This window comes from Lagenorhynchus albirostris, chromosome 2 (assembly GCF_949774975.1).
Source record: "Lagenorhynchus albirostris chromosome 2, mLagAlb1.1, whole genome shotgun sequence".
NCBI lineage: Eukaryota > Metazoa > Chordata > Mammalia > Artiodactyla > Delphinidae > Lagenorhynchus > Lagenorhynchus albirostris.
In genome coordinates this window covers 146689728-146761816 of record NC_083096.1, presented here as the reverse complement: position 1 = coordinate 146761816, position 72089 = coordinate 146689728, and the positions used below count along the sequence as shown (strand labels likewise).

The following is a 72089-nucleotide window of genomic DNA, read 5'->3' as shown; positions in this document are numbered from 1 at the left end:
GATATCTCATTGGAGTCTTGATTTACATTTCTCTAATGATTAATGATGCTGAGCATTCTTTCATGTGTTTGTTGGCAATCTGTATATCTTCTTTGAAGAAATGTCTATTTAGGTCTTCCGCCCATTTTTGGATTGGGTTGATTGTTTTTTTGATATTGAACTGCATGAGCTGCTTGTAAATTTTGGAGATTAATCCTTTCTCAGTTGCTTCATTTGCAAATATTTTCTCCCATTCTGTGGATTATCTTTTCATCTTGTTTATGGTTTCCTGTGCTGTGCAAAAGCTTTTCAGTTTAATTATGTCCCATTTGTTTATTTTTGTTTTTATTTCCATTTCTCTAGGAGGTGGGTCAAAAAGGATCTTGCTGTGATTTATGTCAAAAAGTGTTCTTCCTATGTTTTCCTCTAAGAGGTTTATAGTGTCCGGTTGTACATTTGGGTCTCTAATCCATTTTGAGTTTATTTTTGTGTATGGTGTTAGGGAGTGTTCTAATTTCATTCTTTTACATGTGGCTGTCCAGTTTTTCCAGCACCACTTATTGAAGAGACTGTCTTTTCTCCATTGTATAGCCTTGCCTCCTTTGTCATAGATTAGTTGACCATAGGTGCGTGGGTTTATCTCTGGGCTTTCTATCCTGTTCCATTGAGCTATATTTCGGTTTTTGTGCCAGTACCATACTGTCTTGATTACTGTAGCTTTGTAGTATAGTCTGAAGTCAGGGAGCCTGATTCCTCCAGCTCTGTTTCTCGTTCTCAAGGTTGCTTTGGCTATTCAGGGTCTTTTGTGCTTCCATACAAATTGTGAAATTTTTTGTTCTAGTTCTGTGAAAAATGCCAGTGGTAGTTTGATAGGGATTGCATTGAATCTGTAGATTGCTTTGGGTAGTGGAGTCATTTTACCAATGTTGATTCTTCCAATCCAAGAACATGGTATATCTCTCCATCTATTTGTATCATCTTTAATTTCTTTCATCAGTGTCTTATAATTTTCTGCATACAGGTCTTTTGTCTCCTTAGGTAAGTTTATTCCTAGGTATTATATTCTTTCTGTTGCAATGGTAAATGAGACAGTTTTCTAAATTTCATTTTCAGATTTTTCATCATTAGTGTATAGGAATGCCAGAGATTTCTGTGCATTAATTTTGTATCCTGCTACTTTACCAAATTCATTGATTAGCTCTAGTATATTTCTGGTAGCATCTTTAGGATTCTCTATGTATAGTATCATGTCATCTGCACACAGTGACAGCTTCACTTCTTCTTTTCCGATTTGGATTCCTTTAATTTCTTTTTGTTCTGTGATTGCTGTGTCTAAAACTTCCAAAACTATGTTGAATAATAGTGGTGAGCGTGGGCAACCTTGTCTTCTTCCTGATCTTAGTGGAAATGGTTTCAGTTTTTCACTGTTGAGGATGATGTGGGCTGTGGGTTTGTCATATATGACCTTTATTATGTTCAGGTAAGTTCCCTCTACGCCTACTTTCTGGAGGGATTTTATGGTAAATGGTGTTGAATTTTGTCGAAAACTTTCTCTGCATCTATTGAGATGATCATATGGTTTTTCTCCTTCATTTTGTTAATATGGTGTATTACATTATTTGATTTGCGTATATTGAGGATCCTGCATTCCTAGTATAAACCCCACTTGATCATGGTGTATGATCCTTTTAATGTGCTGTTGGATTCTGTTTGCTAGTATTTTGTTGAGGATTTTTACATCTATGTTCATCAGTGATATTGGCCTGTAGTTTTCTTTCTTTGTGACAGCTTTTTCTGGTTTTGGTATCAGGGTGATGGTGGCCTTGTAGAAAGAGTTTGGGAGCATTCCTCCCTCTGCTATATTTTGGAAGAGTTTGAGAAGGATAGGTGTTAGCTCTTCTCTAAATCTTTGGTAGAATTCACCTATGGAGCCATCTGGTCCTGGGCTTTTGTTTGTTGGAAGATTTTTAATCACAGTTTCAATTTCAGTGCTTGTGATTGGTCTATTTATATTTTCTATTTCTTCCTGGTTCAGTCTCGGAAGGCTTGCATTTCTAAGAATTGGTCCATTTCTTCCAGTTTGTCCATTTTATTGGCATATAGTTGCTTATAGTAATCTCTCATGATCCTTTGTATTTCTGCAGTGTCAGTTGTTACTTCTCCTTTTTCATTTCTAATTCTATTGATTTAAGTCTTCTCCCTTTTTTTCCTTGATGAGTCTGGCTAATGGTTTATCAATTTTGTTTATCTTCTCAAAGAACCAGCTTTTAGTTTTATTGATCTTTGCTATCGTTTCCTTCATTTATTCCTGAACTGATCTTTATGATTTCTTTCCTTCTGCAAACTTTGGGTTTTTTTTTTCTTCTTTCTCTAATTGCTTTAGGAGTAAGGTTAGATTGTTTATTTGAGATGTTTCTTGTTTCTTGAGGTAGGATTGTATTGCTATAAACTTCCCTCTTAGAACTGCTGTTGCTGCATCCCATAGGTTTTGGGTTGTCGTGTTTCATTGTCATTTGTTTCTAGGTATTTTTTGATTTCCCCTTTGATTTCTTCTGTGATCTCTTGGTTAGTAAGTAGTGTATTGTTTAGCCTTCATGTGTTTGTATTTTTTACTGATTTTTTCCTGTATTTGGTATCTAGTCTCATAACGTTGTGGTCAGAAAAGATAGTTGATATGATTTCAATTTCCTTAAATTTACCTATGCTTGATTTGTGACCCAAGATATGATCTATCCTGGAGAATGTTCCATGAGCACTTGAGAAGAAAGTGTATTCTGTTGATTTTGGATGGAATGTCCTATAAATATCAATTAAGTCCATCTTGTTTAATGTATCATTTAAAGCTTCTGTTTCCTTCTTCATTTTGATTTGGGATGATCTGTCAATTGGTGAAAGTGGGGTGTTAAACTCCCCTACTATGATTGTGTTACTGTCGATTTCCCCTGTTATAGCTGTTATGTATTGAGGTGCTTATGTATTTGCCTTATGTATTGAAGTGCTCCTATGTTGGGTGCATAAATATTTACAATTGTTACATGTTCTTCTTGGATTGATCCCTTGATCATCATGTAGTGTCCTTCTTTGTCTTTTGTAATAGTCTTTGTTTTAATGTCTATTTTGCCTGTATGACAATTGCTATTCCAGCTTTCTTTTGATTTCCCTTTGCATGGAGTATCTTTTTCCATTCCCTCACTTTCAACCTGTATGTGTCTCTAGGTCTGAAGTGGGTTTCTTGTAGACAGCATATATAGGTCTTGTTTTTGTATCCATTCAGCCAGTCTATATCTTTTGGTTGGAGCATTTAATCCATTTATATCTACGTAATTATCGATATGTATGTTCCTATTACCATTTTCTTAATTGTTTTGGGTTTGTTAATGTGGGTCTTTTTCTTCTCTTGTGTTTCCTGCCTAGAGAAGTTCCTTTAGCATTTGTTGTAAAGCTGGTTTGGTGGTGCTGAATTCTCTTAGCTTTTGCTTGTCTGTAAAGGTTTTAATTTCTCCATCAAATCTGAATGAGATCCTTGCTGGGTAGAGTAATCTTGGTTGTAGGTTTTCCCTTTCATAACTTTAAAGGTGTCCTGCCACTCCCTTCTGGCTTGCAGAGTTTCTGCTGAAAGATCAGCTGTTAACCTTATGGCGATTCCCTTGTATGCTATTTGCTGTATTTCCTTTGCTTCTTTTAATATTTTTTCTTTGTATTTAATTTTTGATAGTTTGATTAATATGTGTCTTGGCATGTGTCTCCTTCTATTTATCCTGTATGAGACTCTCTGTCCTTCCTGGACTTGATTAACTATTTCCTTTCCCATGTTAGGGAAGTTTTCAACTATAATCTCTTCAAATATTTTCTCAGTCCCTTTCTCTTTCTCTTTTTCTTCTGGGACCCCTATAATTCGAACGTTGGTGCGTTTAATGTTGTCCCAGAGGTCTCTGAGACTGTCCTCATTTCTTTTCATTCTTTTTTCTTTATTCTGGTCAGCAGTAGTTATTTCCACTATTTTATCTTCCAGGTCACTTTTCCGTTCTTCTGTCTCAGTTATTTTGCTATTGATCCCTTCTAGGGAAATTTAAATTTCATTTATTGTGTTTTTCATCATTGTTTGTTTACTCTTTAGTTCTTCTAGGTCCTTGTTAAACGTTTCTTGTATTTTCTCCATTCTATTTCCAAGAATTTGGATTCTCTTTACTATCATTATTCTGAATTCTTTTTCAGGTAGACTGCCTAATTCCTCTTCATTTGTTAGGTCTGGTGAGTTTTTACCTTGTTCCTTCATCTGTTGTGTGTTTCTCTGTCTTCTCGTTTTGCTTAACTTACTGTGTTTGGGGTCTCCTTTTCGCAGGCTGCAGTTTCATAGTTCCCATTGTTTTTGGTGTCAGCTCCCAGTGGCTAAGGTTGGTTCTGTGGGTCATGTAGGCTTACTTTTGGAGGGGACTAGTGCCTGTATTCTGGTGGATGAGGCTGGATGTTGTCTTTCTGGTGAGCAGGTCCATGTCTGATGGTGTGTTTTGGGGTGTCTGTGACCGTATTATGGTTTTAGGCAGCCTCTCTGCTAATGGGTGGGGTTGTGTTCCTGTCTTGCTAGTTGTTTGGCTTAGGGTGTCCAGCACTGTAGTTGCTGGTCGTTGAGTGGAGCTGGGTCTTGGCATTGAGATGAAGAACTCTTGGAGTTTTTTGCCATTTGATATTACGTGGAGCTGCGAGGTCTCTGGTGGACCAATGTCCTGAACTTGGCTCTCCCACCTCAGAGGCACAGCGCTGACACCTGGCTGGAGCACCAAGAGCCTGTCATCCACACTGCTCAGAATAAAAGGGAGAAAGAAAGAAAGAAAGAAAGAAAGAAAGAAAGAAAGAAAGAAAGAAAGAAAGAAAGAAAGAAAGAAAGAAAGAAAGAAAGAAAGAAAGAAAGAAAGAAAGAAAGAGAAAGGAAGGAAGGAAGGAAGGAAGGGAGGGAGGGAGGAAGGAAGGAAGAAAATAAGATAAAATAAAATGAAATAAAATAAAGTTATTAAAATAAAAAATAATTATTAAAAAATATTTTTAAATAAAAAAAAGAAAGAAGAGAGAAGCCATACCAAAAAACAAATCCACCAATGATAACAAATGCTAACAACGATACTAAAAAAAAAAAAAAAAAACTGACAGAAACTTAGGACAAATGGTAAAAGCAAAACTATACAGACAAAATGACACACAGAAGCATACACATACACACTCACAAAAGGAGAAAAAGGGAAAAAAATATATATAGCTTTGTTCCCAATGTCCACCTCCTCAATTTTGGATTATTCATTGTCTATTCAGGTATTGCACAGATGCAGGGTACATTAAGTTCATTGTGGAGATTTAATCCGCTGCTCCTGAGGCTGCTGGGAGAAATTTCCCTTTCTCTTCTTTGTTCACACAGCTCCTGGGGTTCAGCTTTGGATTTGGCCCCGCCTCTGCGTGTAGGTCGCCAGAGGGCGTCTGTTCTTCGCTCAGACAGGACGGGGTTAAAGGAACAGCTGATTCGGGGGCTCTGGCTCACTCAGGGCGGGGGGAGGGAGGGGCACGATGCGGGGCGAGCCTGTGGCGGCAGAGGCCGTCGTGACATTGCAACAGCCTGAGGTGCGCCATGTGTTCTTCCAGGGAAGTTGTCCCTGGATCACGGGACCCTGGCAGTGGTGGGCTGCACAGGATCCCGGGAGGGGAGGTGTGGAGAGTGACCTGTGCTCGCACACAGGCTTCTTGGTGGCGGCAGCAGCAGCCTTAGCGTCTCATGCCCATCTCTGGGGTCCGCGCTGCTAGCTGCAGCTCGCTCCAGTCTCTGGAGCTCCTTTAAGCAGTGCTCTTAATCCCCTCTCCCCGCGCACCAGGAAACAAAGAGAGAAGAAAAAGTCTCTTGCCTCTTTGGCAGCTCCAGACTTTATCCTGGACTCCCTCCCGGCTAGCTGTGGCGCACTAGCCCCTTCAGGCTGTGTTCATGCAGCCAACCCCAGTCTTCTCCCTGGGATCCGACCAAAGCCCGAGCCTCTGCTCCCAGCACCTGCTCGTCCCGACGGGTGAGCAGACAAGCCTCTCGGGCTGGTGAGTGCCGGTTGGCCCTGATCCTTTGTGTGGGAATCTGTCCGCTTTGCCCTCCGCACCCCTGTGGCTGCACTCTCCTACGCGGCTATGAAGATTCCCCCCTCCGCCACCTGCCATCTCCACCTGCGAAGGGGCTTCCTATTGTGTGGAAACCTTTCCTCCTTCACAGCTCCCTCCCACTGGTGCAGGTCCCATCCCTTTTCTTTTGTCTCTGATTTTTCTTTTGCCCTACCCAAGTACGTGGGGAGTTTCTTGCCTTTTGGGAGGTCTGATGTCTTCTGCCAGCGTTCAGTAGGTGTTCTGTAGGAGTAGTTCCACGTGTAGATGTATTTCTGATGTATTTGTGGGGAGGAGGGTGATCTCCACGTCTTACTCTTCAGCCATCTTGATGTCTGCCCCAGTATATATTTTTGTATTTCACTAATTAGTCAATGGCATTTTAAGAAAGAAAATTAAGAGAGAAGAAAATGTCTTTAAATTTATCCACATATTTACTATTTCTAGAACTTTTCTCCTCTGGTAGTTTGGATTTTACATCTGGTATAATATTCCTTCATCCTGAAAACTTCATGTTACATTTATGGTAGTGCAGAAATGCAGGCAAAAAGTTCTCTCTGCTTTTATTTTTCTGAATATTTTTGACTTACATTTTAATTTGATACAGAATTTAAGGCTGACTTTTTTTCTCTTGAAGCCTGTTTCTCATTCCATATTGTTGGACCTTATTTTACTTCTACTGAGAAGTCAGTAGTGATTCTTATCTTTTGTCTCCTGTATCTAACATGTCTCATTTCTCTGGCTACATTTAGTTTTAAAAAATTTAATCATGAATGCCTTGGAGTGTTTTCCTTCATATCAATATTTCTCCTGCTTCCAGAGATGTCAAATACCTTATTTTTTCATTGTTGAAATGATTCTTACCTAGACTGCTCCCAGCCTTCTTCTTACAAATGAACTGTCAGAAACATTCTCTTTCATGTCTCCATGGGCACTTGCAAAAGAGTTTCTTTGAGGTATATAGCCAAATATGTCCTTAGTATGTCATAAATACGTAAATCCTTAATTTAATGCCAAATTAAGAGATCCCAGAAAAGATGGGTTATTTTCACTCCCACACGCCATGGATGTTAGCTCCCACTGCCCCAATCCTCATCAGTACACAGTATTAGCCATCTTCTTAATTTTGCTCATCTGATCGGTAAGAAGTTTTATCTCTCTTTTCTTATATTTGTATTGATCTGATTACTAGCAAGATTATGAATTTCTTCATACAGGTTTAGATTTTAGGATCTACCCTTTGTAGATTCCTTACTTACACAATTTAACAAATTATTTATCACATTTTCTGTCTTTTTCTTCTGTGATTTACAGGTATCCCTGTGTAGGTATTAATCCCTTGATATCATTAGGCTTTGAAAATATCTTCCCATCATGTCAGACATCTGCTGTCTTTGTCTATAGTGCCCTTAATTTAGCATAGATACTTAAGGTTGTCAAATTAATTTTCCCCATAGAGTTTATACTTTGGGGTCTTATTAAGAAATCCTTTGCACTTCAATGTCACAAAGACATTATCCTGAGTTTTTATTTGTATGTTTTTACCCATAGAGTGAGCCAGTTTTCCTCAAGAAACCCTCCTTTTCAACTAATATGTGATTCCACCCGTTTTTAGTCAGGACTTTGGCAAGGAACACAAGGCAGATTCAGATGACATTCTGAAGAAAATCAAATGAAGAAAATGTTTATTTAAGAATGATTGGTGGCTGCAGGAGAATGCGCTCCCAAGTATGGCTGCCCTGGGGCCCGGCAGCTGCCCCTCTGATTCTCCGGGAGACTATCCAACACCAGCAGGTATCCCCAGTATACCTAGAAGAATGCTCAATAAACACCTGATGATTGAGTAAATGAGCACAGACCGCCAGTTTATAAAGAAGTGAATACTTTGCATACTAAAGTGATTGGAGGAGGGAGAGGGGGAAGATGATGGAAGAGTAAGACACGGAGATCACCTTCCTCCCCACAGATACATCAGAAATACATCTACATGTGGAACAACTCCTACAGAACACCCACTGAATGCTGGCAGAAGACATCAGACCTCCCCAAAGGCAAGAAACTCCCCATGTACCTGGGTAGGGCAAAAGAAAAAAGAAGAAACAGACACAAAAGAATACGGATGAGACCTGCACCAGTGGGACGGAGCTGTGAAGGAGAAAAGTTTCCACACACTAGGAAGCACCTTCCCGGGTGGAGATTGTGGGTGGTGGAGGGGGGAAGCTTTGGAGCCGCGGAAGACAGCACAGCCACAGGGGTGCGGAGGGCAAAGCAGAGAGATTCCCGCACAGAGGACTGGTGCCGACCAGCACTCACAAACCCGAGAGGCTTGTCTGCTCACCTGCCAGGGCGGGCGGGGCTGGGAGCTGAGGCTCGGGCTTCACTCGGAGTGCAGGGAGAGGACTGGGGTTGGCGGCGTGAACACATCCTGAAGGGGCTAGTGCACCATGGCTAGCCGGGATGGAGTCCAGGGAAAACTCTGGACTTGCCGAAGAGGCAAGAGACATTTTCTTCCCTCTTTGTTTCCTGGTGTGTGAGGAGAGGAGATTGAGAGCGCTGCTTAAAGGCGCGGCTAACAGCACGGACCACAGAGATGGGCATGAGATGCTAAGGCTGCTGCTGCCGCCACCAAGAAGCCTGTGTGTGAGCACAGGTCACTCTCCACAGTTCCCTTCCGAGGAGCCTGTGTAGCCTGCCACTGCCAGGGTCCTGGGATCCAGGGACAACTTACCCGGGAGAATGCACAGCGCGCCTCAGGCTGGTGCAACGTCCCGCTGGCCTCTGCCGCTGCAGGCTCGCCCCGCATCCGCATCCCTCCCTCCCCCCACCCTGAGTGAGCCAGAGTCCCTGAAGCAGCTGCTCCTTTAACCCCGTCCTGTCTGAGTGAAGAACAGATGCCCTCAGGGAACCTACACGCAGAGGCGGGGCCAAATCCAAAGCTGAACCCTGGGAGCTCTGCAAACAAAGAAGAGAAAGGGAAATTTCTCCCAGCAGCCTCAGGAGCAGCGGATTAAATCTCCACAATGAACTTAATGTACCCTGCATCTGTGGAATACCTGAATAGACAACGAATCATCCCAAATTGAGGAGGTGGACTTTGAGAGCAAGATTTATTATATTTTCCCTTTTCCTCTTTTTGTGAGTATGTGTATGCTTCTGTATGAGATTTTGTCTGTATACCTTTGCTTTCACCATTTGTCCTAGGGTTCTGTCCATCCATCTTTTTTAACTTAAAAAAATTTTTTTTCTTAATAATTATTTTTTATTTTAATAACTTTATTTTATTTTATCTTACTTTATATTATTTTATTCTATCCTCTTTCTTTCATTCTTGCTACTTTTTTTCCCTCTTATTCTAAGCCATGTGGATGAAAGGCTGTTGGTGCTACAGCCAGGAGTCAGTGCTGTGCCTCTGAGGTGGGAGAGCCAACTTCAGGACACTGGTCCACAAGAGACGTCCCATCTCCATGTAATATCAAATGGCGAAAATTCCCCAGAGATCTCCATCTCAACACCAACACACAGCTTCATTCAACAAACAGCAAGCTACAGTGCTGGACACCCTACGCCAAACAACTAGCAAGACAGGAATACAACCCCACCCATTAGAAGATAGGCTGCCTAAAATCATAATAAGGCCATAGACACCCTAAAACACACCACCAGATGTGGACCTGCCCACAAGAAAGACAAGATCCAGCCTCATCCACAAGAACACAGGCACTAGTCCTCTCCACCAGGAAACCTACACAACCCACTGAACCAAATTTAGCCACTGGGGACAGACACCAAAAACAAGTGGAAATACGAACCTGCAGCCTGCAAAAAGGAGACCCCAAACACAGTCAGATAAGCAAAATGAGAAGACAGAAAAACACACAGCAGATGAAGGAGCAAGATAAAAACCCACCAGACCTACCAAATGAAGAGGAAATAGGCAGTCTACATGAAAAAGAATTCAGAATAATTATAGTAAAGAGAATCCAAAATCTTGGAAATAGAATAGAGAAAATGCAAGAAACACTTAACAAAGACCTGGAAGAACTAAAGATGAAACAAGCAATGATGAACAACACAATAAATGAAATTAAAAATACTCTAGAAGGTATCAATAGCAGAATAACTGAGAGAGAAGAACGGAAAAGTGACGTGGAAGATAAAATAGTAGAAATAACGACTGCAGAGCAGAATAAAGAAAAAAGAATGAAAAGAACTGAGGACAGTCTCAGAGACCTCTGGGACAACATTAAACACACCAACATTCAAATTATAGGGGTCCCAGAAGGAGAAGAGAAAAAGAAAGGGACTGAGAAAATATTTGAAGAGATTATAGTTGAAAACTTCCCTAATATGGGAAAGGAAATAGTTAATCAATTCCAGGAAGCACAGAGAGTCCCATACAGGATAATTCCAAGGAGAAACATGCCAAGACACATATTAATCAAACTATCAAAAATTAAATACAAAGGAAACATATTAAAACCAGCAAGGGAAAAACAACAAATAACACACAAGGGAATCCCCATAAGGTTAACAGCTGATCTCTCAACAGAAACTCTGCAAGCCAGAAGGGATTGGCAAGACATATTTGAAGTGATGAAGGAGAAAAACCTATGACCAATGTTACTCTACCCAGCAAGGATCTCATTCAGATTGATGGAGAAATTAAAACCTTTACAGACAAGCAAAAGTTGAGAGAGTTCAGCAGCACCAAACCAGCTTTACAACAAATGCTAAAGGAACTTCTCTAGGCAGGAAACACAAGAGAAGGAAAAGACCCACATTAACAAACCCAAAACAATTAAGATAATGGGAATAGGAACATACATATCGATAATTACCTTAAATGTAAATGGATCAAATGCTCCCACCAAAAGACACAGACTGGCTGAATGGATACAAAAACAAGACCCATATATATGCATCTACAAGAGACCCACTTCAGACCTAGGGACACATGAAGACTGAAAGTGAGGGGATGGAAAAAGATATTCCATGCAAATGGAAATCAGAAGAAAGCTGGAGTAGCAATTCTCATTTCAGACAAAATAGACTTTGAAATAAAGCCTATTACAGGAGACAAAGAGAACACTACATAATGATCAAGGGATCGATCAAAGAAGAAGATATAACAATTGTGAATATTTATAAACCCAACATAGTAGCACCTCAATACATAAGGCAAATACTAACAGCCATAAAAGGGGAAATTGACAGTAACACATTCATAGTAGGGGACTTAACACCCCACTTTCACCAATGGACAGGTCATCAAAAATGAAAATAAATAAGGAAACACAAGCTTTAAATGATACATTAAACAAGATGGACTTAATTGATATTTATAGGACATTCCATCCAAAAACAACAGAATACACATTTTTCTCAAGTCCTCATGGAACATTCTCCAGGATAGATCATATCTTGGGACACAAATCAAGCCTTGGTAAATTTAAGAAAATTGAAATTGTATCAACTATCTTTTCTGACCACAACACTATGAGACTAGATATCAATTACAGGAGAAGATCTGTAAAAAAATACAAAGACATGGACGCTAAACAATACACTACTTAATAATGAAGTGATCACTGAAGAAATCAAAGAGGAAATCAAAAAATACCTAGAAACAAATGACAATGGGGACACGATGACCCAAAACCTATGAGATGCAGCAAAAGCAGTTCTAAAAGGGAAGTTTATAGCAATACAATCCTACCTTAAGAAACAGGAAACATCTCGTATAAACAACCTAACCTTGCACCTCAAGCAATTAGAGAAAGAAGAACAAAATAAACCCAAAGTTAGCAGAAGGAAAGAAATCATAAAAATCAGATCAGAAATAAATGAAAAAGAAATGAAGGAAACGATAGCAAAGATCAATAAAACTAAAAGCTGGTTCTTTGAGAAGATAAACAAAATTGATAAACCATTAGCCAGACTCATCAAGAAAAAAAGGAGAAGACTCAAATCAATATAATTAGAAATGAAAAAGGAGAAGTAACAACTGACACTGCAGAAATACAAAAATCATGAGACATTACTACAAGAAACTCTATGCAATAAAATGGACAACCTGGAAGAAATGTACAAATTCTTAGAAATGCACAACCTGCCAAGACTGAATCAGGAAGAAAAAGAAATATGAACAGACCAATCACAAGCACTGAAATTGAAACTGTGATTGAAAATCTTCCAACAAACAAAAGCTCAGGACCAGTTTCCTTCACAGGCGAATTCTATCAAACATTTAGAGAAGAGCTAACACCTATCCTTCTCAAACTTTTGCAATATAGCAGAGGGAGGAACACTCCCAAATTCATTCTACGAGGCCACCATCACCCTGATACCAAAACCAGACAAGGATGTCACACAGAAAGAAAACTACAGACCAATATCACTGATGAACATAGATGCAAAAATCCTCAACAAAATACTAGCAAACAGAATCCAACAGCACATTAAAAGGATCATACACCATGATCAAATGGGTTTTATTCCAGGAATGCAAGGATTCTTCAATATACGCAAGTCAATCAATGTGATAAGCCATATTAACAAATTGAAGGAGAAAAAACCTATGATCATCTCAATAGGTGCAGAGAAAGCTTTTGACAAAATTCAACACCCATTTATGATAAAAATCCTGCAGAAAGTAGGCATAGATGGAACTTTCCTCAACATAATAAAGGCCATATATGAGAAACCCACAGCCAACATCATCCACAATGGTGAAAAACTGAAACCATTTCCACTAAGATCAGGAACAAGACAAGGTTGCCCACTCTCACCACTCTTATTCAACATAGTTTTGGAAGTGTTAGCTATAGCAATCAGAGAAGAAAAGGAAATAAAAGGAATCCACGTCAGAAAAGAAGAAGTAAAGCTGTCACTGTTTGCAGATGACATGATACTATACATAGAGAATCCTAAAGATGCTACCAGAAATATACTAGAGCTAATCAATGAATTTGGTAAAGTAGCAGGATACAAAATTAATGCACAGAAATCTCTGGCATTCCTATACACTAATGATGAAAAAATTTGAAAGTGAATTTAAGAAAACACTCCCATTTACCACTGCAACAAAAAGAATAAAATATCTAGGAATAAACCTACCTAAGGAGACAAAAGACCTGTATGCAGAAAATTATAAGACACTGATGAAAGAAATTAAAGATGATACAAATAGATGGAGAGATATACCATGTTCTTGGATTGGAAGAATCAACATTGTGAAAATGACTCTACTACCCAAAGCAATCTATAGATTCAATGCAATCCCTATCAAACTACCACTGGCATTTTTCACAGAACTAGAACAAAAAATTTCACAATTTGTATGGAAGCACAAAAGACCCTGAATAGCCAAAGCAACCTTGAGAATGAAAAACGGAGCTGGAGGAATCAGGCTCCCTGACTTCAGACTATACTACAAACCTACAGTAATCAAGACAGTATGGTACTGGCACAAAAACAGAAAGATAGATCAATGGAACGGGATAGAAAGCCCAGAGATAAACCCACGCACATATGGTCACCTTATCTTTGATAAAGGAGGCAGGAATGTAGTGGAGAAGGGACAGCCTCTTCAATAAGTGGTGCTGGGAAAACTGGACAGGTACATGTAAAAGTATGAGATTGGATCACTCCCTAACACCATACACAAAAATAAGCTCAAAATGGATTAAAGACCTAAATGTAAGGCCAGAAACTATCAAACTCTTAGAGGAAAACATAGGCAGAACACTCTATGACATAAATCACAGCAAGATCCTTTTTGACCCACCTCCTAGAGAAATGGAAACAAAAACAAAAATAAACAAATGGGACCTAATGAAACTTAAAAGCTTTTGCACAGCAAAGGAAACCATAAACAAGACAAAAAGACAACCCTCAGCATGGGAGAAAATATTTGCCAATGAAGCAACTGACAAAGGATTAATCTCCAAAATTTACAAGCAGCTCATGCAGCTCAATATCAAAAAAACAAACAACCAAATCCAAAATGGGCAGAAGACCTAAATAGACATTTTTCCAAAGAAGATATACAGTTTGCCAACATACACATGAAAGAATGCTCAACATCATTAATCATTAGAGAAATGCAAATCAAAACTACAATGAGATATCATCTCACACCGGTCAGAATGGCCATCTTCAAAAAATCTAGAAACAATAAATGCTGGAGAGGGTGTGGAGAAAATGGAACGCTCTTGTACTGCTGGTGGGAATGTGAATTGGTACAGCCACTATGGAGAACAGTATGGAGGTTCCTTAAAAAACTAAAAATAGAACTACCATATGACCCAGCAATCCCACTACTGGGCATATACCCTGAGAAAAACCATAATTCAAAAAGAGTCATGTACCAAAATGTTCATTGCAACTCTATTTACAGTGGCCCGGATATGGAAACAACCTAAGTGTCCATCATCAGATGAATGATTAAAGAAGATGTGGCACGTATATACAATGGAATGTTACTCAGCCATAAAAAGAAATGAAATTGAGGTATTTGTAGCGAGGTGGATGGACCTAGAGTCTGTCATGCAGAGTGAAGTGAGTCGGAAGGAGAAGGACAGGTGCCATATGCTAACACATATATACGGAATTTAAGAAAAAAAAATGTCATGGGGAGCCTGGGGTAAGACAGGAATGAAGACACAGACCTACTAGAGAATGGACTTGAGGATATGGGGAGGGGGAAGTGTAAGCTGTGACAAAGCGGGAGAGAGGCACGGACATATACACACTACCAAATGTGAGGTAGATAGCTAGTGGGAAGCAGCTGCATAGCACAGGGAGATTAGCTCAGTGCTTTGTGACCGCCTGGAGGGGTGGGATAGGGAGGGTGCGAGGGAGTGAGACACAAGAGGGAAGAGATATGGGAACATATGTATATGTATAACCAATTCACTTTGTTATAAAGCAGAAGCTAACACACCATTGTCAAGCAATTATACTCCAATAAAGATGTAAAAAACAAACAAACAAAAAATAAACAAGTTGGACCTAATGAAACTTCAAAGCTTTTGCACAGCAAAGGAAACCATAAACAAGACTGAAAGACAACCCTCAGAATGGGAGAAAATATTTGCAAATGCAGCAACTGAGAAAGGATTAATCTCCAAAATTTACAAGCATCTCATGCAGCTCAATAACATAAAAACAAACAACCCAATCCAAAAATGGGCAGAAGACCTAAATAGACATTTTTCCAAAGAAGATATACGGTTTGCCAACAAACACATGAAAGAATGCTCAACATCATTAATCATTAGAGAAATGCAAATCAAAACTACAATGAGATATCATCTCACATGGGTCAGAATGGCCATCATCAAAAAATCTAGAAACAATAAATGCTGGAAAGGGTGTGGAGAAAGTGGAATGCTCTTGCACTGCTGGTGGGAATGTGAATTGGTACAGCCACTATGGAGAACAGTATGGAGGTTCCTTAAACAACTAAAAATAGAACTACCATATGACCCAGCAATCCCACTACTGGGCATATACCCTGAGAAAAACCGTAATTCAAGAAGGGTCATGTACCAAAATGTTCATTGCAGCACTATTTGCAATAGGCAGGACATGGAAGCAACCTAAGTGTCCATCATTGGATTAATGGATAAAGAAGATGTGGCACATATATACAATGGAACATTACTCAGCCATAAAAAGAAATGAAACTGAGTTATTTGTAGTGAGATGGATGGACCTAGAGTGTGTCATACAGAGTAAAGTAAGTCAGAAAGAGAAAAACAATACTGTATGCTAACACATATATATGGAACCTAAAAAAAAAGTTTCTGATGAACCTAGGGGCGGGACTGGAATAAAGATGCAGACGTAGAGAATGGACTTGAGAACACGGGGAGGGGGAATTGTAAGCTGACGTGAAGTGAGAGAGTAGCATTGACATACATACACTACCAAATGTAAAACTGATAGCTAGTGGGAATCTGCTGCATAGCACAGGGAGATCAGCTCGGTGCTTTGCGGCAACCTAGAGGGGTGGGATAAGGAGTGTAGGAGGGAGGCGCAAGAGGGAGTGTATATGGGGGATATATGTAAACATATATGTAAAAAACAAAAAACAAACATATTCACTTTGTTATACAGCAGAAACTAACACAACAATATAGAGAAATTATATTCCAATAAAGATGTTAAAAAAAAGAAAGATGAGTGATTGGAATTATGTGAGCCAACAAGATTCTAAAGGTCTGTCTGCAGTGGGAACTTATCCTCAGCATTAATGACAAAGGTTGAAAAAGAGTGTTGCCAGAGCCTTGGCGGTCTAGAGCCCTGGGTGATGAGGCATGCACAAGAGCTATAATTGTAGGGAGATGAGCCCGTTGACAAAGTGTGGCAACAAAACAGGAAGGGAGCAAGGAAAGAGATGCTTTGGCCTCTTTTTCTTCCCATCCTTCAGTCTTCCACTGATGACTCTCATAGGCCAGAAGAGAAGGGGCCCCAGGTGACAGACTTGGTAGAGGTCAGCCCTGCAAGCTACTGAGTAAAGAAAAGGAGAGAATGCATCTGAGGGGACAAATGAAGAAAGACCTACATACGCCACTTATATCAAATACCACATTTTTCTCAACTCTCTAATCTGTTCCATTTGGATTTGTCTTTTTTGCACCAATACCACTCTGTGTTTTTTTTTGTTTTTTTTTTTTTCAGTACGCGGGCCTCTCACTGTTGTGGCCTCTCCCGTTGTGGAGCACAGGCTCTGGACGCGCAGGCTCAGCGGCCATGGCTCATGGGCCTAGCCACTCCGTGGCATGTGGGATCTTCCCGGACTGGGGCACGAACCCGTGTCCCCTGCATCAGCAGGCGGACTCTTAACCACCGCACTACCAGGGAAGCCCCTCTGTTTTTTGTTTTTTTTTTTAACTGGCTTTATTATATATGTTAATATCTGGTACAGTGAATTTAAAACCTTTCTCTTTATTGTTTTATAATTATCTTAGTCATTAGTAAATGTTAATTCTTCCACACAATTTTGGGATTAAACTACCCTATTGCTCCTAATATTCTGCTAGCATTGTATTAGAATTTTATGGTCTATAGAGTAATATGAAGGCAAATTTTATCTTTAAAATGTTAATATTTTTCTCCTCCATGAACATGATATTGTTATCCAGTTGCTTAAGTTTAGAAAAATCTTCTTAAAATTCCAAATAGATCTCACTTTTTTTTTTTTTTTTGGCGGTACGTGGGCTCTCACTGCTGTGGCCTCTCCCGTTGTGGAGCACAGGCTCCGGATGCGCAGGCTCAGTGGCCATGGCTCACGGGCCCAGCTGCTCCACGACATGTGGGATCCTCCCGGACCGGGGTATGAACCCGTGTCCCCTGCATCGGCAGGCGGACTCTCAACCACTGCGCCACCAGGGAAGCCCCCTCACACATTTTTTAAATTAACTTAATCTGGAGAAAAGGAGTACTATTTTTTCAAATTTATTTGTATTTTTCTATTTTCTTATTACTTTCCATGTAAATTATGTCATCCACGTTTGTTCATTTTTCTCCTTCCTTTCTCATACTTGTGCTACACTGACAGCTTTATTTTCTTATTGTGTTAGATAAAAAACCTTTAATTATTTAGATTTAAAGAGAAAAATTACAAAGATTTTTTTTCTCATTAAAATGTTTATGGAGATTTTTATTGATAGCCTTTATCAAGATAAGGAATATCCTATTTCCATTTTCAAAGACTATAATCACAATATTCCTTGATATAATATTCTTAAGGCATTACAGTGTAATTTCTCCTTCACAGATAGTTTAAATTGATCCAGATTATATGATACATAACAAACACTGTTTCATGCTTTACTTTCAAGGAGAGGCAAGTCAAGTTGAAACCTATTCTTGCTTGGAAATTGTTGATTCCTGATGGTAAAAATGAGTTTGAACAAGCAGTCCTACACACTGGGTGAAGTTGCCACCTTCACATTTCTCTTGTGAGGGGAAATCATATTAGGCTTGAAAAATAAGCAGTTGCTCGCAGGCATCCATTGGGGTTCTTACAGAAGGTCCTGCTGGTTGTGCTATGTGATGATAGCCCATCTGCTAGTGGTTTCTGTGGCAGTAGGAGCCCAGCTGATCCGTGCATAGATCTACAAGGCATTTGGATGAGGTTCTTTCTGAAGGGCCTGGAGTCCTTCTTAGACCCGTGCTCTGTTCTCTGGGAACAAGTAAATGGGAAAATTTGAGATGCATTTATTCGTTCCATCTCTTTCATTACTCCTTTGCTTTGAGCTGCATAGAATGCTATCCAATGCTCTTGACCTTAGGTTCTTTTTATTCTGTCTGTGTTTTGTTTTGTTTGTCTTTTTGGGGGGAGGAAGGGTGGTTTTTGCTCCTTTTTCACTTCTTTCCTTATAGAGCAGTTAGCTTTAGAAGTTAAGAAAAGTAATACGTAATATGTATGGTAGGCCTCTATTACTTTAAAGAGTAGACTTCCTTCAACTTTCATTAGAAAGGAGGTAATAAACAGAAATAGTTATACGTGTGCTAAGTAGCAACAAGTATATGCTACTCATTCCTTTTGATTGATGATAATACTAAAAAATATTGCCTATGTTCAAGATAACCCTAAAATAGAGTAAACTAATTGTTCCATTTCTAGATAGGTAGAAGCCAAGATTATGCCCTAAATAACTAAAATAACTCTGAGAATTTAAACAAAAATTTAATGAGTTGATTCATTTTATATATACATATGTGTATATATGTTTGTGTATACATATTAATATAAGTTTCATTATTTTATAAATCATGAATATAAATCTCCCACACATACAAGATATAATTTCAGTGATTGTTAGCCCATATGTGTATGTTTATGGGTGGGTGAGATACATTCAAATTACTGTATCTGGAAGGAACCTAGGTCTTTAAACAATTTTGGGAAGCTGGCTTACCATTCTTGATATGCTTGCCTTTGGCCTTTCATCTTGTTTAAGAAAACTTTAAAGATAAATATTGAATTAGTATAAATATTATGTATAATATATTTGTATTATAAAGAATAACAATAAACTGAACAACCATGTAACTGCAACCCATTTAAGAAAAAAAGACATGTAAATTAAACGAGGTAAAAGAAGACCAAAGTTGGTTTCCAAGGCTGGTGGGACAGCTTCATAAAGTTAAGGAACCAAGCTTCTACTTTACTTGCTGCTCCATCTTCAGCCTCTTCCACTTCAAGGTCCGAGTTCTATCTGAGGTACAGCCATAGGATGGCCTTCAGTCTGGCTCTAAGGAGGAAGGGAAGATGTGCCTCCTGAATTTAGGGATTGAAGAAAATTCTTTACAGTTCTGTTTATATCGCATTTACCAGAAGTCAGTCCTATAGTCTCACCTGGCTGCAAGGAATCTGAAAATTGTAATCTTTGAGTTGTCCAAGTTACTCCATAAACACTGGATATTCTTTTGAAGTAAGGAAGAAAGACAGAATTGTCTCTGTTAAGAGACAACTAGCAATTTGTATGGCAAGGAGTAATTAATATATTTTAGATATTGAGCCTTTTGAGCTCTTGTTGTTCTAAATGTCTTCTTCTTTATCAGGGCTTATCATTTTACTTTATAATGTCTTTAGATATAAACACTATTAAATTTAATGGAGTTGAATTTAACATTTGCCATTGACATTTTATTCACAGGAATAAAAGGAATTTGTTCATATTTCAAGTTCATGAAAAGTTTGCTGTTATAAAATGGTCTAATATTTGCATAGCTTTGGCTTTCACAAAGGATTAATCTTTGTTAATTTGATCCATTCGGGACACATTTGTGTGTGGTGTGAAGTGGAGATTCTAAGGCTCTGCTTTTCCTGTGAAGTTGTTTCAGTACCATTCACAGAACAGTAATTCTTTCTTCATTGATTTGCAATCCTAGTCCTATCATGAATCAGGTTTCCATATGTTTGGGTATGATATTGGGATCTCCATTTTGTTGATTTATCTATTTGTCTATATCAACACTAACTTCACAATTCTTTCAATTAGAGTAGCTTTATAATTAAGTCTTGATATAATTTAATTTAGGCTTTCTTACATTATTTTTCTTCAGAAGAAGAATCTTTGCTCTTTTTGGCCCATTACTGTTCTACGTATGTTTTAGTCATCCTTTTAAGATTCATAATATAAAACAAAACAAAACAACAAAAAAATAAAGTCAAAATTTTGACTGAAAGAGCATTGACTCTACAGAATATTTTGAATAGACTTGACTTTTTAATTAAAAAAAATTAAGTATATTCAGAAAATATGATATTTGTATTAAAAACTCAAAAGAACATATGGCTAAATTATTATGAATTATAAGCAATTTAAACAAATTGATTAATAAAAAGTCAGTTATTAACATTATGTTTGTGAAATTGTTTGCTGGATGTTGATATTATTTGGGCTTGTATTTTTTTTGTTGTTGTTTGTTTGTTTTTTAAATAAAAGTTTTATTGGAGAAAAAAGAACCACCATGTACACAAGGAAAAGAGCACAAAAATTCAACTGATACAGAACTGAAAGTCACAATTATCCAATGTTGTTTGTGATTACTTTTCAATTTCTTAAACAGCTCCCCTCAATTTGTTTAATAGTCTCACCAATTTTTTCAGCTGAAATAGCATTAAGTTTTCAAAAACTTAAGAGCCTCAGGGAAGGGACCAGCTTTCAAGATAACAAAGGTGACACCAAGAGTCTCCTAATAGTACCAGTTCTACCTAAAAATTCCTTAAGAGTAATTATCGAGTCTGGTGGAACAGTCTACGTATCTCACAGACCATCAGGGATGAGTTAGAACATTGACTTAGATGGTCCAGTATGGAGAGAGGGCAAACAAAATGGCTGCATTTCCTTGTCAGATAAGTTCATGTAAGGAAACCAGGGAGGCGCTAAGAAAATACAGGCAATGGCTGCTCAAAAATAGTTAGGAAGGCATTCTAAATACCACATATTGTTGGACAATAGTGTGTAAGTTGATGCAGTTATAAAGAAAACAGGCAACTTCTTAAAAAAATAGCTGGTTACAGTTCTTTGATAACTCAAGAAAACAATCAATAGCAAACACAAGAGCCAAAAGTCTCAGTTGAGGGTTAGGACCGAGGTATTCTTCCTAATGGTTCCAAATAGTCAAGGAATTACACTGTTGCAAAAAGCATTAAAGCAGTTCTGATTTTTTAAAAAATTAAAACAGGGCTTCCCTGGTGGCGCAGTGGTTGGGAGTCTGCCTGCCAATGCAGGGGATACGGGTTCGTGCCCTGATCCGTGCATGTGCCGAGCGGCTGGGCCCGTGAGCCATGGCCGTTGGGCCTGCGCGTCCGGAGCCTGCGCTCTGCAACGGGAGAGGCCACAGCAGTGAGAGGCCCGCGTACCGCAAAAAATAAAAAATTAAAACAAAATTTCTGCTTCTCCTCCAAGATCAATTCCCTTCAAAGCTTCATGGAAAAACAAACAAGGAAGCAAAACAAAACCCCAAAACAAAAGACCACTGATGGTAAAAGAGAAGACTTCTACTCACATTATCAATTTGAAAAACAGTACTTTTGCTATTTTCTATGTATGAAAAATCCCAGGACATTCCCCTGAAAAGTAGGTGTCCAGTGGCTATGAGAACTCTTTATCTTCAAGCAAGTTTGAAAGGAATAATATCAGCATAATACAGAATTTGGAATTCCCAACTAGAGGGTGTGTGGGGGAAATGAGGAAGGAACTAGTTCTATCTAGGGCTTTAGGAAGTTAAAATAAGGATGATAGGAAATGCTTATATGCCAACAAAAAGGAGAGTTGAGGTGCTTCCAAAAAAAAACTTTGGTAGGGAAAATAGGAATGCTAAATCCCAGGAAGCCTGTAAGAATCTACAATTGGTCCAAGTTAAAGACAAAACTGTCCAAACAACATTAACGTCTAAAGGAAGTTGAAAACTAGTTTATGAATTTTTACTCTTGTAAAAAGTTACAAAACACGTGGGTTTTGTTCTCTTTTGTGATGTTCATATTATATTCATTTTTAATATGAAGAAAGAGTTGGATTTTTCTCTCCTACCATGTTCTTCTAGTACAACTGACCAGCAATTTTCTATTTCAGCTATTTTTATAAGTACCTGTTAATCAGCACAGTAAACTCAGGGCTGAATCATATACATACATCCCATGGGAACATTTTAGGTTGTGTGTATACAAGACCACGTAAGCAACTGTCCCTCTGCTTGAAAACTTGTTTCCAAATAAAGTTTTTAAAAACATCCCTTTCAGTGTAACAGAACATTACTTAGTAAAATATCAATAGCTATGACAACTTATTTTTCTCTTCAAGGGAAATCACAAAACAGGTGAACAACCAAGTCCAGGGTGGTTTTTCTATTTATAAATACATCCAGTACTCTGTACAGTAAATAAAGTTTGCATGCAGTTTAAGTATCTTTAAATGACATTTTAAGCAAATAAACCTTTTGCTTCATAATTAATGGTACATAAGAACATCCCTCCTCTTTTTTAAATAGCCATAGGGACCTCTTCCCCAGTTCCAAATAGTAATCATGAAGACCAGGTACTTTCTTAAGAGTTTTCTGCACATCATACTAAATAACATGCAAAGAGTTCAACAACATTCTTCTTAAAGGTAAGTATTACTCTTTAAATGGGCATGTTAACCACTGAAAAGTCACTCAACTATTTCCATTACACTGCTTCATTTGGTCATTGGTAGTATAAAAGAAGTCAAATAATAACAGGTTACTCTATCCACTGGCTACTGCTTATGACACCAAATGCTCCAAGGCCAACATTTTATGCAACATAATTGTACTGATTTGGATTTTCTTTATCTCTTTCCATGTAGTCCCAGTCAATTAAGGATTCCCAGCAATCCCACTACTGGGCATATACCCTGAGAAAACCAAAATTCAAAAAGAGTCATGTACCAAAATGTTCATTGCAGCTCTATTTACAATAGCCCGGAGATGGAAACAACCTAAGTGCCCATCATCGGATGAATGGATAAAGAAGATGTGGCACATATATACAATGGAATATTACTCAGCCATAAAAAGAAACGAAATTGAGCTATTTGTAATGAGGTGGATAGACCTAGAGTCTGTCATACAGAGTGAAGTAAGTCAGAAAGAAAAAGACAAATACCGTATGCTAACACATATATATGGAATTTAAGAAAAAAATGTCATGAAGAACCTAGGGGTAAGGCAGGAATAAAGACGCAGACCTCCTAGAGAAGGATTCTATTCTCTTCTTAAGATCAGCAGGCTTTACTGGAAATTTCAACTGGTTGTACACTTCTGAAACAAGAAGATTGTGGCTGTCTTTCTTATCTTCATAATTTGAACAATTGCAGCATCAATTTGATACTGTCTTGAAATACTCTTTCTGTAGTGCTTGCTTGTTCCTCAACCATTTCTTTCATCTGAATTTGATTGATCTTTATCCTGAAATGTTTGTGCTTGAAATCATCATTACAAATGAACTTGTCACCATCTCCTATAGCTTTACCCTTTGGATTTTTCATCAGAATTCTAGGTTTGCCACAGGCCAATGACTGCAGTGTTCTCCTTAACTCTCCAGCCTCTATTCCCGTAGCCTGCTTGATCTCTTCTAAACTGAACTCCTCTCCCTCATTAAACATTAGCAGCACCAGTGTTTGAAAAAGAGAGAACTGGAGTTCCTTTTTACCCTCTTTAAATTCTGCCTTTAGCACACAGTGTCCTAGGGTTGCCTGCCACTGAAGTTTCCCGCCACTATGTTTGCCTGGGTTAAAGGTCTTGAAAATCTCCTGAAATTTTACCATCTCTGGTGGTAAATGAACTTCCATAGGCACATACGTTGGCCAATAACCCACCATCAGGATATTCACAGTTAATTCGCTATTCCCAGGTACATTCTGGTTCTGCATATACTGTTTGAATTGAATCACGATGTCTTTAGAAAGTTCCATGTCTTTAAACGTTCCTTCAAGTTTGCTGGTGAAAGAAGCTCCACATTCATGTTTGCGTTTGGACAGCATTGATTTTTCAGCATCCACAGATGCACTCTTCCCAGCAGGCGCTTGGCTCAATCTTTCTTATAGAAGGGCCTCAAAAACGTCCTTGCCACAGATGAATCTAAATATAATCGTAGGGGCTGCCCTGGTGGCGCAGTGGTTGAGAGTCCGCCTGCCAATGCAGGGGACACGGGTTCGTGCCCCGGTCCGGGAGGATCCCACATGCCGCGGAGTGGCTGGGTCCGTGAGCCATGGCCGCTGAGCCTGCGCGTCCGGAGCCTGTGCTCTGCAACGGGAGAGGCCACAACAGTGAGAGGCCCGCGTACCGCAAAATAAATAAATAAATAAAATAAATAAATATAATCATAATCTTATCCAACATTTTCTCAAGTTCTTCATCTGTAGCTTCTTTGTTGCCTGCGAGAAGCTTTGAATCTGCATACTTAGATGTAAGTTCAGCAGGTTTGTTTGGTCTTTTGTTAATGAATGTTTCAAATGCTTCTTTCATGGCATTGAAACGTTTTTCATTCTTCAGGAAACAGATATCAATTATATGGTCAACCTTATCTTTAAAAGCCAGCAATTCTTGAACCATGGTTTTATCCTTTTCAGGATTAATTACAACAGTGCTACCAAATGCCTTAATGTATTCAATCCATTGCTGCAAGAGAACCTGAATGCCACCTCGAACTTTACTGAAGAGCTAATACAGGTGAGATAAATCTTGAATTCGGTTTTCATCAAGGAGTTTATTTAAATCTTTCTGAAGAATCGCTGTTAAGTGTTCACCTAGAAGTTGTTTTTCCACAGTAGCAATTAATGACTTTTGGGTGGTCTGATCTAAGTAAGTAATAAGTCTGTCTGCTTCTTTTTCTAGACGTTTGTTTACATGATGAAGATATTCAGGAACCTCTCTTTCCTGCATTAATTTTTGGCCTTCAGCTGCGTAGAGTCGGTTAGTTTCTTCCAAAAATCGTTGTTCAAAAGAATCCTGATAAATTTGCAAATCAGAGAGCATGCTTAAAAGGCTTTGGAGTAAACTTCTATCAATTGCTTCACTATTCCTTTCCCAAATGGAGGGTTATTGAATTTTTTTTTTTTTTTTTTTTTTTGCGGTACACGGGCCTCCCACTGCTGTGGCCTCTCCCGTTGCGGAGCACAGGCTCCGGACGCGCAGGCTCAGCGGCCATGGCTCACGGGCCCAGCCGCTCCGCGGCATGAGGGATCCTCCCGGACCAGGGCACGAACCCATGTCCCCTGCATCGGCAGGCGGACCCCCAACCACTGCGCCACCAGGGAAGCCCGGTAGCATTGAATTTTGAAGAACGTAAGTCCTATCCAGAAACAAAAAACTGCTACTGATCATGATCATTTGTCGGCAATGGTTTTGCCAACATCTATCGATCTTCTTTAGAAAAAGAACTCTATCCAGTGAATCCTCTCTGAACTGATGAATTGGTGCTTTCATGTGATCTTCACAAATCTGTCTCAGCTGTTTGCACAAGTTTGCAGAAATCTTGTAAGAACAGAGATTTTCCACAGCCTGATAGAGTTCTTCTAAATTGTTCTTAATCGAAGTACTATCCTGGATTAGCTTCCACTGCTTTTTTCAGTTTCTGCCATGTTTCATCCATGTAGCTTTCTGGTAATGTAGGCTTATCTTTAAAGTTCTTGATCACTGACTTCTTAGCAGAGCCAGGCTTGCTGTTAGCAAAGCTAGAGACGGTGGTAGAAGATTTGGCTAGGCCGTTTGCGTGATGCACCGAAGCCACAGAAGAGATTAATATGCCTTATTTTTAAGCTGCTGCTGCTGAGATGTTGCAGCAGTTGGTGAAGGTGAAGAGGAGGAGGAGGATTCCTCAGCCATCTTCGCATCAAACCCTACACACCCCAGGGTGTCTTCAAAACGCAGCTTCTTCTGTATCCATACGTGGCTGGGAGCGGCCACTGAAACCCCCAGGCAGGAGAAGGACGGGCTTAAAGGGGATGCCGAATCCCTGGGTTGTAAAGGAGTGGAAGAGAAGGGAGAGGTGGAATCAAAGTCTTCTCTGTCGTTACTACTGTTACTGCCGCTACTGCTGCTCTTTAACTTTCTCTTCTTGACAGAGGTGGGTGGAGTGGTGCTGGTATTACCATCAGTGGCAGATCTGACCTCCTGAGCAGCAGCAGCAGCAGCTGAGGGATTGGGGGAAGAAAAACCTGTTGGAAACATGAAAACAGCGGGGTCAACAGGCAGACAGCATCAAAAACCTACGTTTATATGCCTGCATGCGTGTAGGAGAGAAGGTGGCAATGCTAGAGGGGGAAGGGAAGAAAGAAAGGAGAAACACAGAGGACGAGAAGGAAAGTGAAGGGGGTGCTCCACCGGGGGAATGGGAGGGTTTGGGAAGGAGGATAGGCTGACACCAGGAGTGAGCAGAACAAGAGGGAGAGCGGATGAGGAGACAGATAAACGGCCGTGCCATCCCCCTCCCCTGCTTTTCCCTCTCTCTCCCCACTTTCTGCAGGAGTAACTCAGTAAGTCTGTAAGGCTGCAGCTCTTCCTCCTTTTCTCCCTCTTGGCTTGTATGTTTAGGCTTATTGTATTGTTCCAGTCTAGTTATTACCAATAATGTTATCTGGAAATTTATTCTATATGTCTTTTGTGCATTTGTGCATACATTTCTATTGATTATGTTCCTAAAGTAGAATTGCTGGATCATAGGCTATGTTTATTTTCAACTCTAGTAGAAGATGCTAAAGTGCCTTCAAATATCATCCCACCACTGTACTCTCACCAGCCATGAACATGAGAAATGTCCTGTACACTGCATTACACCACATTACACCACAGCCTCATCAAAACTTGGTATTGTCAGCCTTTTTTATGGTACCCATTCTAGTGAGTGTGATATTGCATTGTGGTTTTAATATGCATTTTCCTGATTCTTAACGAGGGTCTCTACCTTTTCTTATCTTTACTGCTATTTGGGTATTTTCTATGCTGAGATTGTTCAGGTCCTTTAACTATTTTTCTTTCAGCATATCTACCTTAAAAATAATTTTTATAATTAAAATTTTGATATGAGCCCTTAATCAGTTGATGTTTTGCAGATATCTACCCCTACTCTTTGACACTGCTTTCATCTATCACACTCTTTCCAATTCCACTTATTTTTTAAATAGATATATTAAATCACTGCAAGAGACACCTTACCTGTAACTTTTCTCTCCTTTAATACATTATTTTATATTCTTGTATTATAAAACACGCATCTCAAAACAGATTTACACAGCTTGTATTTTGCATTTATGCACTCCGTTTTCCAGCAGGTAAAATCTAGCATTTTATTTATTGACATATTTGGGATTCTTCATGAACCAGATGTTGCTTAACTGTTGAGTATATGAAACCAAATACATGTTCCTAATTCCAGCATGCTAATGTGTAACTCCATACTTAAGCAGTGTTTTTTTTTTCTCTCTCTTTAGGATCCCTAGAAAAAAGAGCCCATGTCCAAATTATTACTAAATGTTTATTGGAGTAGGGTGGCAATTTAGGCAGCAAGAGTGAGGGGGGAAATTAGGAAATAAAGCAAGAAAGGACAGGCATTTATCTTCTTACTTGTTCTAATTTCTTGTATCTGACTGATCCAAGTTTATCTGACAGGCAGTTAACACACCATTCTGTTTGATACTTTTTACACACCGTTCTACCTGATTTTTTTTACACAGGCCCTCTGGGCAACTGCTGGGGAATCTAGATCCCACCTCCCTGATGTGGCATTTCCTGTGAATGTAGAAGTAGTGGGTGGAGCCAGAAGGTCCATGGATCCAGGCAGGTCAGACCCTGCCAATAACAGTGGGATTATGAATGTTTTGCTAGAGCTGGCTTGTCGCCCAGAGGAGAGGGCACACAAGTGTTCCCATTAAGAAATGAGGTCACCTCAGAGGCAGTAGCCAGGTCTCTGAACTGAGCAAGAGGCTTAAGCCAGGATGCAGATGAGGCCAAGTGCGTGTGGCATATGCATACCTGGTTCTGTACACCTTTTATGCTCTCGTCTACCACAGATGCCCTTCACAATAGTAATCTAATGAAGACAATGAGCCGCAGTAAAGGCACAGGAAGGAAAGAGGAAAAGACGTAATATCAGTGTGTCCGACACCTGTGGTTTGACTAAATCATTTAGTTGCACATCAAAGGGAATTCTCTCAAAAGACAGGATTTCAAAATTCTCTGTTTTTTTTTTCTGAGTTACCATGATTCTTTCTGCCTGATCCCACAATTGCTATTTCATTTTCCAGGTGTGATGGAGCCGGCATTTTCTTACGTATCTGGATACTCAGTGGACATTCTCCTCTTACAGATGATAGTAATCACCTCAGGTAGGGATATCTACTTCTTTTTCATAGTGTGTCACATCTATAAAGAAAAATAGTGAAGGTAAATGACAGTGAAGAAAATGAGGAGGCTTTTCCACTGCTGTTCCTCAGAGTCTACCCTTTCTGTTCTAGTTCTGAGGATAGAAATTAGTGTTAAAACAACCTATGATTATAAAATGTTATTTCAGTTTCTGTGTCTTTCTGAGCCCCAGCTCCATGCTGCAACGCTGTGCCAAGGAGAAGAGACAGACACCTGGCTAACATCTACTCTCGGGAGACTCAAGTTCTCACTGACAAGTCATAATGAATAGATCCCTTATATTTAAGAACAAACCACGATCATTTATGTGATGATATGAATTATAAGTTTAGTAGGACCTCAGATAAAGGAGACGTTGGCGTGAGCTGGAGCTGTCCACAAATTTCTCTTAGAGCAATAGGCCTTAAGTCTAATAATTTGGATACCTTACAGTGAAAAGGATAAACCCTCTTGACAGAGACAGGAATGAATCTGGCATAATCAAAAAGAGGAAAAACTAAGATTATGGGAGGAGCTTGTTATGGTTACCTATAGCTTCACAGAAAATTATCCCCCCAATTAGTGATTTAAAGCAACCATTTTATTATATCTCACATCATGTTGGGCAGGAATTCTGGCCAGTGCTCAGCTGCGTGACTCTTCTGTTCCACGTGACATAGACTGAGGTCTCTTGGTATATTCAGCTAGTGGGTGGAGTGTTCCAAAGGGCTCAAGGTGGCTTCATTCACATGTCTAGCCCTTTGGTGGAGCAGGCTGGAAGGTTGGGATCCCCTGGGATAGTCAAGTGACATGTTAACCCATGGCCTTTCTGTCATGATGGTCTCAGGGTTGTCAGACTTTGTATATGGCTGCCGACGGCTTCCAGAAAGAATGGTACAAGAACAACAACAGCAACAAATGAGACCAGCTCATTTCTTAAGACAGACCCAGAAACTATTGCAGGTTGTCTTCTGCCATATTCTATTGAGCAAAGCAACATCAGAGCACAGTTTTAAGAGGAGGGGACATAGGCACTTTCTCTTCATGGATGGAGCATCAAAATATTTGTGGCCATTTTTAACTCACCAAAAACTGATACTGAAAAAAGCAGCTGGTGTATCTGATAAGTAAAGGCTGTTGTTCAGCAATAGTGGTCCACCTCCCACCTCTCAATATTGGGGACTATCCACATTCCTTTGTTAAATATTTACAGAGTGCCTACCACGTTCAGGCAATGCTTTATGCACTGGGGATAATAAAGAGAATTTTAAAAAAAGATAGAGACTCTGTTGTGTGGCTTACATATTAGCTGGTTATGAGAGAAAATAAAGACAGGAATTAAAAATATCAGGTAATAATATGTGCTACTGAAGATATGATTAGGGGAAATGGGAAGTGGATGGTGACAAAATTTTTCTCTAAGGAGTTGACATTTAAGCTGGAACCTGAGAGGTAAGAAGGAGACAGTGATGGGAGGGTCTGAGAGAAGAGCACTGCTGTCAGAGCGAAGATATCTCTGAGAGCAAAGTTCTGAAGTCAGAAAGGACTTGGCATCAAGAATCAGGGAGAAGGCCAATGTGTCCAGAGCAGAGGGACCTAGGTGAAGCCTTCTCCTGTGGCCGTCAGAATAAATCCGCTCTCGGGCTTCTTCCGCAGAGCACTTCACTGTGAGCAGCTCCAGGAGCCACCAGGTGGTCCTGGTGGGCGAAAGTGCTGAGCTCAGCTGCCAGCTGTCCCTGCCACAGTGTGGTTTCATGAGCACTCTTCCCATCTGGTTTACCTGTACAAGGATGGGGAAGAACTCTGGAAAAAGCACTACAGCTATATGAATCGCACAGTGCTTCTGAAGAACACCCTGGGAGAGGGCAAAGTGACCCTCAGGATCCACCATCAGTGTTCTTGATGGGGGGCAGTACCACTCTTTCTTTAAAGACGGTGACACCTATGAGGAGGCCACCATGGATCTGAGGGTAGCAGGGAAGGACAGAAAAGAGTCATTTCCACATTTCCTTGGCAATGCTACCCTGGACCACTTCCTGATATAGTTTGCATGTTTATATATGTGCATAATATACATAAACATACACATGTAGGGACCTCCCTTGTGGTCCAGTGGCTAAGACTCCATGCTCCCAATGCATGGGCCCCAAGTTCGATCCCTGGTCAGGGAACTAGCTCCCACACGCTGCAACTAAGAGTTCACATGCCGCAACTAAGAGAGCTCGCATGCCACAACTAAGACTCAGTGCAGCCAAATAAATAAATAAATATTTTAAAAGATACACATGTACATATATAAAAGTATTATATACATCAATATATAAATATTTATATATCCATATCTTCTTTTTAAATGCTAATATGGTATATACTTTGCTTTGCAACTTACTTTTTTTTTTAACATAATTGTGTAAACAGGAAGAAACTTCATATCAGTGTATGAATTTTTCCTATTCCTTCTATGGTTGCAAAGTTTTCCATTGTTTGGATGATGCAGAATTATTTTACACATATCCTACTTTTTTTTTTTTCAGGTCATCACCACTTTATTTTATTATTTATTTTTTAACATCTTTATTGGGGTATAATTGCTTTACAATGGTGTGTTAGTTTCTGCTTTATAACAAAGTGAATCAGCTATACATATACATATGTCCCCATAACGCTTCCCTCTTGCATCACACTCCCTCCCACCCTCCTTATCCCACCCCTCTAGGTGGTCACAAAGTACCGAGATGATCTCCCTTTGCTATGTGGCTGCTTCCCACTAGCTCTCGATTTTATATTTGGTAGTGTATATATGTCCATGCCACTCTCTCACTTTGTCCCAGCTTACCTTTCCCCGTCCCCATGTCCTCAAGGCCATTCTCTAGTAGGTCTGTGTCTTTATTCCCGTCCTGCCTCTAGGTTCTTCAGAACCATGTCTTTTTTTTTTAGATTCCATATATATGTGTTAGCATACAGTATTTGTTTTTCTCTTTCTGACTTACTTCACTCTGTATGACAGTCTCTATGTCCATCCACCTCACTACAAATAACTCAATTTCGTTTCTTTTTATGGCTGAGTAATATTCCATTGTATGTATGTGCCACATCTTCTTTATCCATTCATCTGTCGATGGACACTTAGGTTGCTTCCATGATCTGGCTATTGGAAATAGAGCTGCAATGAACATTGTGGTACATGACTCTTTTTGAATTAGGATTTCTCAGGGTATATGCCCAGTAGTGGGATTGCTGGGTCGTATGGTAGTTCTATTCTTAGTTTTTTAAGGAAACTCCATACTGCTCTCCATAGTGCTGTATCAATTTACATTCCCACCAACAGTGCAAGAGGGTTCCCTTTTCTCCACACCCTCTCCAGCATTTATTGTTTGTAGAATTTTTGATGATGGCCATTCTGACTGGTGTGAGATGATATCTCATTGTAGTTTTGATTTACATTTCTCTAACGATGAGTGATGTTGAGCATTCTTTCATGTGTTTGTTGGCAATCTGTATATCTTCTTTGGAGAAATGTCGATTTTTTTTGGATTGTGTTTTTTGTTTTTTTGATATTGAGCTGCATGAGCTGCTTGTAAATTTTGGAAATTAATCCTTTGTCAGTTGCTTCATTTACAAATATTTTCTCCCCTTCTGAGGTTGTCTTTTCGTCTTGTTTATGGTTTCCTTTGCTATGCAAAAGTTTTTAAGTTTCATTAGGTCCCATTTGTTTATTTTTGTTTTTATTTCCATTTCTCTAGGAGGTGGGTCAAAAGGGATCTTGCTGTGATTTATGTCATAGAGTGTTCTGCCTATGTTTTCCTCTAAGAGTTTTATAGTGTCTGGCCTTACATTTAGGTCTTTAATCCATTTTGAGTTTATTTTTGTGTATGGTGTTAGGGAGTGTTCTAATTTCTTTCTTTTACATGTACCTGTCCAGTTTTCCCAGCACCACTTATTGAAGAGGCTGTCTTTTCTTTTTTGTCTTTTGCTTGTGGTATGCGGGCCTCTCACTGTTGTGGCCTCTCCTGTTGTGGAGCACAGGCTCTGGATGCACAGGCTCAGTGGCCATGGCTCACAGGCCCAGGTGCTCCGTGGCATGTGGGATCTTCCTGGACCAGGGCACAAACCCGTGTCCCATGCATCAGCTGGGAGACTCTCAACCACTGTGCCACCAGGGAAGCCTCCTGTCTTTTCTCCACTGTATATTCTTGCCTCCTGTATCAAAGATAAGGTGACCATATGTGCGTGGGTTTATCTCTGGGCTTTCTATCCTGTTCCATTGACCTACATTTCTGTTTTTGTGCCAGTATCATACTGTCTTGATTACTGTAGCTTTGTAGTATAGTCTGAAGTCAGGGAGACTGATTCCGCCGTCTCCATTTTTCTTTCTGAAGATTACTTTTGCTATTCGGGGACTTTTGTGTTTCCATACAAATTGTGAAATTTTTTGTTCTAGTTCTGTGAAAAATGGAATTGATAGTTGGATAGGGATAGCACTGAATCTGTAGATTGTTTTGGGAAGTACAGTCACTTTCACAATGTTGATTCTTCCAATCCAAGAACATGGCATATCTCTCCATCTGTTTGTATCATCTTTAATTTCTTTCATCAGTGTCTTATAGTTTTCTGCATCAAAGCCTTTTGTCTCCATAGGTAGGTTTATTCCTAGGTATTTTATTCTTTTTGTTGTAATGGTAAATGGGAGTGTTTCCTTAATTTCTCTTTCAGATTTTTCATCATTAGTGTATAGGAATGCAAGAGATTTCTGTGCATTAATTTTGTATCCTGCAACTTTACCAAATTCATTGATTAGCTCTAGTAGTTTTCTGGTAGCATCTTTAGGATTCTCTATGTATAGTATCATGTCATCTGCAAACAGTGACAGCTTTACTTCTTCTTATCTGATTTGGATTAAAATTAACTTCTAGCTCATCCAAGTAGAGGATCAGAAGGATCTTTACTATCAGGAAACTTATTAGCATAATATAATGCATCAATTATTCCGATGAGAAATATGATAATGTTAATACAGTTGATGCCATTAGAGTTATTACATGTCAAATGAGTTCCTAACTCAATAATTAATCAAAAGTAAAATGTCTATTTAACATTACATATATTAGCTTTCAAAAAGAGAGTATTGGAAATATCAAGTATTATTATTATTAAGTAGCTAGAGAGAAAGTTCCTTATTCCTGGCATTAACTCATTTAAGAAGGTAGGTAGGTATGCCTGTAGGAGATGGGCTAAGATGGACTAAGAATTTTAAAATGAGCCCAAGATCAAAGAGTTAAAACTCCCTGTATTTTTGAGATGTTGTTTATATTGGATACCATTGGTAAAAACTTTGGAAGAAGATCTGAGTATCCTGTGGCTTGACTGATACTACACTTCTAGGTGAAGATCTCTGACTCTATATACACCAGAAAGGGGTCATGTTTCATTTGGGAGTATACACTTACCAAATCAAGAAGCTAGATACAAACCAAGAAACTAGAAAATGAATTTCAGAAAGTAAAATGTAGAATCAATTAATATAAAAACAGAAATCAAATAAAAAATGTTCAGATTCCCAACAAAAAGAACTGACTTTTCCTCTAGTAAAACAGACACACACCATTGTTAAGATTTGTTATGAAAAAAAGGGACAGGTCATATATAAAAATATAACAGGAAGGAGTAGATAGTTCTGCCTCAAGCCATGACAGAACAAGTGGTTCCTGAACTCTTCTTTGAGAACTACTGAAAAACATGAATAAAACACGTATTTGTAAAATGTTTGAGTAAATCATTGAAAATGGTAAAGTAAGAAACTTCAAAAATCCTTCCCTGGTACAGACTGAATGTTTGTGGTCCACGCCCTTGCCCAAAATTCATATGTTGACACCCTAACCCCTAATGTAACTTATTTGGAGATAGGGCCTTTACAGAAATAATTAAGGTTAAATTAGGTGATAAAGATAGGGCCATGATCCAGTAGGATTATTGTCTGTATAAGAAGAGACATGAGAACTCATGCACTCTCTCTCTCCCCTTGCTTGCACAAAAAGAAGGGGTCATGTGAGCACACAACAAGATGGTGGCCACCTATAAGCCAGAAAGAGAAGCCTCACCAGAAACTAACCATGCAGGCACCCTGATGTGGGACTTCCCGCCTCCAGGACTGTGAGAAAATAAATGCCTGTTGTTTAAGCCACCCACCTAGTTTATGGTATTTTATTAGGGCAGCCTGAACTGATTGATACTTTCCCTTTATAAAACGGTAAGTAAACTAGGAAAAAATGCACCAGAAATCAACTTTTTTCAGAAATCTGGAAACTAACCACAAGCTTGCAACCAGGGGAACACTTAATCAGAAAAAAATAGCTGAATTTCAGTAAGAACAGTGAGCTTTGTGGCATTCTAACTTAACCTGTTCTTATCCCCTGCTTTCCAGCTCAGTGGTAACCTTGAAAAGAACAGCTTGAATTCCCCTATTAGTACTGGGAGAGGGACTAGAATGGACTTCAATAACAAAGGTACAAGCAGGATGGAACCCACATGCATGAACTAGACCCTCACTAGGATGGACTGAAACCCATATGTATTCTTATTGCTTTTGACCTTGTTGAAGAGAGTATGTTGCAGAAACCAGAGCCCTTCATCACAATTGACATACACACATTTGGCTTAGGACTCAGAGAAGTTGAAGGAGGATTCATGGGAAAGTAGAGCAATTGCAGGTCTAGCTTCTACATCATTCCAATGAAAGGAATCAGCATATCAGCAGCAACATATACAAGCTACAAAAATGGCTGCTGCTTCCTTTCCACCCTCCGTCTCCCAGGAATTTTCCTTATGGCCTACACTAACTGGAAACGTAAATGAAAGGGCATTCTGGAAAGTGTAGTCAAGTTGACACACATTTAAGGACATGATCACAATGTCCTTAGATAAATTTTTTATTTTTACATATGAGAAAGGACAGAAACCTCTGAATTTAAACTAAGGGAAAAAACAGACAATAGAAACAGACCTAACAGACTGAAGTTGACTAAGATAGTGAAATTAGCTGATAAGTTTAAAATAACTTTAATTGATTTGTTCAAGCATGCAGAGGAAGAGATAGATAACACTACCATAGAAGTGGAATCTATGGTAGGAAAATATTGGGGATTCCCAGGAGGAGAAAATATAACTTCTGAAATAAAAAAAAATCATTAAAAAGAGTTTAGCAGCATATTCAGCAGAAAGAACATGGGATTAGGGTATTGGGAGACTATTTAATTGTAAATATCCAAACTGAAGAACAGAGAGGAAAAAGAATATAAAATAAAGAAAAATGCATAGGGATATAAGAGAAACAGTGAAAGGATCTAACAGATATGTAACTAGACACCCAACAGCAGAAGATGTATTTGAAGAAATAATGACTGGAATGCTATTTTTAAACCCATGTATTCATGGAGGTATGTGAACCTCAAGCAGGATAAACCATATCAAACACATCATAGTCAGACTATGGAAATCAAATTGAAGCAAATCTGTTTAAAGCAGTCTGAGAATAAAAGGCATATTGTCTTCAAAGAAGCAACAATAGGACAGATAGCTGACTTTTCAACAGATAATACAAAAGGAAGAAAATAATGGAATTATCTATTGGACACATTGGAAGGAATTAAGTTCCAACCAGGATTTTGGTCCAGATGACACTATCATTTAAAAATGTAGGTTAGGGCTTCCCTGGTGGCACGGTGGTTGAGAGTCTGCCTGCTGATGCAGGGGACGCAGGTTCATGCCCCAGTCCAGGAAGATCCCATATGCTGTGGAGTGGCTGGGCCCGTGAGCCATGGCCACTGAGCCTGTCTGTGTGTCCAGAGCCTGTGCTCTGCAGCGGGAGAGGCCACAACAGTGAGAGGCCGTGTACCGCAAAAAAAAAAAAAAATGTAGGTTAAATAAAGATGATTCCATAGTGGCCTTAGAGAAGTAATTCTACTTTAGTTTAAGGAGAAATTTACAGACAACCAAATCTCCTGGTTCTTGAATCAAATTAAACAACGTTATATGCCTTTATCCTGGCATAAAAAGCTCAGTCAATCACTGTATTTCTGTAAGTCAGTATTTTTGCTTCAAGACTTCTAGCTTTTTAGGAAGACTACCTCCCTGATATCTACCATGTGGATCTCCCTCTGAATGTAAACTTCTTCCAAGTTTCTTCTAGATTATAGTTGGAACTTGTTTCTGCCCTTGGCCTTTGTTACAACTCCAGTCATGAAAGCCAACCCTGAAATAAATTTATATACTAAAATTTTCCCTTGTGTCACTTATCAGAGTAAGTACTCTGGCTTCATTTGGAAACTTTATGCCTCCTACACTTATTTTACAAAATCATTCTTTTAATTCAATGCACAAAAGACCTGTTATCTGTTTATTTAATTTTTAACTGTGGACTTTCATGCTAATAGCCCTCTGATGCATTTCCCTGATTGATGTCAGATTTCCTCTGATAGATATGTAATTTATGAGCTCCAAAACTACCAATAAACCATAATTGAAGGATGTAGAGAATTGTCTTTGAGTTCTCTGCTTAGAAATTTTTGTCTGATTTTCTTCTCCAAAATGATTAGTTACTGTAATTTGTCTTAAAGTTTACTCTCCTTACCCCTTTACATGGATGTAGATTTTAACACATCCTAGAAAGAAAATTCTAACATTCAGAATTCTCCAGCCAGGGAGAAGTCTGTCTCAAGATAATCATGAGTTCACCATACTTGGAAGTATTCAAGCAAATAATTGACAGCCTAATTAAAAGATAAAAGAAATTAATGGAATTTCTTCCCTATGCTAGGTAACTTGATGTTTGAAGTCCTTTGTCTATGTGTTATTATGGGACTCCAATTACTTTGTTTTCTTAGCATCCTCAGAAATCCTTAAGCCACAGCTGTCATTTTCCCATATCTTTCAGTACATCTGTATGCAGGGAGTGATGTCTAATTACAGCCATATGCTGGCTCTACTCAAAATCATTTGAAACTCTAAGCTCTGCCACATCTCTGGGTCTTGCTCTTCTTCCTTACTGATCCTAATTTCTAAATAACTCCATATAGAACTAAAAATAAACAAGAACTTAGAGACGAGGGTTAATACTGCCTTTTCAACATGTTCCTATTAGAAAATCCTGGTTTCCTAATTTTTACATTTCCTTTCTCTTTCTTCCATATTTCCAATTCCCACCAAATGCGTATTGGATGAAAAGTGTGTTATAAAGCATATTTATACTCATGATTAGCATAGCCATGCTAATTTTATTACTGTATTATTTTGGACCAATAAATGTGCATGGCAGATAGTGTGGGTGCTCTGAGGTATTCTTTCTCTGCCTCATTTTAAAGTCCTCTGAGATTTGTTTGTCATTGATATATGATTCCCTGTCTCAGATAAGTTCAGATAGGAAGAACATTGATCTGGGTTACATTTCCAAGATCTTCTACTTCAGTAGTCTTTGTTGAGTTCTAGGTATCCAGGTTCTCATGCTATTTGGGGTTGCTTTCAGTAACAATTTTATTGCTTCAACACCCTTATCAGCATTAAGCAGGAATTAAGGTTCATCTTTACTGTGAATTTATAAGTGTGTGTGTATATTTTATAACATTGTGTGCATATGTCTATTTAAAATTTCATTTTAAGGCACTTTTCTCAGCATTCTTTTGCATTGGCATGTAACACTTTATGTGTCATTCTCCTATTTCCAATTTTTGGTACTAAATGCAATGCTGCTAAGAAAATTATTCAATGTGTCTCCTTGTATAGGAGCTTCAGTGAGATGTATACCAATATGTGGAATTTCAGAATTAAAGGCTATTTGAATTTTCAGCTTTATTTGATATAGCTGCCATTTACAAAACATACCTGCCAAGTATCTTGATGAATGGGTCAAATAGTGAAGGAAAATGACAGGAGGCACAATACATGCAAACTCAGAGTAAAAGGGGACATTGAAAATTCACTTGTATTAAGCATTTATAATCCTGAAATATTTTCAAATGACTATTTAGATTGATAATATTTATGTAAAGATAAAAATATATCTGTGAGATCCAATTTAAGAAATATTTTATAAGCCACTAATATCTCTTCTCATTGGTTAAACCTGACAGATGGAAACTAATGTAGTAGGGGATAAAAGCATAAAAATTGCTAGAATATGGACAAAGTTAAAATGCTCAGGAAACTTTTTGTTATTGAGAAAAATAATTAATAGACTGATAAATTGTATAACTTTTTTTTTTTTTTTTTTTTTGTGGTACGCGGGCCTCCCTGTTGTGGCCTCTCCTGTTGCGGAGCACAGGCTCCGGACACGCAGGCTCAGCGGCCATGGCTCACGGGCCCAGCCGTTCCGCGGCATGTGGGATCTTCCCGGACCGGGGCACGAACCCGTGTCCCCTGCATCGGCAGGCGAACTCTCAACCACTGCGCCACCAGGGAAGCCCAGTTGTATACCTTTTAAACTTAATTTTAAATTCCCAAATCTCTAATGGGGTCTCTAATATTGCACAAGTAGAATTAAAATATTTGAACAAAGAGAAGAAAAATATATACTGAGAAAAATCCAATCTATCCCAAACAGAACATTAAGGAAAATAAATAACAAAGCATAGAAAAGATGAGGCAAATAGTAAACACAAAATAAGATAGTGGAAGTAAATTTAACTATCTTCATAATCACAATAAGTTTAAATGGACTAGGAACTCTAGTAAAACTTAAAAAATGAGTTAAAAAAATCCAGCAGTATGCTATTTAAATTAAATCTAATTAAAACTTAAGACTACAGAAGGTTTAATTATAAAAAGCTAGGGAAAAAATAATCCCTAAGTAATAATCAAAAGAAATCTGATATAGTTGGATAATATACAAAATAAGATGAAAGAAGTACAGAGTTTCAATATCTAACGATAAAAATTTCATTCTTTCCAACCATAAATAAAACACTAACAAACAATAATCACATATTATAATTACAGAAGTCCAAAAACTTTAATAATAAGTACCATACAGGCCACATTCTCTGATGACACTGAAATTTAGTTGGATGTCAATTTAAAAAAAATATTTAAGCAATTTAAAGTCTTTTAGAAATTCAAAACTGTTTTAAATAATTATAGGTATAAAGAAAGTTATATGTAAAAATTCACACACAAAGGAAATTCTGGAAAGACAGAAAATGTGACCTAGAACATAAATCTAAATATTTAACCAAAGAAAATGAAGACATATACAATCATGCAAAAACTTACATGCAAATGTTCATAGCAGCTCTATTTGTCAGAGCAAAAAAACTGGAAACAATCCAAAAGTCCATCAACAGTTGAATGATTAAACAAAGAGTTGCATGTCCATACAATAGAACACTATTCAGCTGTACATTTAACAACCAGGACAAATCTGAAAATAATTAATCTGGATAAAAGAAGTGTGATAAAAATGAATATGCCCTTTATGACTCCATTTAAGTGAAATTCTAAAAGATACATACTAGGGACTTCCCTGGTGGCGCAATGGTTAAGAATCCGCCTGACAACGCAGGGGACACGGGTTAGAGCCCTGGTCCGGGAAGATCCCACATGCCGCAGAGCAACTAAACCCATGCACCACAGCTACTGAGCCTGCACTCTAGAGCCTGCGAGCCACAACTACTGAGCCCACGTGCCACAACTACTGAAGCCTGCACACCTAGAGCCCATGCTCTGCAACAAGAGAAGCCACAACAATGAGAAGCCCGCACACCGCAACAGAGTAGCCCTCGCTCACTGCAACTAGAGAAAGACTGTGCACAGCAATGAAGAGGCAACGCAGCCAAAAATAAATAAATAAATGTATTTAAAAAAAAGATACATACTAATATCTGTTGACAGAAAACATATCAATTTTTGCCTGAGGATAGTAGTGAGGAGAGAGTAAAGAATGGATTATCAAGAAGTATGAAGAAAATTTTGGAATTAATGGATATTAATTATACAGTTTAAAGGGTGTATGGATATGTCAAAATTCGTCATATTGTACACTTTAAATGTGTGCGATATAATGTGCATCATTATACCTGGATAAAGTTTTAAAAAAGAGAATAAATCAGCTGACTCTCTCAATACAAAAACAGGGAGAATTAAAGGAGCATATGCAAATTCTTTGAAATTTTAACAGCACTTTGAATATGTCCTCTCATTACCTTACATCCTCCACTGATTTTGATAAGTCAACCATGAATGGTGTGGTTCCCTTGTACATGATGAGTCTTATGCAGATATATATACTATAACTTCTTTAACCATTCATCTGTTGATGGACACTTAGGTTGTTTCCATGTCTTAGCTATTGTAGATAGTGGTTCTATGCACATTGGGGTGAATGTATCTTTCCAAACTAGAGTTTTTGTCTTTTCTGGATATTTGCCCAGGAGTGGGATTGCTGGATCATATGATAACTCTATTTTTAGTTTTTAAAGACGCCTCCATACTGTTCTCCATAGTGGTTGCACCAGTTTACATTCCCACCAACAGTGTAGGAAGGTTAAGAGTGCATTATTAGTGTTTATGTACTATGCACTAATTTTTAGAAAGTTTTGGTTCATGGTTCTTATCTTTATTTTGTGGATGACCATTTTATTCCTGCTTATTTCTTTTTAATTATTTTTTTTTACAGAATATTAATATATCTTTCAACATATATTTTGGTAAAAGTTGCATAGTTTTGGTCTTTGCATCCCTGTATTTTCAACTTTTCTGTCATTGAGCATTAGTTAAGTCTCTTGTAAACATCATAGATTTGAAAATAGTTTTCTTTCAATGGACATGTTTAATTATGGATAGATATGACATTTAATTACTGATGGGTATAGATTTATTTCTATTTTCAGAGTTACTTCCATTTTGCCCTGTAGATTACTTGTTTTTATTCCAGTCATTCCCCTAATTTGCTGTCTTCTGATTACTTTCTATCTGTCTTCTGATTACTTTCTATCCTTTTTTTTTAAAGTTAACATAGTTTGCACAAGAGCTACAAGCGAAATGCAAACTTGAGTGTACAAATATATTTTACTTGCCCTCCACTGACAATTATTTGGCTTTATATAAAATTGTAAAGCCACAGTTACTTTATTTGGAAATCTTAGCATATTGTTCCTCTGTTGTCTCTTTATCCACTGTCCCAGATGAAACATTTGATGCTTGTTTAATCCCTTAATTTTGCAGGAAACCTGTCAAGGAAATAAAATGTACTTGAGGTATTGTAAATTCAAATTTTACTAAAGGCAAGTAGCTGAAATAAAAACATGTTTGAGAACAAATTGATTTCCTCTGAGATGCCAAAAACATCTTTGGAAAAGCCATGAGAAAAAACTTTTATGTAGAAGTCATTAACTTGAATTCCCTGGCTTAAATCAATGAGAGGGAAACCTCTGCTGGGAGAAAGTGTACAAGGAATAAAGGCATTCTAGAAAAGAGTCTGATTTAATTTGCACAGTATCTCTTTGCAACTGAAGTAAATGAATACCCCGGTGAAAATATAATCAATAATATATATTCACTCTCTCTCTCTTTCTTTCTCTCTGTCTTCTTACTCTCTTCCTGCACCCTCATAACTCAGATAACAGTAAATCACTATATGTTGTGTTTGTTTGCTTGGAAAAGGCTATTGCACAATAATAGTGATGCTTACATCATAAGACACATCAGAAACTGCAGTGGATTTGTGGATTTGTTTTTACAACTTTTCTAAACATTCTTATGCATCCCCTTACCCTTCTGGAACTTGAAAAATTGTGAAACATAAGAGACATCAAAATGGAATAATCAACTTATCAACACAGGAGAAGAGCTAAACTCATTCAATGAAAGGGTGCAGAGAAAGCAGTTATTGAAAAAACAATGAGATTCATACCAAAACCCTAACACAAACTTGGAAGAACCAGAGAAAACATTAAGAAAAATTGTAGAAAATGAATTTGGGGAAATTATTTTTTCTTTGTAAAACAAAATTGACTTGATTATGGGAAGTGGTTGATTTTTTTAAAGTTAAAAATCTCATAGCTAATTTAGAGCATTTCAATTTATGGTCAACTTTGACCATTTTCAATTTTGGCCTGTCATGAGGTTGCTGCTATAAACTCTATAATATTAGCAATGTGAGACATATTAATAGAGTGTAAATGGTGACAAGTAGAGTAAACTGGGTCTTTTCAGTTGACTACATTGTATAATCTCTCTTTCAAATCAATTAATGTATTGCCTTAATTTTTTTTAAGTAGAAATCTGGGAAAACCGAAAAGATAATTGGCAAAATCTTTGAGTGGCTAACGCAACTCTTTCGTTGGTCTCCATAGGATACAGAGGAGCAGTGCTGAGAAATGGCCTTAGGGAACCAAGTGGATGAAAACAGGATTCGTTTTTAACAATTCTGGTCCCCTCCACTGTGAATGAAATTTCTAGGAGTAAAATTTCTCCTTGATTCTAACTCTTCTTTTAATCCCACTGGGTCAGCAGATAAACCTGACTCTTTTTTTTAATATCTTTATTGGAGTATAATTGCTTTACAATGGTGTGTTAGTTTCTGCTTTACAACAAAGTGAATCAGCTATACATATACATATATCCCCATATCTCCTCCATCTTTTTTTTTTTTTTGCGGTACGTGGGCCTCTCACTGCTGTGGTCTCTCCCATTGTGGAGCACAGGCCCCGGACGCGCAGGCCCAGCGGCCATGGCCCACCGGCCCAGCTGCTCCGCGGCATGTGAGATCCTCCCGGACCGGGGCACGAACCCGCGTCCCCTGCATCAGCAGGCGGACTCCCAACCACTGCGCCACCAGGGAAGCCCTCTCCTCCCTCTTGCGTCTCCCTCTCACCCCTCTATGTGGACACAAAGCACCGAGCTGATCTCCTTGTGCCATGCGGCTGCTTCCCACTAGCTAAATATTTTACATTTGGTAGTATATATATGTCCATGCCACTCTCTCACTTCGTCCCAGCTTACCCTTCCCCCTCCCTGTGTCCTCAAGTCCATTCTCTATGTCTGCATCTTTATTCCTGTCCTGCCCCTAGGTTCTTCAGAACGTTTTTTCTTTTTTTGGTTCCATATATATGTGTTAGCATACAGTATTTGTTTTTCTCTTTCTGACTTACTTCACTCTGTATGACAGTCTCTAGGTCCACCCACCTCACTACAAATAACTCAGTTTTGTTTCTTTTATGGCTGAGTAATATTCCATTGTATATATGTGCCACATCTTCTTTATCCATTCATCTGTTGATGGACACTTAGGTTGCTTCCATGACCTGGCTATTGTAAATAGAGCTGCAATGAACATTGTTGTACATGACTCTTTTTGAATTATGGTTTTCTCAGGGAATATGCCCAGTAGTGGGATCGCTGTTTTGTATGGTAGCTCTATTTTTAGTTTTTTTAGGAACCTCCATACTGTTCTCCATAGTGGCTGTATCAATTTACATTCCCACCAACAGTGCAAGAGGGTTCCCTTTTCTCCGCAACCTCTCCAGCATTTATTGTTTGTAGATTTTTTGATGATGGCCATTCTGACCTGTGTGAGGTGATATCTCATTTTAGTTTTGACCTGCATTTCTCTAATAATTAGTGATGTCGAGCACCTTTTCAAGTACCTCTTGGCCATCTGTATTTCTTCTATGGAAATATGTCTATTTAGTTCTTTTGCCCATTTTTTGATTGGGTTTTTTTATCTTTTTGATATTGAGCTGCATGAGCTGTTTGTATATTCAGGAGATTAATCCCTTGTCAGTTGCTTCATTTGCAAATATTTTCTCCCATTCTGAGGGTTGTCTTTTCATCTTGTTTATGGTTTCCTTTGCTGTGCAAAAGCCTTTAAGTTTCATTAAGTCCCATTTGTTTATTTTTGTTTTTACTTCCCTTCCTCTAGGAGGTGGGTCGAAAGGATCTTGGTGTGATTTATGTCATAGAGTGTTCTGCCTATGTTTTCCTCTAAGAGTTTTATAGTGTCTGGCCTTACATTTAGGTCTTTAATCCACTTTGAGTTTATCTTTGTGTATGGTGTTAATGCATTCCTATACATACATGCATTCCTATACATATACATCTTGCATTCCTATACACCAATGATGAAAAATCTGAAAGAGAAATTAAGGAAACACTTCCATTTACCATTGCAATCAAAAGAATAAAATAACTAGGAATAAACATACCGAAGGAGACAAAAGACCTATATGCAGAAAACTATAAGACACTGATGAAAGAAATTAAAGATGATACAAACAGATAGAGAGATATACCATGTTCTTGTATTGGAAGAATCAATATTGTAAAAATGACTATACTACCCAAAGCAATCTACCAATTCAATGCAATCCCTATCAAACTACCAATGGCATTTTTCACAGAATTAGAAGAAAATATTGCACAATTTGTATGGAAATACAAAAGACCCCGAATAGCCAAAGCAATCTTGAGAATGAAAAACAGAGGTGGCAGAATCAGGCTCTTGGACTTCAGACTATACTACAAATCTACAGTAATCAAGACAGTATGGTACTGACACAAAAACAGAAATATAGATCAATGTAACAGGATAGAAAGCCAAGAGATAAACCCATGCACATATGGTCACCTTATCTTTGATAAAGGAGGCAAGAATATACAATGGAGAAAAGACAGCCTCTTCAATAAGTGGTACTGGGAAAACTGGACAGCTACATGTAAAAGAATGAAATTAAAACCTTACTTTTGAGTGGATGAATACTGGGTACAGGCTCCTTTCTGCTTCCCTGTATCATTAACCTGTGCCTTTGGATGCAAAGATATTGATTGGGTTGTTTTCCTTAATGGCGGAAACTAGGCATGAGAAGCATAAATCTGTACTGTAGGAATCATGGACTTGTCCTTGCCTTTGTTTAATCTCAAAGGGTGGAATGTTTCTCCACATTGGAGAGGTAATGAGGGTCTGACTCCAGGCCAGATTCCCATGTGTAATTCCTTATGTCCAATCATAGGAAATTACAAAGGCTTTGCGTAGCAGGCCCCATGCAGGAAAGCTGTCCTCCCCACACCAGACTTGGTGCACAGTCAACTCCTTGCACTCTCTGGAGGAAGCTGCAGTCAAGGACTAGGTCTCCGGCCCCCAGCAGCCATGCTCATATGCATACCTGCATTCCCAGCCCAGGTACCTCCTTTTGGAGGCCTCGTTATTGGGGTCCTCAGCTGAGATGCTTTTTAGTTGCCTCTTCTGAGACCTTCTTTAATTGGGTGACGGTGTCTTGACTAAAAGCTTCTTCTCTGCTCTATTTTTCCATTCTAGCCCTTCTCTGTCTCTCCTCCCCATCCGCTCTCCCCTGCGTCCATAAAATGGCAGGAGCCTTTTGTTCAGTGTTCTTTATAGTGAGACACAATTTCCCCCACCTGTGCTGCGTGTCACCTGACCCTTACCCAGTGCTGTTCTGTGGGGGAAATGGAACTGTAAGGAGCCACCACAGCTTTCCTTTTTTGGCCTCTTATATGCCCACAATAAGGGGATAAAAGCTTGACTGTTACTGTTTTGCTCGTTGTCCTAATTGGCCACGTCAACATCTAGCAGCTCTCAACACGTAGTACAGAGAAAGCCAAGAGTCAGTGGATGTAAAGATGAAAAAACAAATACCCATTTTTGTGGTTATAGGTTATAAGTCTTTTTTTTGGTTTAAGTAAAAATAATTTCTCTGTATTGTCCATAATAACTTATCATGGATTTGCATTGTATTCGGGGGAAAAAGTCTGCTAGTAATTAAGAGTACATGTTTTTGTAACCTTGCATACATTTTTTAATGGAACGTTTTAGGATTGGAGATTGCTGGTGGAACAGGAGAATTAAAATTTTTCTTCCCGTGTGACTAATTCTACATTTCCTTCCATTTTCATAAGAAGATTATATCTGCACAACAAAGCCAGGACTTTCATCATTGGGCATTAGTTAGGGGATTTCAAATTAGTTAGGGGATTTCATTAGTTCACATGCCTTACTGTGAACATAGGCTCATAAATGTTCCTGTCCAGCCTTTGTGGACATCTACAAGTTTCTATAATATTAAATTGTTATTATTAACTATGATATTAAATTTTTAATTCTGCATTTGAGATCAAAATAGAAGAAAACATCTAAACTTCACAAAGAGCTCAGTATTGAATGTTTCTGGATGAAACACTTGGGCCTTCCAATTTTACTTGAGAGAACTATCAAAGTGTGAAGTCAGAAATGAGACTGTCACTGGAGTTTGAGGCACTAATACTGCACTTGTAGAAACCCCGGAGCCTCAAGGCAGCTACAATCAGAAAGCCCTTATAAGACATAAGTCTTCCTCCTTTCCCTCCCTTCTCCCTCCCTCCCTTCCTCCCTCCCTCCCTTCCTCCCTTCCTCCCTCCCTCCCTCTCTTCCTTCCTTCCTTCCTTCCTTTCTTGTTTCCTTCCTTTCTTCCTTCCTTCCCTCCTTCCTTTCTTTCCTTCTTTCTTTCTCTCTTCCTTTCCTTTTTTAGGAAGGGACTATATTGTGTACATTTCTTTCAGTGACATCAGCTGATACCTCTGTGAGATTTTGAGAGAACAGGTAGAGGCAATGAGAGGCAGTAGAGGTAGATGTTTCAAGAGATATAGAAGCAGAGAGGAAGAGATAGACAGATTTCACTGGGGTAGAATCTGACCACTTCTGGTCTTCTCCCCCTCTGATTGCCTCCCTGATGTGTGTGTATGTGCAGGTATATGCATGCATGTGTGTGCATGTGATATTTGTTGTTTATCAGGCACAATGTTAGACGTTTTACATCAAAATTTCTAATCTTCACAATCTCATAATTATATTCCGCATTTTGTGGAGGAAATAAAAGTAGATCAGAAGGGATAAGCCATTAACCCAAGGTCACTCAGCATGGTTAAGTCAGGATAGAAACCTAACTCTCTGGGTTCAAACACTATGTTCTTTTCATTAAGCAACCTTTCTTCTCTAGCCTGAGTAAAACCTGGTCTCGAAATCACCTTATTTTTTCTCTTTTTTTTTTTCTTTAATAAACAGGGTACTCCCCTCACTTCTTTTTTCTTTCCTCCATAATCATATTTAGTTGAATTTAGAGTTATCCTGAGAATATTATCATCCTGGCTTGGGCAGCTTCATTACATGTGTAGTTTCATTACATGTGCCAAAGATATCGTTAGAAAAGTACACGTTCTGGCAGGAAAATCTCTAGTGTATTATTATCACATCAAATCCACCAAGAGCTTTGCACATTAACAGATCAAGAGAAAATCTACAAGTCTTTGCTGCTTTCCCCAGTTATTAAGGCACAAAGACTGGAAAGGTCACTTTTGTAGAAACCCCAGGATCCTCAAGAAGGCTACAATCTGAGATTGTATCTGGAGACCAGATGGAAGAAAGATGCCTTCTGAGTTACCACCCTTCCCATTCCATTTACCTCTGAATATAAAGTAAATAAAGGAAATGACCATGGTGATAAAGACCATCAGAACACACAGGATCAGAGTCATATCTTCCAACTACATGACATCCAACTGGAAATGTGGATCTGAAATGGGGACTGGAAAGAGATGCAAGAATTAAAAGGGTCACAGAGGGAAAGGAGAACTGAATTACAGACCAATAAATTTACTTTTCACATTCCTATTACTCCATACTTCTGGGCTTATGTGTGGGTGAAGGAGAAGTAGGCTGGGTTATGTGGATGACCCTGGAGATGAGTACATTTGGCCTAAGTCTGGAAGAAGGCTGCAAAGAGGCAGATACCCATTCTTCCACCCAAGCATCATGACACTTGCTCTGGTCGGCCAGAGTCTGAAGGACAGATAGACACATTATACCTTTATCTTCTTTATGTGGTGCTGTAGCTGTAGAATTCTACTCTCTTGAGGAGTATGGTGAAATAGAATAGTCTAAGATGAACAGAATCTCTGAGATGAAAGAGATCTTACAATTCTCAAAAGTCATCCTCTTATCTGGAGCAGAAGTCTTCTGTAAAGTATGTTTTCTGGGTGATTATAAAGGTGGAAAACACGCCTAACTCATAATATTGATTAATATGTCTTGTGATGGGAACACCATTGCCAACAGTTAGGGTATCTGTTTCATTACTGGACAGCTATGTCTATTAAAAATTACTTTCTTATATCAACCCTAGTTTGTTTCATTGACATGATTGTTCACTGATTCATACTACCTTGTAGAGAAAGACAACCAAGATGGTGAGGATGAGGAAGCCGAAGTCAGGAGTCTTAAATCCACGTCCTTGAAATAACAGTTGAAATAATTGACAATATTCTTGTTGGAGAAGCGAAAACTCTGAAGTCACCAAGGTTGTTGCCCACATGATATATTCCATACGGTCTTAGACTGTACAAATGGAGGGTAAAGCGTTCACCTAATTAATATCTACTTTCTCCTATAATTTGATATAAATTCTCTGCCCTTAACTAGATCAGAGATCCCTTTTATAAGGGTAATAGCATAAGTTTTTTAAAAATAGCAAAATTGCCCTGGGAGTGTGTGCATAAGGATCAGAGAGTGGAGAGTCTGTAAGTCTCTCTCTTGGTCACATACCTCTATTTTTCTCACATTAACATTTAGGAGAACTTCAAACCTCTTCTCATAAAGGATAGAAAATAATTTAAAACAAAATTGAAAGAAAAACTTGGAAGATAGTACAAAGATGCTAAGAGTATTTATTCAGAGGATTGTGTGTGTGTGTGTGTGTTTAAATCTAAGCTGAGTTTTTAATTTTCTTTCCTTCCTACATGGCTAGGAAGCATAGCTTCTAAGCATGGCTAGAGCTGTCCATGCTTAGAAGGAAAGTTAAGATGATGGTGGGGTGCGAGTGAAGAAAGACATGCCATAAGATTAGGAGAAAAGGGGAGAAGGATGATGGCAAACACATGTAGCAGATAAGACACCAGAGAGGGAATTGAGACAGAATCCCTAGATTATGCTAATAGTAATGATATTAACAATAATATCATACATTAGTGTTGTTTGTACTATGTGCGAAGCCAGGCCAAATGACTTTGATATATTGACTAATTTAACCTAAAATAACCTTATGAAGTAGGCATCATCATCAATATTTTAAAGATGAGGAAACTGCAGTTCAGAGACTTAAAATAACTTTCCCAAGTTCACACAGGTAATAGTATTGCCAAGAAGTCTGACTCTAGCCTGGCACTGGTTCTTGGAAATAAACGGTATACATCTCTTGCAGATTGAGTGTCTTCTGCATCTCTTGCAGAATTAAAATGTACAATGCTTGTGGAATTTCCTGGCAATTCATATTTGTTAAATGAATTTAAATGAATTTAAATGATAAGAGATTTCTGAATTGATAAGCCTCAAGAAGGAAAATCAGTCCAGAAAGGCACAGCAAACAGCAAGCTGCCTAAATAGGGAAGACGGTTGCTAAATGAGATAGTTGTAGAGGAAGCAGTACCTTCAGGGGAAAGTCCATTTTAGGTAAAGAGAAGAAAGTTCAGTAGCAATTATAAAAGAGGTTAGTGGATGTGTGTTACCTGCGTAATTACCAGGAGTTGTGAGCAGTGTGGGTGGAGGCTTCTGTGATCAATGACTCAACTTTAGGTCCTCAAGGTAGAGCAAGCAAAAATAAAATTTTAATTCGCAGATTCATTCTTTTTTTTTTTTTTGGTACGCAGGCCTCTCACTGTTGTGGCCTCTCCCGCTGCGGAGCATAGGCTCCGACCACACAGGCTTACCGACCATGGCTCACGGGCCCAGCCGTTCCACGGCATGTGGGATCTTCCCGGACCGGGGCACGGGGTCTCAATCACTGCACCACCAGGGAAGCCCCCCAGATTCTTAAGGATTCCGGGTCTGTTTCAACAATGACAGTGACCTGCAGCCTGTTCTTGGGGCTTTCAGTTATATCCAATGGAAGCCTCATAAATCGCTAAATGCCTGGGCTGTATTTCCCTGTAATGATAAATTCCCTTTCACAAGGCTGCTATGACTAAATATCTCTTTCTTTTTTACTTTATTTTTAGTCTTTTCATTGAGGAACAGTACACTACAGCTGTTGAAACAGAGGGCTAAGTAGTCTAAGTGCCTGGTTGGGGTCCTGGCACCACCATCATTTAACGGTGTGAATAGCTATTCAACTTCTTTGTGTACCAGATTTTATCACAGATAAAATCTAATTCACTGAAAATTAAATATATTAATCTTATAAAATGCATACTGCACATAATAAATATTTAATATATACTAGCTATTATCATAGCATCTTGCTCCTTTCCTCCAGCACTGATGGATACGGCATTTAGTCTGCTAACATGGTTAATAAGCAAGACTCAGGTAGGGACTTTCTTAGAGTAAAATACAAAAGCACTTTCAGTCTGGTCTGGTTTAGGGTATTTTGTCTTTATTTCATAGGAGAAAATTAATAAATAAAATCCTCTGAATTGTTCAGCGCTACTTTGTGGCTTCTGCATTGTGATTTTTGGCTATAGCTACAGCTCCAGCTATAATAAAAAAATTACCTTACCTTGCTGATCATTGACATGTATACATAATTTCCATGGGGACCTCAAAGATAGAGCTGATGACACATTTTAAAATATGTTGGGTTCAGCTATCCTCAAACTTTCACAATTGCCTTTTCAATTTCACCCTTAAAGAGAGTCAGAGAGTCCGCCTGCCGATGCAGGGGACACGGGATCGTGACCCAGCCCGGGAAGATCCCACATGCCGCGGAGCGGCTGGGCCCGTGAGCCATGGCCGCTGAGTCTGCGCTTCTGGAGCCTGTGCTCCACAACAGGAGAGACCACAACAGGGAGAGGCCCGCGTACCTCTAAAAAAAAAAAAAAAAAGAGAGAGTCAAAGAGGACAAGGATCAGTTTCAGTTGTCCATACAGACCATAAACTTAAGCGAAATATCTGTGGACGTATGAATTATTTTGAGAAGAGGACTTTTTTACTTTGCATCAGTCTCTAAAATAGTCTATGACCCCAAAAGTTTAAGATATACTGAATTATTATCTCCTCTAAGATTAAAGTACAGGAAGAATTGGCATATTTTATTAAGTGAAATGAGGGCTGGATTTTTGGCAAAAATATAGCTATTACACTGAAAGAAATATGTTCTTTTGCTATGGAGGAGAAGCATCATCAATTTGTATCATTAAGCCCATAAATTTGGAGGCTGGAATCCAAACTCAATGACATGAGATCCAAAAGTTTATTGTTCATGTAATTCAAACAAATATTTGAGGTACAAGAAGCCCAGGCTTTCTGATAAATAACCTGTTACTCTTCTTCAGCTAAATGTTTTGCCAGCTACTAATCACTTGGGAAAGGAGATACTTTCATGAAGTTCTCATCTTTCTGGTCCCACATGCCTCTTTTTTTGTGATGCAAATAGATAATGAGGAAGACACTCACACATATTGAAGTCAAGACTACCGGTATGCCCACTGACCAAGGAGGTATCACATTGCAGGAGCAATCTGAAGGAAAAAAGAGATAAACATCAGTTATTGGTGTGGAGACACTTTGCACTGGGGGAAATGCACCAAGAAAGCAAGAGTTATATTTTAATGCCATCCCTTTGTATTTATTTAGAATAGGACCAAGGGAAAAAAATATGGCTAAGGCTTAGGACTAGAGGATCCCAAGGATCTAAAGGCTTAGGTCTAAAGCTGTGTGTCACTGGGACAGTAAGCAGAGCTCTTTCTAGGATGGGACCAGTTTGGGGCTGAGCCTAAACAGACCCAGAGAAAAGCAACTTATCTTTCTTTTTCTCTATCTAGTCCATCAATCAACGTGTCTCATTTGGAGGATGAGACAAAGTAATGCACTAGTCCTTGTATTGTCTGGGTTCAAAATAGGCTGGAGTAGGATAGGTCTGGAGATGTCTGAACTGCCTAAGAGATCATAAGAGCTCTGAAAGTAAGAATTTCATCAATGGAAGGCTGGTTAGACAGCATTTTGTTTAAAATCTTATTTAGTGCACGTCGTGGTGTCACTTGGCTATATAGTCTTTCCATAAAAATAGTCTATGATGCGGGTGCTTACTACCACAGGTCGTGCCCAGTCCTCTGCTGGGGAGTACTATACAGAGTCTAACTTAGTGTTTAAAATATGGGATACAAAGACTCATGAGTATCATGGTGGCATAAGATAGCCCTCATTTTTATCTCCCCATCAACAACAAAAATGTGGCATCCGTGCATAAACAGAAGTACCTCTATAGGATTTGTGGGACACAGCACCATACACCAAGGGACCCGGGAGGGGTCTTGCTCACCTGTGTGTCCGGTAATAAGCAGACAGTATTTGGTACCTGCTCTGGAACATACAGGAGACTGTGAACTGTGGCTCCTCTCAGCTGTGCTCCTGGAGAACATACAGAACATTGACCTACCAAAGAGAGAGTCTTTGTGGAAGTCCAGGTTTTCAGGCAGAAAGAGACCTCAGAAGAATATAGTCTTGAAAGATAGAGCTATACCAGAAAGCATCTGTGCATTTGAAGCTTTTAAAAGTGAGCACACCCTCAAATCAAACAGCTATTTTGTGTCTTAAAATTTTCCCCCAAATCCTCCAAGTCCATTTCCCCCAATACAACATAGTTGAGTTGGATGAAAACTTTCTCCCTAGGAAGGGTAGGCCACCTGGTGTAACTCTCCCTGCATGTTCTATTTTCCTGATGCTGTGGACTATTAAGTGACCTCTGCTCGCTGTTTCTGCCCTGTATAATTAGCACTTTATTTCCTGCCCCTGACAGGATCACTGGACCATTTAAGGAGTCAAGTAAGAAATATGTGTAAACTGTGTTACATGTTAAATGCTAAATGTTAAAAAGATCTCCCAGTTTGTTGGGAAAGCTATCACCATATGGGAAAAAAAAGGATTTCAATTTGACTGAGGTAGAAGAAAGCCCAGGCTTTCAGATAAACAGCATTGTCAGAAGCTCCGTGGCTAAAGAATATCTAGGACCAAGGAATGATGAAGGGCGTATGTCTAACATTTGTCCCGAGAGTTTAGAACTTCCTGAGGTAGATGGGCTTGGGAATCAAGGGTCAGGCAGCTTTAGCTCTCCCACCCCCACTTTATATCTCCTGCCCTTCAAACCCACTTACCTTGTAATCTGTAATATAAATAGACACTGGGCACCATGACAAATGTCAGCAGCAGAACCAGAATTATGACCAGAATCTGTATCCAAATTGTATTCCATGGAATACAATGTATACATTGTATCAGAATACAATGTTTCCGATAAATACAGTTTATCGGAAATAGATTCATCTAAAGCATTCAAGACCTCATGACAGTGGGATATTAGACCTAAGCCAGTTTGTGGAGGTAGTTATAATTGGGTGAGTGAAAAGTGACAAAGGGTCCAGAGTGGGACTGAGCCCAGTGTGATTAGTTTGAGACTGGAGCAAAGGTGAATGAAGGCTTCTCACCCCAATTCTTCCCATCCATTCTGTCTCATGTTCTCCCTAAGGCAGAGCTGGGTTCTTCCTACTAAGCCTCAGACCAACTCAGTCCTTCAGTCCTTTTGTCTAAGCAACCAATATATGCGCAGTTCTGAATTCTCCAATGTATTCACTGGGTCTGGCATTATTCTTCTTGAATACATGGAGACATACGTTTACATAAGCTTTCCTCCTTTCCTATTCGTGTGAACAAGCACCTGCTTTGGTTTGCTGGTTTGCACATACTGGGCATAGACACCTATCATTTTGTTTGGGAATCTGATGTCTTTCTGCCCAGAGAAATAAACACAAAAATGTTCTAAAAGTAGTAAACTGCTAAACCTGTTGGGAACTTATTCCTATTATAATAATCTTGAATTGGGATACCCCTCTCAGCATCTGTCCAACATGAATTTCACAGACATATACAAATACTAATACATGTACATTTACTCAGCAGTTTCCAAGGCACTCATTTTATTTTATTTCAATCATTCAAGTATTGATTATTTATTGCTTACCTACTATGTGCCATGCAATATTTGAAGAAACTGGGGTATATTACAACAAAGATCTCTATCTTCATGTTTTAGAAAGGGAGATAGATAAGTGACAATAAACATAATAAATAAGTTACATAGCAGGTTAAAAGGTGATACTACGGGCTTCCCTGGTGGCGCAGTGGTTGAGAGTCCGCCTGCCGATGCAGGGGACACGGGTTCGTGCCCCGGTCCGGGAGGATCCCGCATGCCGCGGAGCGGCTGGGCCTGTGAGCCATGGCCGCTGAGCCTGCACGTCTGGAGCCTGTTCTCCGCAACGGGAGAGGCCACAACAGTGAGAGGCCCGCGTACCGCAAAAAAAAAAAAAAAAAAAAAAAAAAAAAAAGGTGATACTACTATATAAAAAAGAAAAATTAAAAGAGGGTAAGGTGATAGAAAATACCAGGTGGAGGGGGTGGTAAAGGTTGCATTTTTCCAAGTTGGTTTGTCAAAGTGGTCCTTACTTACAAGGTGAGACTTGAGTATAGATTTGAAGGAGATAGGTAATTTATTGGAATTATAGCATTCTGGGAAGAGGGAACAACTGGAGCAAAGACCCCAGGCAGGAGCAGTTCTGTCACGGTTGGGGAACAGCAAGGAGTTCTGTGTGACTAGAGTAGAGGAGACACAGAGAACATTAGGGGATGAGGTCAGATAGGTAACAGGGGCAGAGATAGTGCAGGACATTGGTGGGGCATTTTACTTTGAATAAAACAGGGAACAATTGCAGGGTCTTAAACAGAGGGAGACATATATCTCATGTTTTAAATGGATCCTCCTATCCATGTGTTGAGAATATACCATAGTGGACAAGAGAAGTAGTAGGGAGAACTTTTCAGTTGCTATTGCCAATGTTCAGACCATGGGTGATGGTGTCTCAGACTTGGAGGGCAGCAAAGGTGGTAAGAAGTGGTGAGACTCTGGGTATATTTTAAAGGTAAAGCTAGTATTATCTCTCGACACGTGTGATGTAGACTATAAGAGAAAGATGGGAGTCAAGGATGACTTCAAGGATTTTTTTCTGAGAAAATAAAAATAAGAAGTGTGACTGGGAAGGCAATAAATCACACAAGTTGACAGCTGATTAAGAGTTTAGTTTTTGATCTGTGTGATTGAGGATATTTACTAGACTTCCACACTGAGATGTTGAGTTTAGAGATGAGACTAGAGTTTGGGAGAGAGGTCTGGGTAGAAGATATCATTCGAGGAATTCTTATCATATTGGTTTTATGTAAAGCCTTGAGATAGAATTAAGTCACAATAGAGAAAAAAAGACTCAAAGACTATGCCCTGGGAAACTCATATATCAAGAAGGTGGAGCGAAAAAGATGAAGTAGCAGAAGAGAATAAGAAAGAAGACAAGCAAGATGGTGAACAAAGCCAAGAGAACATAATATCCTGAAAACCAAGTGAAGAAAGTGTATTAATTTTTCTCTTTAGTTTATAAATTTGATGACAATGGCCATCATTTGAAGAACAAACACACAGATCTCACCTGATAGGACAATGTTTGTTCCTTCCTCTTGACCAGTTACAGGTTTCGAAGGTAGCAAGTGACATTCCCATAGGAGCTCCATCTTAGAAGAAGGGTCATCTTCAGATTGAACGATTTGTCAGTATGCTGTGAGTGAAATTTTGATGAAGGTAGAATGATCTCTCCTCTGCTGTCTCTCCATTCCATTTGAGGTTGCGGGAACCAACCTCTTGAATTACACTCCACTAAAAGACCTTTGGTATTAGGAGGATGCACAAGAATCTGCGTTTCCAGGCTTGTAGCTGGTTGGAAAGAAAGGGGAAAACAATATTTAGGTGAAGGGATGGGGAAACATAAGAGAGAAAGAAAAGCCCCCTTCTTCTACTTTAAACCTTATGCCCTTAGATACACTGATAGTCAAGCGCTGTGGGGCTCTGATTGCTTCTACAAGCTAATCAAAAGGGAAAAAGGCTAAGCCAGACTGAAGGGGTATGATATCCAAATTAACAACCTGGTCCTAAAAAGTCAGGAGAGGAAATGCCTTTTTGTTTCATTTATTCACTTAGTCAAAAATATTTATTGATTATTTACTAAATCTAGGAGACTGGGCTAGGTCCATGGACGTAATGATGAACAAAAATAATCAAGATCTCAGTCCTCATAGAATTTATAGTGTAACATTTTTTCTTGTATCTTCATCGTTAGTCACATATGAGCTACCATAATTTATTAATAAGCAGTAAATAGCATAAAGGCAAGTTTGCGACTTTAATTGAAACTTTAATTTATGTGCTCTTTGAATAAAACAGGTAACACACTACTATTATCAAAATAAAGCAGTAGATATCAGTTTAGAGAAAATAAACAAGTTTTTGAAAATTTTTAGGACATTGCTGGGGATGTTAAGAATTGCCTAATGCGTGGGCAAAGAAAGAATGAGTAGAGATTTAAAGAGTTCCTCTAGAGCAGCTCTGTCTGATAAAAGTTTCTGCAGTGATGGAAATATTCCATATCTGTGCTGTCCATTCAGTAGCTTTTTGCAATGTGAGACTTTAGCACCTAAGATGTGGTCAGTGATCCCTTATTGGCTTTTTGGCTAAGATCAAGATGTGGTCAGTGAGAGTAAAGAACTAAATTTTCAATTTATTTAATTTTTTACTTTAAATTTTGCCTAATTTTAATTTTATTTAATTTAAATATAAATGTAAGTAGCCACATGTGGCTAGTGGCTATCATATTGAATAGCTTAGCTCTAGGTAATACAGATGAACGTCACAATAACTAATGAAAATGTTAAATGTGAATGGGCCTAGGTCCCTATCCTTGTGCCCTCACATTTGGAAGCCTTTCAGTTTACTTCAAGTCCTCCATCTTGCCACCATTTCTTTGTTATTCAGAAAACCATGACTGAGGTGATATTGGAGGACACAGAAGATTACAGATGAAGGCTTTCTGAACTATATTTAAGAACTACGTAGTCAGCAAATTGAGTCAGGGAGAAATGGGAACAAGAATGATCATTAAGGAGACAGTTGTAAAGATTTAGGTGGTTTATAGAGTCAAGTTTTACTAAAGTGTTGTCAAAAATAATTGAAAAATATAGTACCAAATCCTGAAAGGATTCTGTTGATACTTTAAAGATCTAACAGTGCACATGGACCTGGGAAAACAGACAGTTCTTGCCGATAAAGGTAATATGTGCACAGACACAATTTGCATTCTTAATCCAACACTCTTCCCCATTTAAAGACTAAATGCATGAATTTGAACTTGCTAAGCAAACCCTGTAATATGAAATGGTCAGGAACACTAAGAATATTCCTAATACTCAGCCTCAGATGGATTGAGAATTGTGGATGCATAGAAGCCTCAGAGGGATCCATCCTTACCTGTGACCTTCACTTCTCTGATGGCCTCATCACAGAAATCACCATCTTTGAAGAAACAGTGGTACCACCCATCAGCAGCAGCATTCACATTAAGGAACCTGAGGGTCACCTTACCCTCTCCAGTGACTTCTTTCAGGAGCTCTGTCCACTCCACATACTTGGAGATGGTTTCTCCATACAAGTCTTTACCATTTCAGTACAGGTGAACAGGTTTTGTGTAGTGGTTCTAGAACCAGCGTATTTCCATGTGTTCTGCACTCTGTGGTGGGGACAGCTGGCTACTGAACTCAGCTTTTCCACCTAATGGAGCCAAGATTGGCCCCTGAATGCCATTCACTGTGAACTGCTCTGTGAAGGAAGACAGTAACCAAAAGGTGAGAGTATGACCAGGAGTCACTGTGTATTGGATTCATATATGTACATGATGAGTTCCTAGCTTTCTAGGTATCAATGGGTTCTTAACATTCCTTCCAAATACTACCTATAGGACTGCCTTACCTTTTTAGTGTCTTTCCAGAGACTCCCAAAATTTCCCTTTTATTTGATTCTCTTTAAATAGGATTAAGATAGAAATTTCAAGAAAATAAAGAAGAGACCAATTAAAAAAGGGATATTCCTTCAGGCTCAGTCCTTAATAAAGATCTCTGCACTCACTAAGTGCCTAATCAAATAATGTAGACTGATTGATTTGCACAGGCAAATAAAGTCTTCTCTAAAAAATATGTGTGATCATTACTCTTGCCTTTTCTCTTAACCTCAGGCCAACCACCAACCATTTTTATTTCGACTGAAAAAATCCACACTGACCCTGACATCTGATATATTTCTCTTTTCATCCCTTTAAAACTCAAAAATTTATTTCTGGGTAGAGCTTTTTTATTTTTTAAAATTTTATTGCAGTATAGCTGATTTATGATTTTGTATTAGTTTCAGGTGTACAGCAAAGTGAATCAGTTATACATATAATTGTATCCACTCTTTTTTAGATTCTTTTCTCGTATAGGTCATTATAGAGTATTGAGTAGAATTCCCTGTGCTATACAGTAGGTCCTTATTAGTTATCTATTTTATATATAGCAGTGTGTATATGTCAATCCCAATCTCCCAATGTATCCCTAACTCCTCTTTCCCCCAGTAACCATAAGTTTGTTTTCTACATCTGTGACTCTATTTCTGTTTTGTAAATAAGTTCATTTGTATCATTTTTTTAGATTCCATATATAAGCGACATCATAGGATATTTGTCTTTCTGTCTGACTTACTTCACTCAGTATGACAATCTCCAGGTCCATCCAAGTTGCTGATAAAGGCATTATTTCATTATTTTTTATGGCTGAGTAATATTCCATTGTATATATGTACCACATCTTCTTTATCCACTCTTCTGTCGATAGACATTTAGGTTGCTTCCATGTCTTGGCTATTATAAATAGTGCTGCCATGACCTTTGGGTGCATGTAGTTTTTCAAATTATGGTTTTCTCTGGATATAATCCCAGGATTGGGACTACTGGATCATATGGTAGTTCTATATTTAGTTTTTTAAGGAATCTCCATACTGTTCTCCATAATGGTTTTACCAATTTACCTTCCCACCAACAGTGTAGGAGGGTCCCGTTTTCTCCACACCCTCTCCAGCATTAATTGTTTGTAGATTTTTTGATGACGCCCATTCTGACTTGTGTGAGGTGATACTCCATTATAATTTTGATTTACATTTCTCTAATGATTAGTGATGTTAAGCATTTTTTCATGTGTCTTTTGGCCGTCTGTATGGGTAGGGCTTTTTAAAAAAAAGATGTTTTCTCTGTATCCCTTAAAGGATTATATTTCACTTTAACAGATTATGTAGGATCTCATTGTGGGGAATTCTGCTCCATCTAGACTATGCTCTCTCACACTTTTGGTGGGGGATTGTAATCTATGGACTCAGAGAAAAATAAAAGTTTACTAAGTTATTAATTTATTTCTTCCAAATGAGTTTCTTAGATTTTTTCCCCCAGAGTAGAAAGCCACATACCATACAACTCATTGAAGGAGAAAATATGACTTGGATGTATGGTAAACCTTTATGTGTTAAGGAACAAAATATATTTCTTTATTCATGTAAACATTTTAAATTTATTTCTTTGTAATTATGCAGTATTACAGATTCATACTGAAATACTTTAAAATACAGAATTATTTAAATGAGGAGAGTAAAAGTGTCCAAAATTTGCATGATAGAGGAATAGTGCTCACATTTGGACACACGTCATCCAATAACAGAGTAGGGAGGAAAGTAAAGACAAGTTCAGATACCGCTAAGATTGCAATAATTGCTAAAACACAAGGAGCACTTACAATGTGCATGGCAATATTCTAAGCGTGCAAATTTTAAGTAAATGAAAAATGATATACCATGTTCGTAAATGGGAAGAATCATTTCTTTAAAAGTTTCAAATCTTTCTCCCCCGATAAATTATAATTTCAGGATAGTTCCAATATCCCAATAGTTTTTTTTTTCCATAAATTGACAGATTGACACAAATCAATGTCGATGTGCAAAGGCTGAAGAATTGCCAAGACACAACTGAGGGAGAGGGAGAGAAGGAGGATGCATAAGAATAAGGAATATGGAAGCAGAATGAACAAGGGGAAGAAGAAGAGAAAATATAATGGAGGCTGAATATATAAAAAATCTTTAATATAAATTGAAGCTTTTAGGGTCTTCCCTGGTGCCGCAGTGGTTGAGAGTCCGCCTGCTGATGCAGGGGACATGGATTCATGCCCCGGTCCGGGAAGATCCCACATGCCGCAGAGAGGCTGGGCCCGTGAGCCATGGCCGCTGAGCCTGCGCGTCCGGAGCCTGTGCTCTGCAACGGGAGAGGCCACAACAGGGAGAGGCCCGCGTACTGCAAAAAAAAAAAAAAAAATTGAACCTTTTTTTTCTAATTAGGATTGTTAATATAAGGTATTAAATCAATTTTTTTAGCAATGAAGTTTAGCAATTTGAAGATTAGTGTAATGTAGTAATTGTTAAATATTACTTTAAACAAGTTTTTGAATTTGGTTTAATAATATTTTATTTAATAGTTTTAATTTTACACCCATAGAGAAATTTATCTTTTTTAAGAATTCATTTGTCAGATTGTGATATCAGAATTATATAGTCAATGTGATATCATCTAAAATCCTTCCTACTTTTATTTATACTCCTGAGTTCCTCACAAAGCGTGAAAACTGTAAAATTTTGAAAAGTGCAACAATAAATCTAGATTCTGAGTTGTTTTGGGATAGTTATTCAACAAGTATTTTTCCCTTTTACAAACTCAATTGGACATTGACATTAAATGGTTTTCTATATTTTCTTGAGCAAAATTTGGTAAATATCCTTTTTTGTTTTTACATAAAACTGTCCAATTTACTAACATTACCTCATTTAATAAAACACTTTTTTACTGATCAGTCATGATTAATTTTTTGAGAATATATCAATTTTAAGCTTCCTTTGTTCCTATATCAATTTTAAGCTTCCTTTGTTTAAGGGTGAATTCTCTTATTTTTCCTGAAGACACCTTAATTTTGTACTTTACCAGAATTGTAGTTCATCAGTCTGTTTCCCTTAAGAAATATGATATACGGTTTCCATTGCTGCTGTTAAGAAAACTGTTACCACTCTGATAGCTGTTCCTTCATTGATAAACATTCTTTCTCTCAGCTTTTAAGATTTATTGCACTTTAGTTGTAATGAATCTATGTAAGAATTTATGTTTCTTTTTCTAGCTTAAGCTTGATAGTGCTTTTTGAATTGGATAATTATCATCTGTCTTCAAGTATAGAAAGTTCTCACCAAATAAATGTTTAATTTTATTACTTCTCTTATTCACTATATGCTCTTATAAAATTTTTATGTCCCACACAACACCTCTCAACTCTCTTGGGTATTACCAGCAGATGTCTTAAACCACCACCGCCTGCTCCTACGGGTGTCCCCATGTTAAAATAATTCATTTATTGTTTTGCCTTTCTGATACAACTGGGCTACCACAGATGTTCTTTCAGTTTAGAGAGTCAGAAATTCTCAAAGTAGACATTTAGTTCCTGACTAGAATAAGGTGTGGGAATAGGACACATGCCAGACCTTCACATTTTTGTCCCCGCCTCACTCATTGAGGGGAGGATGCAGACATATTTGAAACTCTAGGACTCTCTGTTTCCCCCACATTAAGGCCTTCTTGTCTCTCCCAATGCCTCCTGTTATATCGCCACTTGAAAAACACCACCAAATAAATTTAGGTTTTCTCATCCTTGAGGCCAGGAGAGTCTTAGTACCAATGTGTCAACTAATTAATTGATTGATTAATCAATTAACATATAAAATATTAAAACTTATTTTGTATGTGGAAAGGAATACTATTTTAGGTGTATACTGTTTGCTCCCCATTTTATGATATGTTTGTATAATAATATTTGAAAATAATTTGAGCTATTTGAACACTGCCAATGAAGTTACTTTTATTCCCTTAAACAATTAAACTTTAATATGGATCCAAAACACTGATTATTTTGAATGTGTTTTAAGTGCATTAGGTAACAAATAAAATAGAATGATTACAAGCTAATTACCACAGTTACCTTTATATCTATTATAAAATAATAACGATAATTTCATTATTTTCTACTCATTTTTATATCTAGCTGGATATATAATTTGATACATTTTAAGGTTACATAATACATATTTTCATAAATTTTCAGGTTTATAACAATCTTACAGGAAACAAAGAAAAAAAATGAAAAATTATTCTCAAAGATATAATGGAAAATATTAGAGCATTTTCTATTAAGAACAACTGTAAAGCAAGGGTAACTCAGTGTGGAAATTTGAGGTCATCAAATAAAAATATCTTTGAACTATTTCATAAAACAAAACATGTTTTGTTTGTTTTGTTTCCTATAGACTTTTAAAGAAAAAATATTTTTTTAAAAAAGGTACTGAGCATGGAATAGTTCTACAAGACAGAAAAATGTATAAATATTATCATTTTTGAAAAATCTGAATTTGGCTCATGAGAAGAGAGCTCAATGAAACAGTTTATAATTTTAAATACATAGAGGAATTTAATTTATGACAAAGATGCAATTTGGTATCAGTACAGAAAGATAGATTATTTAATAAATGGAAGGACAACTGGGTATTTTTTGGAAAAAAATTTAGATTTCTGTCTAAATCCTTATAATAGAAATCATTTTGCATAGATTAATTTGCAAATATAAAATAAATAGAAAAAGCAGCTGTATAACTTGGAACATGGCCTAGAAAACTCTTTCTAAGCAAACACACCAGCTGGAAACCATGAATAGAAGAAATATTGAATTATGCAACAGAAAAATAAGTAAATAAATTGAATTATAAAGGTCAATAAAAGGTATAACAGATCAAGCATTAATTCATTAAATTAAATTTTTAATTCATTAAAATAAAAATAGTCTGGTCTGGAAAAGCTTTTTTTTTTAATCTGCAAAAGCTTTTGTTATGAGAAAGGAAAGATAAGTTACAGGCTGAGAAAAAATATTTACAAAAGATATATCAGATAAAGGGTTTGTATCCAAAATACAGTAGTCCCCCCTTATCTGCAAGGGATACATTCCAGGAACCCAGTGGATTCCTGAATCCACAGATAGTACTGAACCCTATATATACTATGTTTTCTCCTATACATACATAACTATGACAGAGTTTAATTTATAAATTAGCCACAGTAAGGGAACGTCCAAATTGCCAACATTTCTACTTTTGTGCATTGGGGTCATTATTAAGTAAAATAAAGGTTACTTGAACACAAGCAGTGAGATACTGTGACAGTCGTTCTGATAACCAAGATGTCTACTAAGTAACTAAGGAGTGGGATACCCTGGATGAAGGAATGATTCACATCCTGGGTGGGACAGAGCAGGACAGCATGAGAGTTCATCAACCTACTCAGAATGGCTCCCAATTTAAAAATTATGAATTATTTCTGGAATTTTCCATTTAATTTTTTCAGACAATGGTTGATCTTGGGTAACTGACACTGCAGAAAGCAAAACCACGGTTGGGGATGGGGACTACTAAATACAAAGTTTCTCAGAACTTAACAATAAAAAAACCCGAATATAAAAATGGATAGAACATCTGAGCAGACACTTCACCACAGAAGATATATGGATGGCAAACAAACACAGGAAACGGAGCTCAACATCATGTGTCATTAGGAATTGCAAACTAACGCAATGAGATATTACCAAAAGCCTATTCGAATGGCTGAAATTCAAAACACTGACAACATCAAATGCTGACAAAGATGTGGAGCAAAAGAAACTCTCATTCATTGCTGGTGAGAATGCGAAATGCTAAGCCACGTAGGAAACCAGTTCGGCAGTTTCTTACAAAGCTAAATATGTGCTTACTATATGTTCTAGCGATCAGGCTTCTAGGTATAACACAAATGAGTTGAAAACTACATCCACACAAAAACCTGAACATAAACGTTCCCAGCATCTTTATTCATAATTGCTCCCGAATTGGAAGCAACCAATATGTCCTGTGGTTCATTTAGACAATGGAATATTATACAGTGATAAAAAGAAATGAGCCATCAAGCCATGAAGAGACATGCAGGAACGTTAAACGCATATTGCTAAGTAAAGAGGCCAGTCTGAAGAGGTTATGTACTATATGATCCCAATTATATGACATTCTGGAAAAGGCAAAATTATGGAAACAGTGAAGAGAGCAGTGGTTGCTAGAGGTTTAGGAAGAGGGAGGGAGGAATACGTGGAGCATAGGGTATTGTTAAAGTGGTAAAGTGGTTCTGTATGATTCAGAAATGGTAGAAACATGGCATTATGCATGTATTAATGTAGTAAATTTGAGGATTTCAGGGCTGATCAAGGAAAAAGATATGACCACGAGGTGGTGGTAGCACACAAGAAGCCTTTATTTGAGCAGCACTTTGACAGGGTTTCGCGGGTGGCAGTCCCCACAGTATGAGACCATTTGGAGGCAGAGGGAACACCATGCAGAAGGGGAGGAGGGCAAGGGAACTCCCAGGGGAGAGATGGGTTGGAGAGAGGGCTTACGTGTCTAGTAATGTCACTTCACAGAACAGTGCAGAGTTGAGGGCTCTGCAGGGCAGCTGTGGCTTGGGGTCTCTGTAGCTACAGAGTTTATCTTACCTATGGCTAGCAGATGTTGGGTGCAGTTTCACAGGACACACAAAGCAGACAGGCATTACATAGCTAAAAGTATGCTTATCAGGGATATATTTAAAACAATTCGATGTGTAAAAGTTTGAGTTTGGCATTGGCAGGCTTTTGAGCTAATGGGTCTCAGCCTGATTTAAAGAAGTAAGTAACACAGGGACAATATACAGAGGCTACTTGTGCTCATTTATATAACAATTTGTTAAAACCCAGAGAACTTTACAACACGAAGCGTGAACCCTAATGTAAACTTTATTCAATAATAATCTATCAATATTGGTTCATCAGTTGTAATAAATATACCACACTATGGAAGATGTTAGTAGTAGGGGAACCTTTGGAGGGGCTGGGTGAGGAAGGGAGAATGGGGTTGGTTATATGGAAACTCTATGTACTTTCTGCACATTTTTTCTGTAAATCTAAAACTGCTCTAGAAAATAAAGTAGTAAAATTTAAAAAGTCAATGAGGATAAAAAGGAGGAAAAAAATAAAGGGGGACTTGGGAAATTTTATAATTTACAAAATAAAAAGTCAAAAAAAACCCTCTGGATGTTCAAAATATAATTAATATGTCAACAGACTGAATTATAAACTAGTCAGAAACATGTGGAATAGGTATAAGAGATAAAAATTCCTAAAAATTTAAGAGTTCTTAAAAAGCAATGAGGGAGGGACTTGTCTGGCCGTCCACTGGTTAAGACTCTGCACTTCAAATGCAGGAGCAGTGGGTTCAATCCCTGGTCAGGGGACTAAGATACCATGTGCTGCATGGTGTGGCCAAAAAAAATTAAAAAAATAAAAGGTGATTCTTTCATAATAAAAAAAAAAAAAGCAATGAGGGAAAAACCAACAATGCAAAGGAGACATGGAGTAAAGACCTACACAGGCAGTTCAGAGAAAAGAAATACAAAATTTCTCTGAAAGATACTCAGTCTTGTTAATAAAAAGGGTAAAATACAATCACTATGAAAATTTATTTTTCATCTGTAAGTTTGGAAAAGATAAAAAACTCTGATACCTGTAATATCTGAGATAGTGATACCATCTGTTGGTGGAAATGTAGATTAGTAACTATTTCAGAATGATATTTTCAATATATAATAAAATGGTACATAGTCTTTGAGCAGCAGTTCTACTCACTGGAATGTTTCCTACCTATATACTGACAGGCATGCTCAAAACATGTGTGCAAGGATTGGTGGCAGCATTATTTTATTAGCCAAGGGCTGCGTACCACCTAAATGTGCATCACTAAGATTTCTGTCATTTAATAAGCAGCTTTTGTTAGAAACATTAAAATCTTATATTCCATTTGTTGTCTCAGGCTTTCTTTTACCTATCTCTAAATACGTTATCTTTATTTCTTCTCTGCATAGATCCCTTTACAAATGCGAATTTTCCTCACCTGTCAAGCTTCCATTAGCCCATCCCATCCTTCCTCGTCTGACACCTTACTTTACTGATAACTCACATGGATTCCAGTATGGGTCTGCAGCTTAGACCACTTCCTCACAGTATAAGTGGTACGTAAATCATGTCTCCTAAATATGAATATCGGTTCTCAAGGGAAAGTATTAGGTTTTCTTTATTTGTTTATTCTCCCTGGAACCTAACACAAATCTGGGTACATGATAAAGAAGACTTGCTGATTAGAGATCATTAATTTTTCCTAACCATTAACTGGATCTGATACCACAATGAGGTATCACCTCACATCAGTCAGAATGACCATCATCAAAAAATCTACAAACAGGGCTTCCCTGGTGGCGCAGTGGTTGAGAGTCCGCCTGCCGATGCAGGAGTTACAGGTTCGTGCCCCGGTCCGGGAAGATCCCACATGCCGCGGAGCGGCTGGGCCCGTGAGCCATGGCCGCTAAGCCTGCGCGTCTGGAGCCTGTGCTCCGCAATGGGAGAGGCCACAACAGTGAGAGGCCCGTGTACCGCAAAGAAAAAAAAAGCATCAAACTATAATTTAAATGGGCATATTTTACTGTATGTAAATAATATTTCAATAAAGGTTTTTTAAATTGAGAAATGAAGTAGCAAGTGAAGTCCTAATGGATCCTCTTGGTGCCAACCTATGTAAATTATACACTAAGAATTTTAAGTATTTGTTGAAATGACTCACTAAGAACTTTAAGTATTTGTTGAAATGACTCAGAAGACTTAGTTTACACTCAAAAACCAGCTTTATTACAAAGGAAATAATACAATAACAACAGACGAAGGATGTGCATTGAAAGGGCTTTGGGGTTCCCAGAGGCAGGCTTCTAGGTCTACCCATGGGGTAACATCACACAGGATATGCATCGTCTCCAGATCTCAGCCCATCTCTGTGTTTTGTGCAGCCCTCCAGTGCTAGGAAGCCCCAAATCTGCCTGTGGTAGGGGTCTCATGTTGAATTGTTCACATAAATCTATTCCAGCTATGTGACCAGGCTTAGCCTTTGAACCCTGACATCCCCTACTCCCTGCCCCCACCAAAATCTGGTGCTAATCTTAAATAAAATTAACATTCCTAAGCAATGAAGACAGGCTGCTGCTTCTTGCTCTGTAACAACTCACAGATCCCTGGTTTCAGGACATCATATATCTTTAGTTGATAGATTTTACATTATTTACCAAGAGTCAATAGCTCTGGAGATAAGCACTCAGTCAATCTAGACCAGCTGAGATTAACTGATGCTGTAAACAAATATATTCTTCCCTACCTCCTTTGTGTAACATAAGCTCTACATCTTCCTGGTAAGATGTAGATAAGCATAAATTACCCCTGCCAAGATAGTGGCAACTTTCCTCACCTGTTATTTTCTAGGTAAGAGAAACCCAAACATTGGACAGAACTTCTGATTCTAGCTAGGATGAAGTAACAAAGATAGGACCTAACATTAATAAACAATGAAAAACAAGAAAAATATGTGAAATAACATTGTTTTAAATTTTAGGAAACAGACACAATAAAATCAATGAGGCAAGTTCTACAATCACCTAGGCTTCTGGTAGGCAAATTTTTGATTGTAGGCAGAGGAAAAGAGAATGCAAACAAAACCCCAAAAGGCCTGGCTGAGTTGAGAAGACATAATGATTTCAGGAGGGTAAGGTGAAAAAGTAAGGCTGAGGTCCAGAAAGAAAGGAGCTATGAAGAAAAAGAGCTACAGAAATCTTCAAATAAAGCACCCTGAAAATTTTCTATTGAATAGTGCATGTGCAAAGTGAAACTCTGCAAAACTGAGGAAAGAATGATTAATATTGTTTTAATACCAACACCAGACAAAGATACTGCAAGAAAAAAAAAATAACAACAACTGCAGACCAATATCCCCTTATGAAGATTGATGCAAAAATCCTCAATGCAATACTAGTAAACAGAATTCAGTAGCATATTAATAGGGTTATATAATATGATCAACTGGGATTTATTCCTGGATTAAAAGGATGGTTCAATACAAAAAAATTAGTCAAAATAGTATATCATATTGACAAAATGAAAGGAGAAAAACCAAATGATCACCTCAACTGATGCAAAAAATTATACAACAAAATTCAAAATACTTGCATGACAAAAACACTCAACAACTAGGAATAGAGGAAAACTGCCTCAACGTAAAATATATGAAAACCCACGGTGAACATCATACTCAGTGGTGAAAGGTGGAAAACCTTTCCTCTAACATCAGGAACAAGGTAAGGATGTCCACTTTTGGAACTTCTATTAAATATAGAACTGAAGGTTTTAACCAGAGGAATTAGGCAAGAAAAATAAATAAAAAGCATCAGTATTGGAAAGGAAGAAATAAAATTTTCTCTGTTCACAGATTATATAATCTTATGTTATAGAAAACCCTAAAGATTCTACCAAAAAAAAAAACCTGTTTGAACTAATAAATAAATTCAGCAAAGTAGCAGAAGGCAAAATCAACACAAAAATAAGTTACATTTCTATGCACTAACAATGAACAATCTGAAAAGGAATTTTTAAAAATATTCCATTTACAATAACATCAAAAAATATAAAATATCAAGAATTAACCAATGAAATGAATGACTTGTTCATTGAAAACCATAAAACATTTCTGAAAGAAATTAAAGAAGACATAGATAATTGGAAACATACCTTGTGTTCATGGACTGGAAGACTTCATATTGTTAAGATGTCAATACTACCCAAGGTAAGCTACAGATTCAATGAAATTCCTATCAAAATCCCAATGATATTTAAAAAAACCATTAAAATTCAAATGAGACCTCAAGGTATTTTGAATAGCCAAAAAAAAAAAATTGAAAAAGAAGAATAAAATTGGAAGGCTAATACTTCATAATTTCAAAACTTACTACAAAACTATAATAATCAAAACAGTGTGATACTGGCATAAAGATAGACCAATGGAATAGAATAGAAAGCCCAGAAATAAACCCTCATATAATATGGTAAAATGATCTTAGAAAGGACTGCCAAGACCACTCAATGGAAAAAGAGTCCTTTGAACAATATTGCTGGGAAAACTGGATACCCACAAACAGAAGGATGAAGTTGGACCCTTACTTTATATCACATACAAAAGTTAACTTAAAATGGATCAAAGACCTAAATATGAGAGCTGAAAATAGAAAACTCTTAGAGGCAAAAATGGGGAAAGTTTTCATGATATTGGACTTGGCAATGATTTCTTGGATATGAAATTAAAATCAAAGGCAAAAAAAGAAAAATAGATAAATTTGACTACATCAAAATTAAACTTCTTTGCATCAAAGGACACAATTAACAGAATGAAAAGGTAACCCATAGAATGGGAGAAAATATTTGCAAATCATATACTGATAAGGATTAATATCCAGATTATGTAAAGAACTCTTAAAACTCAGTAACAAAAATAACAAGTACACTATTCAAAAATGGGCAAAAGTTGAACAGGCATTTCTTCACAGAAGTTATACAAATAGCCAGTAAGCTCATGAAATGATGCTCACCATCACTAATCATTAAGATGCAAATCAAAAAACAATGACATACCACCTCATACCCATTAAGATAGCTACTGTAAAAATTTCAGAAAATAATTTTTTAAAAAAGGAAATGAATGTTGGCAAGGAAGTGGAGATACTGAAACGCTTGGGCACTGTTGGTAAGAATGTAAAATGGTACAGCTTCTGTGGAAAACAGTATGGTGGCTCCCCTCAAAATTAAAAATAGAATTACCATAAAATCCAGCAATTTCACTTCTGGGAATATATCTGAATGAATTGAAAGCAGAATCTTGAAGAAATGTTTGAACACCTGTGTTCAAAACTGTATTATTCATAGTAGCTAAAGTATAGAAGCCACCCAAATGTCCACTGATGGAACAGTTAAGCAGAATATGGCATAGACATACAAAGCAATATTTTTCAGCCTTAAAAAAGAAGAAAATTCTGATATATGCTACAACATGGAGGAATCTTGAGGATTCTATGCTAAATGAAATAAGCCAGTGGTAAAAAGATAAGTACTATATGATTCCACTTATATGAGGTACCTAGAGTAGTCAAATTGAAGGACATAGAACATGGAATGGTGATTGCCAGGGGCTGGTGGGAGGAGGAAATGGGATTTATTGCTTAATGGGTATAAAGTTTCAGTTTCACAAGATGAAAGGAGTTCTGGAGATGGATCATGTTGATGGCTGCACAATAACATGAATGTACTGTAACTTAGAAATGATTAAGGTAATAAATTTTATGTTACAGTATTTTATCACAATTTTAAAAATTAGAGAAAAAGACTAAAGACTTTAGTCTAGCCTAAGTTAATTCAGTGTGTGGAATGATATGACAATTTCAAAGTTCACCTAACAAAAAGTTACTTTGTTTTTCATGGTAAAATTAAAATTCTAGTTGAATAAATAAAACTGTATAATGGAGAGGTCTCAAATTACAAAACTTATGCTCAGATAAATGTAATTCTCCCATTCATTTTATGCTTTCATCTTGTTATCAACCTCATTAGTCCCTTATTTGCAATTTATCCCATAAATTCTGGTACGATTATTAATAGTCTTTTAATAGTTTGTATTTCTATTTTTTTTAATTGATTGATTTTCTCTTGGACTAAGATTGGAATAGGAAAGGCTTTGAGGTATTTTTTGTTTTCCAATTTTCCAAGTTTTTACAATTTGTATATTTGTGTAGTAGTTTCTTTTTTTATGGCTTTTTATCAGCCAATTTGTTCTCCCTTTCTTCTTCAGAGAATTTAGCAAGACTTTTATTTCAGGATTTACACAGAATCAAAAATGTAGCAAATACTCAATAAATGGTAGCTATAATCATTATGAATTTTAGACAAGCTCACTTGTCACTCTGTAGGTATTGGATTAGATGATGAGGTTGGCAAATATTTAGCTAGAGAGAGTATTTACTATATAAATAGTAGGTGACTGTTACTGTAATATAGTTGAGAAGTTGTGGTACACTCAAATGCATACATGACTCCATGGTATACTCATTTTGTAAGTATTCCACAAGGTCTTTAAAAGAATAAAAATAAAAACATCGGAAGGCGGAAGATGGCGGAAGAGAAGGCGGAAGATGGCGGAAGAGTAAGACGCGGAGATCACCTTCCTCCCCACAGATACACCAGAAATACATCTACACGTGGAACAACTCCTACAGAACACCTACTGAAGGCTGGCAGAAGACCTCAGACCTCCCAAAAGGCAAGAAACTCCCCACGTACCTGGGTAGGGCAAAAGAAAAAACAGAGACAAAAGAATAGGGACGGTACCTGCACCAGTGGGAGGGAGCTGTGAAGGAGGAAAAGTTTCCACACTCTGGGAAGCCCCTTCGCGGGCGGAGACTGCGGGAGGCGGAGGGGGGAGCTTCGAAGCTGCGGAGGAGTGCACAGCAACGGGTGCGGAGGGCAAAGCGGGGAGATTCCCGCACAGAGGATCGGTGCCGACCGGGAGAGGGGTTTAAGAACGCTGCTTAAAGGAACTCCAGAGACGGGCGCGAGCCGCGGCTAAAAGCGCGAACCCCAGAGACGGGCG

General features: G+C 38.1%; 1 protein-coding gene and 1 pseudogene across 1 annotated transcript; both read right to left on the bottom strand.

The window, feature by feature from the left end:
- Window positions 1-22900: 22900 nt before the first annotated feature.
- Window positions 22901-26316, bottom strand: LOC132516200 (cullin-4B-like; annotated as a pseudogene).
- Window positions 26317-30107: 3791 nt separating this feature from the next.
- Window positions 30108-66504, bottom strand: LOC132515552 (putative selection and upkeep of intraepithelial T-cells protein 1 homolog). The gene is given in 8 exon segments (XM_060141937.1): window positions 30108-30265; window positions 47922-48044; window positions 51862-51969; window positions 53602-53703; window positions 55969-56022; window positions 56025-56258; window positions 57846-58241; window positions 66477-66504. Coding segments are annotated over 8 exon segments (1203 nt in total).
- Window positions 66505-72089: the final 5585 nt, after the last annotated feature.